The sequence below is a fragment of the Pseudoliparis swirei genome, chromosome 20 (genome assembly GCF_029220125.1).
Source record: "Pseudoliparis swirei isolate HS2019 ecotype Mariana Trench chromosome 20, NWPU_hadal_v1, whole genome shotgun sequence".
Lineage (NCBI taxonomy): Eukaryota > Metazoa > Chordata > Actinopteri > Perciformes > Liparidae > Pseudoliparis > Pseudoliparis swirei.
This window is the reverse complement of record NC_079407.1, coordinates 20607720-20679553: the sequence shown is the minus strand read 5'-3', so window position 1 is coordinate 20679553 and position 71834 is coordinate 20607720. Positions and strand designations below refer to the sequence as shown.

The window sequence follows — 71834 nt, the reverse complement described above, 5'->3', positions numbered from 1 at the left end:
AAACACATCAGTTTCCCTGACTGACGCTGCAAAGCTCCTCAGGCTGCAATGTGAGTTCCCAAGAGCTGGACCCAAAATATAGTATTTAGTGTCAAACACATTCTTGGATCGACCGAGGGGTTCAGCTTGTGTTAGCCTGTCAACCATATTTCTTCCTGTCTCCTCTTTCTGCCTCTCTCTGGTTGCTCTGCCTTGTTAAACCTGAGGTAAGACATGACGTGCTGCCAAGAGCATCTGCTTAAAATAAAGTGAGGTGAAATAGCATCTGGAGAGCACACATCTGGAAAGCAAAAGGAGGAGATGCTGAAGCAGTCGGTTTTTGGCCCTGAAGCGGCAAACCCTGCTCGGCTCCAGTGCACCTTCGCGCACCCGGCTGAGGGAGCACTAAACTGGATTACATTGACTTCTTTATAAACTGCCTCTGAGATTTGTCTCCAAGCTGATATGATTATTGTACAATACGTTACTGAGAGACCGAGCCTGTTGGTCTCTGAACAAAGCTCGGACCTCCCCGGGTTCACGCGTTGTTATTTCCATTACAAGGCTCATGTCAAGAGGGAATAGTTTTGGGACATCAAAATACACTACATTTTCTTGCAGAAAGTTGGATGAGATGAGACTGATACCACTCTAATGTTTGTATGCCATGTGAAACGGGAGCCAGTTAGCAGGTTAGCACAAAGACTGGGAAATGGCGGAAACAGCCATCTCTGACAATAGGTAAGAAAATCTCCAATAAAGATCTGATACATCTTTTGTTCCATCGGTATGGCAACGGAAGCTTCTGAAGCTTATTTTGTTTGTTGTGTGCTGGACTCTTTTTTGGCTCTGAGCAGTTGCCAGGCAACCCGGAGGTGAAACTCAACAATCTAGATGAAATCCACCAACTTTACAGTGACGTCCCTGGTCAAGTGTTCAACACCCTTGAAGCGGACATTATTGACGACACGTTACTGCCTCTCGTACCTTGTTGCTTCAATAAAATCCAACTTAAACACTCGTAAAACCAATTCAGCTCATTTCAAAGGAATTATAAACTGTTAGTGAGTAACTGGTTTCCCCTGTTTATAAACCGCCACAAATATGTAACACAGGATAAAAAGCCGTTTAAGGACAGTTATCTGGTGGGACTAGTTGGTGGTGGGAACCCTTTTGGAAATGTGCGTCACTCCCAAGTCAGAACAGCAGAAAGTGTTATTGTAACTTCAGAAAGAGTCCGGCTATAGAAACTGTAATGCAATCACCAGAGAAAAATAGAGGAATAGTTGTCCTGTTTTTTTTAATTAACAAGATCAATGTCTCAGAATAATGGAATTCGGTTTCACGGAAAAACAAATCTGGTCTGTTTTTGTGAATTAAAGAGAGACTTTGAAATCCCAAGAGAAGCTCATTTATTTGAGAGCTTGATTTCATGCAAGCAAACATATCCCATCTGTTTAGTTTAATCCAGTTTTATCTTGGTTTGGATTTGAGATATTAATATGGAGATACTCATGTCTTTCAGAAATAGAGATGGTATTTTTATTAGTTTGTTGCACCTCAGGACTTTATAGTTGTTCAGACATAAACCCCAGCCCGATCTGCCGGACATTATGGCGTTTTTTCTGTTTTCAAGGATCACTTGAACCAATATGCTGATATGAGATGATGCATCTGAAATGCATTCCGGCCGGCTCAAGAGACGATCAGGCAACGGTGCCTCACATGCAATCATGTTTAAACTAAACATACAGGACATGTTTGCTTCCATTAAATCGAACTCTCGACTAAATAAGAGCTTCTCCTGGGATTTTGAGGTATCAAAATTCAGAGCAGATTTTTTAACTCTAAGGATACAACTTTTTTTTCTAAATTCTAAGATAATACTCCTGTTAATTTAGAAAAAAGCGAGCAATTTTCTTTATTGTTCCTGTTTGCCCGTTTCCAGTCTGTGTGCTAAATTAAGCTAACCCGCTGCTACTTTTACCAAACAGTCGTGAGAGTGGTATTGATTCTCAATTCAAGCCTATTACCAGAAAAGAGATAGAACTGTCTGTATCTGTTGATTCTCCACCAATTATCACCTGTTATAGAGTCTAACTTTTAAACACTGTTTTGTTGTTCTTGTTCTTGTGATTGTTCTATTATCTTTTATACAATGTTCGGGTGTGCTTTGTTGTTTAATTTGCGAGTCCTCGTGCTCAGCAGATCTGTGATCGTTGTTGAAGTAAGATTAAAGTCACAACACAGGGATATTCATTTTGCAGTCACCCCGTTGCACATCATGACTTTACCCACCACATCTCTCAGTGCGGGGAGACGATTTACAGGCATGCTTCGGTGCTGCTGCTCCTCCTCTTTCTCTTCTTTTCATCCATCCATCTGGCTCTTCTCCACCTTTCGCTCCTGCTCTTTGTCCTCTCTCCGTGGTTTGTAACACGACTCAAGTTCTCATCGCCACGGTTACCACAGTAACATCCGATTGACCTGCAAGCAAACAGGTAAAGGTATTTTGCACTGTTCTTCTCTTTTTCTTTCTATCTTGTGATGATGATGATGATGATGATGATGATGATGATGATGATGATGATGATGATAATGATGATGAGAGCTGTCTGGTGTGCAGAGAGAGGGATCACACACGCTATCACATATAACAGACAAAAACAGAGCTGGCTTTTGGCATTTCAATTAGCTCATCAGACCCGTGAGATAAGTACAGTTATGTATTCCTGTCATATATTCCACTCTGGCCTCTTTACGCCCCCTTTCATCTGTGCTTTGCCTGCCTGTTTCTGTCTTACTCCTGATGTACCCCCACCATCCTCCTGCTCCTGCTCCTCCTCCTCCTCCTCCTCCTCTTCCTCCTCCACCTCCTCTGTCTCTCCCTTCTTGTTTTTCCTGTCTACTGAACAGAGACACGTTGATATGAGGGCCCGCCTGCACGGCCACAGGGGAACAAGTCTCTGGTGCTTTTGATCAGCAGCAAGATCAGACACGTCCACGGCTCCCCCGTGAACACTCCGGTGACTGATCATGCAGTATAATGGGCAGGCACAAACAAACCAAAGATGCACACCCACACATGTTCTCTCTGCAGATCATGTAAGCGTGAGCACGCACACACACACACACACACACACACACACACACACACACACAGGCATACATGCATACATACAAAGACACGCACGGCACATGTGTTGGCTCTGCTCACAGTGGGGTGGCTTGTTTGCTGGACACAAGGGAGGGGGAGAGAGAGAGAGAGAGAGAGAGAGAGATGGTGTGTGTGATTCCCCCTTTCTTGCCCTTTTTTTGCCTTTGACAGTAAGATGGATGATTGCAATCACAGGAGCCATCAGTGAGACAGAGTGGAGGTCTATGGGGCAGTGAGACACAGCCATGGGAAACCAGCCGTCAGATTACTGCACGGCGCTGCCATGGGAACACAGCGCTGTTTATTTGTCTGGGGGTTTTGTTGTTTCATATGCATTTTCCTCCCTCTCCTCCCCCTCTGTGCGGGCCTTTTGATGTACAGAGCATGGAAGTTTCATTATGAAGTATACGTGCAGGCTGTGTGAGAGGCACTGGGTGGGAGAGCGTTTACGTTTCACAACATCGTAAGCCGACTGTAAGTCAATATGTCTCTTCAGACCAGTATAGATGTGACAGATTTCATAGTGATTAGACTGGTTTCTTTGATCCCTTGACAGCATGAGAGGCAGACTATTCTTTCCCCAGTCAACGGATGTTTTTAAGAGAAACATCTGTTGCTGTATAAATGAGATTACTGTGCCTCTCGCCAGGGGCCACGTAGGTTATGAATGGCACTGTTACTGCAGAGGGGGTCTGGGGGAGAGCTGAGAAGGATCTTTGTAATAAGCTGGAGCTGGTAGTTAAGGGGTTTAAATCAAATGAAATTGCCTCAGATTCTGGGTATTCATCAGCGCTCACCTTCAACGTGTTCAACGGTGTCGCGCTGCCCACACCTTTGAATCACTATCTTATGTTGATACATCTAATATTTCACCTTGTTGCCAAGCAACAACTCACCTCATCCCCTGTAAACTTGTCAGCCTGTGACATGAGGTGATATTTCATCCTGAATGAGAGCAACAGAAAAAAAAGAAATACTCGTTCCATCTCTTTGACTTTGAATTAACTGTGATCTTTATTTTACTGACCAAGGTATCGTTCTCTGCATCCTGGAACTTTGGTAGTGATTTAGGTTTTTTTTAGGTCGACTGTGCAAAGTAGTTCTAGTTATCTGATTGATTCAGACTATGTTGCACACACCAAGATTATAGTGTACTGTTTTTTTGTGAAATGTCTTGTTTCATGCAATAACTTCTTCAATCCAAGACAAAAGCTTTAAATTTCACTGAACCCAATGAATTTCACTTTAATACTGTTTTTTTAAAAAGATTTCAATAATAATCAGGTTCCCTGTAAAAAAAAAGTGTAGTATAGTAAACCATTTACTAACAATTAATCTATGTTATTAACCGTTATGTGCTTTCAGCAATGTGCATGAAAAATCTAAACACACAACTGATAATAGAAAACGATTAGATAAAATTGCCAATATATAAATCTAATGAACATTGTAGTGGCCATTTGTCCAAAAAAAATCAAAAACAAACATGAATCAATTCGCCACTGACACACCATGAGTGTGTGGCTTACGCAGCCAAAATACATTTGTGTCTATTCAGGAATCCGTTTTTCTGATCATTTATTTAACTAAACTAACTAAAAAACAAGCAAACAAACAAAAGAACAAAGGAACTGCTAACGCTGCCTCTCCTGCGCTTGTAAAAACCATAGGCCTACCCAGGTGCATGCTGGTCCTGTTCCTGCCTCCTACATATAACCACAGGTGCCCACAGTGTTACCCAATTAACGAACAAATGAACAATCAAAAGACTAAATATATATAGACAACAACAACAACAACAACAACAAATTAAACCAAAAACCAACACAAGAAAAAGCTATTATAATATATCAAAACATCTAACCTAAATAAACAAACAATCTGAATGAATCAACAATACTACTTGTCAATGAAATAACTAAATACTAATATAAAATAAAAAGCTCCAACAAACATAAAAAAATACTAAAATCAAATAAAAGTGAAGTATTTATGACACACTGAGACGACATAAGAATAAAGACGAAAACGTGTATTTTTAACTCGATTTCCAAGAAACAATTCCTGATTAAACACTGCATGATATGTGACTGGTCTGTATAACTAACCAGACCTGGAATTAAAATGGCTAACAATAGATAGAAATAGCACATCAATAAGTACAATAAACATGCGTGATACCCTGTACAGCCGATCATCATCTTCCTTGTGATCAGGTGAGCTCTTAAGAAACAATAAGAGGAGTTTCCTTCCTTTATATACGAGGTCAACTTTCTAGCACCTGTTTGTTCCAGACAATAGCGGCTATGCTGTGTGTATGCTTCGCACAGCAGAAAGGTATAATTTACTTTGAATGAGGACATGTCAAACAAGCTTCAGGACATTAAAGAGTGATTTTACTCACAGTAACTCGATATGCTTATAACTCCCTGGTGCACATGAATGGGATTATGACAGGAATGAGGGGTCTGGCTGTTGTGGCCGTCTGAAAGCATTACTGCTGATGGACGTCAGAGGTTTCAACAGCTGCGAAGGCATCAGCTCTTTATGGGGAACAACAGTATTCACTGCCCTTGTGTCTGCAGGAAATGTCTCATTCTTATCAAGTGACTCCTGAAGCTCACATGTGCACCTCCTCTTTCACTCTCAAGGGTGTTCTGCCCTATATTGCGGCGCTATAACAATATATAAGGGAGAACAAAAGCATCAGCAAAATGAGCACGGCAGTGTAAATAGCAACGTCGACGTTTAATGAAACAGTAGAGGACGTGTGTGTTAGTACAGCTGTCTTGCGCTCTAACAAGTTGTGCAAGAGGTATATAAACAACACTGAAAAGACAAGTTTATGGTCTAACAACCCGTAAAATGTCCTTCAGGTACAGTAAGTGTTGCAATGAAACGTTCAGCGGTGTGCAGACACACAGCTGTGCTCGGATACTATATGTTGGTGTTGTGTGGCTCCAATACAAACATCATTATCCATACACTCTGTCAGACTCATTGAATGTGTTATAGCTCTGTAATGATTCCTTATGGTCACATGACATCTATTGCTTCTGTCCCTCCTGGAGAGGGATCCTCCTCTGTTGCTCTCCTGAAGGTTTCTTCCCTTCTTTTTTTTCCCGTGAAAGTTTTTTTTCTATTTCTTGGGAGTTTTTCCTGATCCGATGTGAGGTCCTGGGACAGGGATGTCGTATGTGTACAGATTATAAAGCCCTTTGAGGCAAATTTGTAATTTGTGATGTTGGGCGATATAAATATGAAATAAAAAGGGAATCATCCATGTTAACAGCAGAAAGCAGATCTTATCCAGGGTGATTGATGTGATTTAGTGCTAACCCCTCAGAACGATCAAAAGTAGGGTATTCATACACACACACACACACACACACACACACACACACACACACACACACACACACACACACACACACACACCAGGACACCAGAACAGGTTACATGTTCACATTTTAATCATCTATCCAAGGCATAATTTATTGATCTCCCTGATGTCCTCTTTTAAAACAATGTGTTTCATTCTACCTTTCAAGACCTGGTTTCTATTTAACTTTCTTACAAAAATGTAAAGTAACTTGCACGAGATGGATAATGAATCACAGTGTATCAACTATTCGTCAGCATGATACTAAAGTTGAAAGTGAGGATGTTGACGTATGGGCTAATTGACAAACAGGAAGAGTGTTGACTGTGACAAATCATCCAAAGAAAGTGTTGTCTTTGCAAGCTCATTTTATGCAGTACACCATGTCATCAATGTAAACCAGTTGCCATGGAAATACATGACACAATGTACAAGTTAACTGAAGTGAACAATAGGTCCACAAGCAGCTGAAGATGAGATAAAAGTCTACATGAAAATAACTTTACTCTGATAGGAAGTAAGACAAAGCACAAATCAAATCCAAAGTATGTAACTCTCAATGACCTCAGAGCTATTGAATTAAATCATATAAATGAAATGAAAGCAACAACCAAGGTTGCAGATCAATGAATGTATGTTGTCCACGTTGGCAGCTGGTGGTCAGGTGAGCCGTTCTCTCGGTTCAGTTCATGCCTGAGATGATTCTGCTGGTTTCACGAGTGAAACCATCGTGTCAAGTCTTGGACCACATCGGTCGTGCCTCTGGTCCTCCTCACCGCCCTGCAGGCCGCACAGTAGTGGTCAGCCCAGAAGCGGGGCTGGTATAATCTGTAACTGCCCCTCCAGTCCAGGTGGCGCCTCATCCGCGCCGGGTTGCGCCTCAGCATCAGCAGGTACCGGGCCAGCCCGCGCACTGTGGAGAAGTCGTCCACGTGGATGAAGGCCTCGGGGGGCAGGAAGCGCTCATAGTTCTGCCTGGATGGACCCAGGACCACCGGGACAGCACCGGCCTGCACCGCGTTCCACAGCTTCTCCGTGATGTAGTCGGTGTGCTGTGAGTTCTCCAGCGCCAGGTAGAACTGGTACCGTCTAACCAGCCGCACCACGCTGCTGCTGTCGCTGTCTTCCGGTAACGGCCGGCCCGAGCGCCCGAACACATCCACCTGGACGTACCGGCGGAGCTGATTGTAGAGGGACACGCGCGCATGGGACTCCGACCAGTTGCTGATGACCCAGGCCAGGAGGCGGGGCCGGAGGAGGTGTGACCGCGAGGATGCGCGGAGCGGTTGCGCAAAGCGGTTCTGGACACCTTTGATTCCGCGTTCACGAGGGACTAGATATCCATAAGGGAGGAAAATATCTGAGTCTGTCCGGTAGGTCATTGTGAGGTTGAAAACGCCCTCAAAGCTCCACAGTCTCGGTGTGTGCGTGGGGGACTCGTAGTTCATCCATATCCACTTTTGTGCGCGTGGCCGCGGTTCCGGTGGAAGGTCTGCGGCGCCCGTGGCAACGTCCCGGTGGTGAATAATTACAGCGTCAGCCTGCGGGTACGCGCTCCCTTCGTCAGTGAGCGTGCACCCGCCAATCTGATAGAGCTCAAAGCAGTCCGGAAGTTTGCGGTATCGACCGAACGGATGCGTCCATATCAGCAGCGTCACCTCGCTGCTGTCCTCCGTGAAAGACGGTTCTAGTGTGAGCGGGTCCGGTAAGTAGAGCAGGCAGACTCCCAGGAGGAACAGGAACCCGACGGTGGCCAAGCACACATAGGAGCAAGTCCGTTTCAGTAGGCCGACACAAGCTTTCTCCTGCGGGGACGAGCGCCTCTCCGCCCGGTGAGCAGTGGTCGTGGAGAGGCCCGCTGCTCCCATCGACGCCCCCACCGCCCCAAGTCCAAAACCCCCTGCAGAGTCAGCTCTGTGTCCAGTAGACTCGCCCTATAGTTGTCCTTCAAACTTTCTCAAGAAATGTCGAAGACATAAACACCCATTGCCGCCTGCGGACACACCTTAATTTCCTGCAGTCGGACAGTCCTGCTGCACACGTCATGATGGTGCCTGGTGAGATGCGGAGTGCAGATAACGTTATCAATAAGATTGTTTGACAATCGCATTATTGTCGGAGTAGCCTGTTCTCGTGCCTGCTCTCCGCGGTCTCAGAACACGAGCACGACATGAGCTCAAACGTTTGGACGTGGCGGCGTCGGTCCTGGTTCTTGTTACCCGGTGAATGGGGCTTTTGTGCGGCTTGATGACGGTCGGTCTGCCGCCTCCCAGGCTCTTTCAGGCTGGGTAAACAGCAGGGGGGGGGGGGGGGGCTGTTTATGAAGTAAGCTCAGGTCATTTTGTGAAGCACAAGGCACATTTTTTATTTCGTATTTAAACCCCACAGTTTGTATAAAAGCGACTGTTGATCTCGAGCTGGAGGATTTACAACCCTGGAGACTAATTTAAAAGATATAGAGATATTAAATGTGTTGGTGAATAATCCCCTTATATCGCATGGGTGGACTAATGACTAAATATGTTGTAGGGCCTACTTGTCAAGATAATAAACCTTGTAAAAGTCCCCCCCCCCCATATAAAAGATACACGTGTCTTCCACCACTAGGTGTCTCCCTACACAAGCACAAGGCCACCCTGTGCTGCATTTATTACGTATACTAACTTTCTCAAAACATGCATGGTTAATTTGGTAAATGAATAAACATTTCAGCTGGAAATTAGGCAGGCAGCAGCGAAGCTTTGAAAAGTTTTGTCTTGATATGACCCAGCATTGCAACACCCGCTAACCTGAACACGTAACAATTGACTCACAGTTTAAATGTGTTGATCTAACCTAAACAAATACAGGAATACAAAAATAAAATAAACACTAGTCCTGAGATAATGACAAGTTACTCTCTGTGAAAAGGGATCAACTGTCCAGGTTGCCATGTGAACGCATTCTGATCAAAACTCATGAAAGAATGATGAGGCGGCGGGGTTGGAAATCCTGCACTGTGTGTTGTGTCTGATCTCTGGTGGGCAGGAAAAACATGGCGTGACTGGGACAACATTATTCCTCCCCATAGACACAGACTATGTCATGAAATCGGAGTGTGAGCAGGGGAAAAAATGGCAGACAAGGAGGAGTGGGAGGAGATGAAGCAAGAAGCATGTGTCTCCACTGGGGCCTCCTCCTTCCTGTTACATCCATTCACTTTTCTTCACCGTGGAGCAAAAAAAAGAAGATCTCTTTGTGTGTTTGTGTGCGTGCATAGTGTGTGACTAGTTATCCCCGTAAGAGGTTTTGTATTATTTCTGCATTATTTATCCTCCCTTTCATCTGAACAGTTCTCTTTTCAGCCAATCATTTAATGTCCTGCCTGGGGTTATCTTGTGTTGGGAAGAAATGCAGCAGTCTCATAAGTTATGGAGACATGGCGAGGCTCGAGCATTATACACACACATGTATGTCTTTGCACAGAAATAGCCGAGGTGGCTGAGGTCAGGAAATGACACACAGGAATGAGTTGTGTTTGTCTTCTTTCAGTTTTGTTTATTCTAATCCGTTTTTTAGTCCGCACGAAACCAGGCAAACGCTGCTGCAAATGTGCTGATTAAAGTTGCACTGATTGGTGATATGGCGACATTTTGTTCAGCTCAAATTCCAGCCAGCGTCATGCACAACGCTTGGCATTCATGTGCTCTATTTTCCCGCACCTCTTTTCCTAGGAAATAACTTTTGTCATCAAGCTCTTTCATTTGCTGTTGCATACCTTGAGTCTCCACGGAGGAATTAATATCTCATATTTCTGGGTTCGAACGTCACCGCAAAAACAGGACACGTGTTGGACATCTCGGGTAATTTTATATGAACAATCTCCGCCATCTTAAAAGGTAATAGGTGATGAAAATTCCACATTTAGTGGTATTACAAGTACAGAATAAACACATATTTTGGAGTCTTTACACTTTTGTTTCCTGCTACGTAACTGTTCGTCAGAAGGACCAGCGCTGTGTATTGGTATGTGCTTGTGTGAATCATACCAGCTCAGAGTGAAGCATTCAGTTTTTTGATGGGACCCCCAGGTCTTCACTCCCCTATTGATTTTCTCTTGCTTTCCTTTCTGCACACCCAGGGGATGGGATGTCTCAATTGGTCCCGGCCAGTGAAAGAGAGTGTGAGCGATAGACAAACAGATAGAAGTAGAGCGAAAGAGCAACGGGAAAGAACGGAGGACGTTGAGAGGAAGAAGCGGCAGGAGGGGCCTGCGAGCTCCATGATCACAGAGGCCCTTGCTGACCCATGACCTTGATCATGACCTCAAAGGTTACCCCAGAGGTCAGAGGTTGTGTGAAAGTGCCACTGCGGCGATTCACTCCACTGCTGGGTGATGATGATCTTATGCAGCCTCCCCAGCCTGTCTGACATGATCAGTGTTGCTCCCTGCCTGCAGCTCCCAAGGGCCACGCATCCATCTCTAGCCCGGCCATACAAGGCCTGCTAAAAGCACCTTGCAGGCAAAGTCAATGAGCAGGGGGAGAAGAAGGGACACAGACAGAGAAAAGTGGGAAAGCTAAAGGACAGAATGGCTGTTTTATTTTCTACCCTGTAGCACTGTCGACAGTATAAGATCAAGTTGTGTAATGGCACCGACACAAATAATGTGTGTTTACTTCTCTATGTTTAAACTTTAACCAAACGTTCATGAACTGATGAGGCTTTTCAGAGGGTAAATCTGTGGGCATCAACATGTTCCTCCTGCTGTCCTTGTCAAGAACAATTTACTCGGTTTCTTTTCCCTCCTCTCTAATTTGAACATAAAATGTAATAAAAACACAAGTGAGGGGAATAAAACCCCTCTCAAGTCATTCATGCCAGACATGCATGAGCCTCTTTAGCAGGGACATGATAATTTGTAGGTGGATTGATAACTCAAACTTTTACTTGTTCCGTGTACCCCCTACTGCTTCAAAGTAATCCAAAGCCTAGTGAAGCTTCAGTCAAATCCTCATAGAGATACTGTGTGCTGAAAGCGGAGCGTTTGAGAAGAGCGCCTGGCAGTGCAAAATCAACTGATATAAAATAATCATGATAAAGTCTCTATTTACATAATAAAAATAAAAACTTTCACTGGTTATCAATTGTAAAGCAGAATTGAACTAAAAGCCACAGAGCTCAGGTTACATTAGCTAAACTGACATTTAATGGTGTCCCTGAGGAAAAAATGCTGTGTTATTGTTGATTTAATGAATAATTTTACAATGTACAATGTGCAATGTCTTTCATTTCTGATGATTTCTTTTGGAGGGACGATGTATAAAAACAATGTGAACAGTTTTTAACAGTTTTAAGTGATTCTTTTTGTCTTTGTTTGCAGTGTAATATTAATGGAAGAAGTTATATTATTGTTTCACCACTGCAATAGTGTTTTGGTGTCTTGTGAGCTGGGCATTTCTACCTGCACAATAATTAACATAAATGGAGTAACTATCACCGTTCAGTATTTTAAACATTTTATCAGTATGATATCCAACGAATAACGTTGTACGTCAACATAATTAAATAGACAAAAAAGTCCCAACATAAATACAATACATTTTAGAGTCAACTTTACATTGTATTATTTAATAATACAATCATGTGAAATATTTTTTTTAAAAACAAATATATTCAGTTCCTTTTAGTCGTGTGTTCTTTGTGTGATAGTCAGGGAAATCTATACAAACAATGATCACAGTGCAATGCTACTAAGCCTGCAGGGATTATTTCAGACCTGTATTTCTGGTTTGGCTTAATGATACAGTCGCTGGCATCACAAGTCATGTTGGCCAGGCCAAGGAAACCGTGATTAACATGGCGGAAAGGGAAGAAATGAGGCGATTTATGCACTATTTTGTCTATACAGGATTCATTATGTATCTCATAGTTTCTCATATTTAAAACTATATATATATTTTTCATGATAAAGAAACTAATTGACACTGACACAAATCATGCCGCTATTATGTATTTATTTCCATGGTGACTCTTTTAAAGCAGCTCTCGCTATGTGATTAAGTGCAATTCAGTACATTTTATTCAAGGCATGAGGCTGGATGTCATGGCCAGTCTTTTATTCACTGTATCATGTCTATAAATGAAGTATAAAATAAGGCAAATCTATTGAGGCGACACATCAGTTGAGCACTGAGCACCATTCATACTGCTCAAGGAGGGAGACACATACAGCTTCAAATCAAATCAAGTAATGACCTGAAAGTCGAGCTCATTCAAAATGACCACCTTTGTATTCACACAAGTGCAGTGAAAGAGACGTCATTATCTATGGCAAATGCTTATCTTATTTATAGGGAATGCAATTAAAGTGCAATGACTGTGAAGAGATGAAAAGGATTGTTGAGAAAAAATAACGCTATATCTGTAGGCTGTATTTTGAGCATTAAAGAAAGAAAAATAACTCCAAAGTGTGAATACAGGCGTTGATTTTTCCACACAGCCAAGGCCTCACGACACACTCGAAAAGTCACATTTGGAAACCCACAAAATGCAAAAAATTAAAACAACGTGCACAGCAGATGTTTTGCCCTGATAAACTTGAGCAGCTCAGCTCTGGTTTGCAGAGCAACTGCAGGCTGCAGCTGAGGTGTGGTGTGCTTGAAGGTGCACAAACGGCACAGTTTGATGCAGGAATTTAGAGCACTCCATACAGACATCCAGTGTAATTAGAAATTATTTGCATATCCACAAGCTGAGTGGGGTCAGAGGACATGGTCAGCAGTGGTGACGCCTCGGGAGCAGCTAGGGATCAGTGTGTTGCTCAAGGTCACTTCAACAACAGAGATGTATGCATACTGACACTAACCACTGGGCTGCCCTGCTGGGGCAATGAGTTTACTGGATTAACAACACAACAATCTTATTTGATTAACTCATCTGATTAATATATGTGCAGCAAAATAATGCCTTGAAGGAGTATAACAGGCTTACTTTGTTATTCATAGAATAGTGAACTATGAACTTGGATATAAATCCACTCCAATGGCCAAGTTCAGCTGGTTCTCAGCAGCCCTGCTTTGCCGTATATGCTGAGTGTGTGCCATGTTAATAACATAATTAAATGTATCATGAAACTGGATTATTGATTAGAGTTGAATGTTTTGTTTGAACAATTTAGACAAACATTGAGCCCAGATTATATTCCCGGCAGTCCTAGTTAATGATTTACATTTATATTATATGTTTAAAAAAACTTTTTATTGTAATTGCCCTTTACAAACATCCCTGACGGAACAAAATAAAATACAAAACACAAAGGATCTAGTGTTCATTTATTTGTATGTGTATGATTAATACAGTTTTGACTGCATTCATATGAGCCTATGATAAAAATCCAAATGTATAATTCCTAACTTTCGACTTTCTATTTCTTAATCTGACAGCCATGCTGATTTAGAGGAGACATATTGGTCTAAATGAACTCCACACAGCTCAGAGGACACATTGCTCCTGAATGCGTCTTTTCTTTTATAGATATGGCTTCCAAGTAGCCTCCTGGCATACTTTCTTTTATGATATTTGCTCTCCATAAAGCATAAAGATCACACAACGTGGACTCTTCTGGCGCTCACAATGTCGTGTGTTTCAAGGTAGTAAAATGAAGAGTGATTTAATTATAATTCTGTTATTTACCTGTAATATCTGGATGTTGATAAAAAGCTATTTAAGCAATTATAATGGCGTTATTAAGGCAACACTCCCGTGACCTGACTCCGTTCCGTACAACAGCTGTCACCCGGTCGAGTCGTGGGAGCGATCCGGTCCGGGTGTTCCGGCCGCCCGGTCCTCTCCACTGAACTCCAACCCCCGCGCTCTCTATCAGCATCTCATTCCTGTCTCAATATGTCTCAAGATGGCGGCCAATGCAGGATCGATGTTTCAATATTGGAAGCGCTTTGACTTACAACAACTACAGGTCAGTTCACCCCCCGATTACCCCCCTATCCTCGTATTCGCTTCGGCTGCCTCGTCTCTTCCGGCCGCTGTGTTTTGTGTGTTTTCGGCGGTCGTCTCGTAGGTGTTTCGGAAGAGAATTCAAGACCTCTTCCTCGCATTGATGAAAGTGGCTCTCGCGCTGATCAGAAATTGATCCTCTTTGTTCAATTCAACATCGATCGGACATTGCAACTGGGCAAGCCGGGGCGACGCCGCGGGGATGCGCTGAAATAACAACACAACGGCGGGGCTTCGGCGCAAAGCTTTCGGTCGGCTGTCTTTATTGCGTGTTCTTCAACTTTTACCGGAGCGAGTAGCCGTAGTTAGCCCGACGCTTAGCCGCTGGAAGGTTGGATAATTTGGGGGAAAAATAAGTGCGACTCATTATACGGTGGCGCTGTGGTGACAACCAGCCGCGGGAGACGGGCAGCTCGGCCACACGGCTCCGCTTTGCTTGTGTTTTTATGCCCTTTTTTAATCCTGAAAATTAGGAAGTTTAGTTACAGGCGAATGAAAACATTGGCGACCTTATCGGCTAACGGTTTTGGAGCAGTTTATATTGAAGTCGTCTCCGTGATTCTGGTTGATCAACTCGGCCGTTTTTTCTTCTTCTTCTCGCTTTCCCCCGACTGCAATTATACACTGTGAGGTTTCACATTTTTTTTTTTTTTTTTTTTTTTTGTACACTGGCATTGCCACGTCTGTGGAAGTGGACGGGACGGGACCGTTTGTTGACGCGATGCAATTAAGTAGAAATGATAGTAGAAATATGAAAGCTCGTGACCTTGTTGATTATGATGAACTCCAGAAATGCCCCGGCCTCACGCACGCCACTAATCCCGGCGTGCACGGAGGAGATCCGCGGCAGTGTGGAGGATATGAGGGACATATTGGGCCTATTCAGTGTGTGAATATCGCCAGTGTATATTAGAGCGTGTTTGACCTATCACAAGACATGCGGACAATGGCACTGTTGTGTTTGCCCCGTGGCATTTAACGTGCATTGCTGAATTTCAAATCACAAATTATGAATATTAGTAGCCCAGTCGACGTCGTCATTTACATAAGATTTCATTATGTCGGCTAGCCCAATTGTTCATGCATAATTTTTTACATCGCACAGGCTTGCGATTTAAACTTTTATTTAGGTCATGATGCTCCTATGACTGGGGAGACAAAAGGACAGTGAACAAGTCTTCCCAGCGGGCTTTGTGTTGCACTTATGCCACATCATCAAGGCTTCACTTCTCCTATTTATTTGATCCTGTTTAGTCCTACTCGTGCCCCCTTGTTCATGCATTATGTAAAAGAAAAGAATTGAGACTGCTTTCTCTTTTCTTTCCTCACAATCTATCTCACACCCCCTTCCTGCCACGCCAGCCCCCAATCGTCCTCTCCCTCACCCCCTCCCCTATAATTTTTTTCTCTCTCTCTTCTTTGGCCCTTCACCCTGCTTTCACCCATTTCGCCCCGTCTGAACTGTTGTGTGTGTGTGTGAGAATTTGTCTGAGATCGGTCTTTTTCTTAGATTGACTGCCAGCACGGACAGTGAAGGCACTGCCAGCAGCCAGGACATGAAAAATGCATCGCATAAGTTTGTGATAAGGCCCTGGGTAATTATGGCAAAGGCCCCTATCACAAGCGATTAGTCAGGACAGTGAATCTGAGCGTGTGCAAAAACCCTGGCGGTTGGCAGGCCTGTCTGCAGGATAGGAATCAGTCGGAGAGTGTGTGTTTGCCTGTGTGTGTGTGTGTGTGTGTGTGTGCGCAGAACTGCTCAGAACATTCACTGTCTATTATTGATGACATCTTATTTACTTTCCCTCTCACTGAGAGGCTCCAAGAGGAAAGCCTTCAGAGAAGAACCGGTTTTTCTTATCTATTTTCTGAGGATAATGCAGGGTTAGTATGATATGATCATGGCCTTGTCAGCCAATTGCTTTCTCATTTGGTTCCTCCTTGTGATCGACTGGACGGTGTAGAATTCGGTCTTTTTGTTTGGCGAGGCACCAGCAAAGTAATGTTTTCTTTTTGTTTGTTTCCGTTTGATGATGAAAATCCAACCCAACCTCGATGTCGGTAGCTTTGAGCCGACATAGCATCAACTCCTCGGGCTCCGACAGCTGATGTTCATTAAAATCCTATTTGATCAGCGAATCCCAATCCCTGCGTGAGAGACTTGCTCGGTGGTTGTTACAGGACCGAGAATGCTTTGAAACGACACAGCGAGCTCCACACTGCCACCACTACAAACACACATGGGTGAAACGGTGCTGCTTTTAGCAAGGTCTCGCACACTTGCAAAATGGATCAGTGATTCAGAGCTGATGGCAGGGTGACAGTGAATTACAGATGGAGGAGGTTTTAACGTCTGTAATCCCTATCCGTCCATTACAGAGTTGAGTTTCTTTAGAGGGGATCATCACTCTTCTCTCCCATCGGTTTTTTTCTCTCCTTTTTTTTGACCCAGTCAAGCAGTTTGCTGGAACATTGTGTTTCTACTTGAGAGATTACGCTTCATTACAGGCAAGCCTTTAAAAGATATGAGCAAATAGCTGAGCCTAAATCTAGCCTATATGTCTTCTATGTAAACTCTGGAAATTAAGAACAGACCTTTCTTCTACACACATTTCCCCCAATTTAGGCCTAATAGCCGACATCTCACCTCATAACATTTCCTGGAACAAAACACCCAGAGCCATTTTGAAAAATAGTTCGCTCTGTTGGTATCGAGCTAACTTGACTTTGGTGATAACGGATCAAGACCTCGTCCGTATTCACCACCTCCTAATGGGCACATTTAGAAGAAGGTTTTTTTGTAAGCTGATCCCAGAGCTGTGGTCAGTGGCAACCTGAGTGGTTTAAATCTCTCAGCAACTGGCCCGCTGCTGTCTGGAGGAGTTTTCGTGTTAATTTATGAGCTGGTTGTCTGAACTCACCGGTGGGATATTTTTACCCCTCTGTTGCTGCACAGGCTGGGGGAGCAGAGCGGAAGGGGCATCACGTCATGCTTTTACTGTAGCCAACCGCTTCTCTGCCCGGTGACAAAACCTGGCGTTGGGACTGAGGGTTCACTGTGTGTTGGTGGGTGGTGAAGTAAGCATGAGTCAGAGTACGGGACGAGTGCATGTCAGGTCTTTGGTCTGCCCTCGGTCTACTTTGGTCAGGGCTCTGTCATCCCACTTTCTAAGACGTCCTAGTGTCTCCTCATGGACGATACACTCCATGCAGCGGAGAGGAATGTGCAGCTCTGAAAAAGAAAGAAAACAACTTTTCTTCATCTTCCTTATCGGTGGCTAATTCTCACTGGAGGCCCCGACTCCCCCGCTCCTCTGCGATTTATTGTACGTCAGAGTTCAATTTCTCAGTTTCCTCGCCCTCGCGCTGCTTTTAGGAGTTCCTAAACTACACGCAGTTCATCAGATTGACGACAAAAAAGTTCATATACTTTACTCTCTTGAGTCAATACTAGAATATTTAATTAAACATGTTCCCCTGCTTTGTGAACTACATTTTGACCAATGGCATCTGATGTTTGAACAAAAGATAAAAAGCACTTAACAGAAGTCTAAAAATAGGGCTATCCAAACAGTTGGAGTCAGCATCTCTTAATGCAGGCTTTAAAAAAAAAGTGTGTGTGTGTGTGAAAAAGGACATGTTTCCTGAAAAACACCTTAAAGTGCTCAGGATAAAAATATCACATCAATGTGTTTTTGTTTCCACAATTTGTAACTTAAGATTCATCAACACGTATTTCACGTCATTTGAACCGCCTGTAGTTACGACGTTACGACTGTCGATATGAAATGCAAATAACTAATCATTTAGTCCCTTGTACAGAGTGGACTTTTCTAATTCAGGTCATAATACTTTGAAGTATTATTGTTTCACGACTGTGCAGGCCTTTTAAAATCTTCCCAGAGAAAACAGTTTTTTGTTTTTATTCCATTCATAAATTGAACATGCTTTATTACACACAGATATTATGAACGGAGATATGCCTGGGAAAAAAATGGGCCAACTGACACTGTAAAGATGTTGGAGCTGCTGTTTGTTGCAGGGACTTCTAGTGTGTTCTTACACTATGAAACAAATCCTCACAACAGCTTTCACCACAGACTTTGAGGCTAACTTAATTTGCAGTATTCCTTCACAGGCTGATTGTGGACATCACTCTATATAAGATACGCTTACAGGGACTGTGAAATAACTCTCTGCCTTTTGCTGCGCTGCTTTCAACTCGCTCTTCTAACACTTTAATTTGTCTGTTAAGATTCTCCCTGATAAATTAAGGGCTGATAATACAATAAGCCAAATTGCTTTTAATGAATCGAGTGCAGCACCTGCACACTCGGATACAGGCGGTAGTGGGATGCCGATAAAAACAAAGAGGAACAAACGCGGCACGGCGGCTAGAGAGCCGAACATGTCGTTGCCGGTGTGGATCAGACAGCATGATTGCGATTGGCAATACAAAGAAATAAAATGGCAATAGAAATAGTGATGTCGGTGTGATTTGGTTAGGTCAGAGCTATGGAATATTGAATCCTCTTTCTTTGCTCCCTACATCTTTTTTTTGTACCCTAAGGTGTGTATAAACTACAGGTTATTAACTTATTTTCATCAGCTTTCTTATGGCTATACACCATGAAAAGCAGGGGATCATTGGTTGATATACCCCCTGCTCCCCCTCCCCCCGAACATCCAGTAACAAGAGCACAAGGGACAGTTTCCAGGGACTATTTTCAAGTGGCAGGCATTATTTACAGACCCACTTGGAGTCTCTCTCACCTACGGCATCATAGAGTTTCAACGTATCTCGTGACAGAAGCATCCATTATTCTGCTGATCTGTATTCCAGTTGCGAGAGCTTGGGCTTCAGTGACTGGACACTTCTCTTTAGGCTCACTTTGGAGTATACCGGCTGTTTCCACTTGTGCGTTTGAGCAGAATGCCCACTTTATTTAAAAAATCAAGCGTACCTTTGAAACGGTGTCCCCAAGGCCAATGTGATCTTGTATCGTCTATTGTTCATCTTGTGATATTAAGCCCACGACTTCCAGGAGACAAAGATCTTGCATTCCTAAGGGGGAAAATAGTCTGTTGTTGTCTATCGTTGATCGGTAGAGGAAGAAGGTGCAGACCAGCACTGGGCTTAGATTCCATCTCATACGTACAACACACACTATCACTCTTTTCTTGTTGCTGTTGTCCTTATCTTTCTGCCGGTCCGCCACATGTTTCCAGCTATCTCACCTTCATCAAGGTGCTCTAGTTTAAATTGCCAATTTTTTATTGAATAGTTAATAACTGATGGTTTTCATCGGTTCATCTACAAATAATTACACTTTAATGGTCACACAGTGTTATAAAGTAAGACGGCAGCTGAAGATTGTTTTATTATTGATTAATCTGTAGATTATTGCAAGAATGGTTTGGTCTAGAACATTTAAATCTGAAAGCCCGACCAACAGTCAAAAACCAAAAGATATTCAGTTTACAAAGATATACCGAAGAGCTGAAACCCAATGACTTGTTTTGACTAGAAAAACAGCTGAATCAATTGTAATCATAGTTGCTGATTAATCTTCTGTCATTTGAGTAATGTATTACATTTTGTAGTAATGCATCATTTTTTCCTGTATTTTCCATACTCGTCATTTTGCACACACACTACATGAGGATTAGAGTTAAGAAAAGGAAACCTAAGAAATGTGTGGTGAGAATAACTTTGAATAATGACAACTCCGGTGAAAAATTGACTTAAAGCAGCCGAGGTAATCTGAGCTTTTAAAAAACGGTTTGATTGGTTATTAAGGTGCCGATTTCTGATGACTCAGCAAGTCGAGCCTGGAGGTGATTTGCAGTGTTTTTGTGGAGCTAAACAAGATGTTAACATGGAAATATAAACAGAGGCAATGGACCAGAAAACGAAATGGAGTCCCATTTCCACAAGGTGCCACGATGTGATAATTTAGACCAACTGCAGACGGTCACACACTGGGAACCAGTGTTCGAAACGTTTTTGACGAGTTTGGCTGAGCGCTCTGCTGAGTTTGAAGCTAATGCAGAGCTTCAGTTTGTTCAACAAATATGTCCCTCTGCATACGCCTGCTGAATTGTGTTTCTGTAGCGAGCACACCGTGGCCTTCAGCGCCTGGAGCCAAGCTATTGGTGAACCAGTCGCCCTCCCTAATTTTAGTGTTTATCTCATGGTTAACAAGGTCTGGGCTAAATAAGGCCCGAGATGCAGACCTCATCCCATGTCAATTTATGATTCCAGTATCGGTGTCCTGTTAGATCATTGACCATAGGTATTGAATTCTAATAGGCCTATTTGTGTGTCCTAATGGCCTGAGTATTGAATTATGATATTGGTGTGCTGGAGGCTAATGGTTCTTGGCATTGAATTATGATATTGGTGCACTTTGATGGCGTAGGGATTGAATTATGATATGGCCTGCTATCTGCTAATAGCTCACTCTGTGTAATTTTCAATGTCAATCATGGCTTCACTCGCTGGATCCATCGCCGGCCTTCAGGCTCCACCCATCAGTCCCGTCAGATGGTCACGGCCTTCAACCTTTAGCCTCAGTTCTCACTCCCATTTCTGTTCCTCTCCTTCTTTCTCAAGGAGTTTGCGATGAGCTCCTGCAGGAATTTTGTGGATTTGTTTGAATAATCAAATAAGAGTAGTTTATTGTCTCATTTAGCTTTGAATTAAGGGGATAGAACTAACTGACACGCCATCCTTTTATTTCTCGGTAGGCGTTGCGAATACATTTGTCCTATTGCCTCATTGTGTTAAGATAGGCCTAGAAGTTGTTATCACGACAAGATGATGAGATGTTTGATGGTTTAATGTGTGTGGATTTGGCATTTTCATACACCATTTTGTCTTGCACGGCGCCTAATGTCAGAGTAATGGAATTGTAATGGCTCTGAATCGGAGCTAACTCCATTTCTGTAAGTGTCCACACCTTTGCAGTGTTTATGTTGAGCTCGTTCCCATTTTGGTAGTTTAAAGCAACCGGAGCGGTGGTGGTTCTGCTGCCAGCTCGCAGAGTAAATGGACGGCTTGCTTCTGTGTCAGCCTTCTAAAAATAACACAGACTGCTGGCTGGGCTCAGCAGAAAAACTACCACCGATTATGATGATTCAACTACCCTGTATTCACAGGTGCGTGCAGTTGGATGAAGTTAGTTCATGCTTCACAAATCGTTCTCTGCATTCAGGAAGACATCCACTGTTTTAATGTTACGTCGTAGATCAGCTCCCTTTTGCCAGGCGGAGGATCTCAGAGGAGGAAGTGTACATACTGCCTGCTTCTGTGTGTTTTTGATGCGTAATAATTCAAGGAAAGACAATCTGTGTTATTTAGATGTATTGAACACAAATGATTGTATTGTTTGATATACTCTGTTAAATAGTAGGGATTTTGCCATTCTCTGCCTAATACAAGATTGATTAACATAGGACTGGTCTGTTTCTATCCAAACATGGCGATTCTATTTTAAAATGTGCCGTGTATCTGTTAAATTCATTGGATGTCGTTAGACGACAGCGTGACCTTTTCCTGACATTTGACCACAGCAGCTGTCTGACTAGGGTCAGGGTTCAGAGGTGGATTGACCCCACAAACCTCAGTATGACCTGGGCTGTCTGACTGGTCTAACCTTTCAGAGCTAACGAAGGATGACGTTACCATCTGTCGTGCCTTTAACAGGTCTAGGCTCCTTGAACTTGAACTTGTTTGGACGTGGAAAGAAGGAAAACAAACAACTCAAGAAGGGAGAAAATGGCCTCACAATTAGCCCAAGCTGTTTTCATATGCCTATGTATTTGTTTTATTTTTAGAGGATGACCAGATGCGAGGTCAGAAGTTTCAAACTTAAGACTTTACATTTTGTTTAATTTCTGAATAACTTGTACCCTCCTGCGTGACTTGGTGGAGTCTCTGAAAAGCGTTAAAGTGGATGTGTGTTGTTAGACTCTGTAGCCTGCCATTTCATTTTAAAAGTGAGAGTTGTCTTGTTGAGGAAGGGGGGGGGGGGAAGGGAATATGTGTTTAGTAGACACAGGCTCATCCGCTGACTGCTGTCTGACCCTGAGTTCAGCGGTATGGTTATTAATAGGCCCAGAGGCCTCAACTTCCAGGAGGCCCTCTGATCAGCTCCAGATGTGGAGTGAGAGAGGCCAATTGTACGTTAGCCTATCCATGTTTCACATGAAGCAGAAAGTAGGGAGTTAGGCATTTGGTGAAACTGATAAAGAGTGAGGGAGGAAGGGAGGGACATGAGACCTTTCCACAGCAGGAGTGTGTTCTGTGAGTCTTTTGTTTTTATGTGTGTCTGTGTGTGTGTGTTTTTTCCCGTTTATTACACTCTCTGCCCTCAGACCAAAAGACCATAAAAACGTATGGCATCGCCATGGTGACCATAATAACTAGCTATAAAACAGCGTGTAAACTGTGAAATAAGACAAACAGACCAGAACAGCCCCGACTGGCTGGCTGGCGAACTGAATGGCTGCCTTCCGCCATAAAACTATTTGAGAGCCAGACTGAAGGAATGCCTTGGAGGCTGCTGTGTCTGTCACGACACATGAAAGGATTAGGCTCTGTGTTTTATCTCCTCTTTATCTGATGGTAATGGATAAGCTGAGTGTAGCCTATCATCTGACGCTTGGGCCGGGGGTTTGATGTTTTAGTAGGATGACGGTTTGTTGAGTTGACCGCTCTCTGGTCTATTGATTGCTGTTTGATGGTTTTGATATGTAGGCTGTGTGGAACAGGTCAAGTCTTTTATGCAGCGGAGGCTCCAAATAGCTTTTAGCTGTCCTTCACTCCTCCTATTACTCCAGTGGTTCGTTTGATGTTTGGATCGATCAATAGAAAGAGCCCGAGCCCTCACACATGCTCCATCCTACTTCCCACTTAGCTCAATTCCTCTTCCCTCATTGTGCAGACTTTATATCACATTCTCTCAACGCAGAATAAATGATATAATTACAACCCATTACATAGCCTAATGCAGGCTAATTATTCTGTCATTACTGTAAGGATTAGCGATGCTCACTCTGTTTCTCACTGTTTCGCTGCCTTTTCCACTCAACAGACGTGCAAGCGGAGCAGAACAACTCGTACTCATAAAGGCTGAGTAAGACCTAGCCCCAGGACATGCTCTGTTGACGTTGATCGTATAGACCATGGGTGTCGAGCTCAATCAGAAGGCTAGGCCATGCTAGACAATAGTGACAGCATGTGTTGGACACAGCAAAAGAGTCTAGATATATCCAACCTAATGGGGCATTTTCATACATGCTTTGGATTAATGCGTAGACGTCAACATGCTGCTTTTATAGGCTGTGGCACAACGCCCGCTGATGTGTCATCATCAGGCGTCTAGAAAATTACTGGATGCAACAGATAGATGAGGCCAAATTAAAATGTGGAAAAGGGCATCATGCAGAGCGGGGATTTAATGTACCAGAGGCACATGAGAGTGATGCAGACCTTTTTCACTGTCCTGTCACTGTGCCAATACCAGGAAGCTGCTTGTCGTCCTGAAATGGAAATCTAAGTGAATTACGACAAATCAGATAGGCTAACGAATTGAGAGCAGATAAAATCTAACCTAAATTGGAGCAACTTTGAACACGGCTCCATTATCGAGAGTCATAGACTTTCAAGGCCAAAAGAGACGATAGCTGGCATACGAGTGTCGGATGAGGTGTGGCTGTCTACGACGTTGCTCGGCTGCACCTGTGACCCTATCATTATCCCCCCATGGTTACTTGCATTTGATGTCGTATAAACCAATAAAAACGATGTCAATTGCTTGCAAGAGTCCTTCGGACCCAGCAGTGTTTATGTGCTCCAGGGCCTGGAGAGCCCCACTCTTCTTCCAGACTTGATTAATCCCTATCGCCCCTCTCCATGATCACAGTCTCCCTTTTTTAGTCCGTATCTGTGCACTCATCCCCTCCCCAATCTCCTCTCACTGGCACGGAATGGCTTCCTGGCAGAATGGAGGCATTAATTCAGGTATGAGAGGTGTGATACTCTCCTTCTTTCTCTGGTACTCTCTCTCTCTCTCTCTCTCTTTCTCTCTCTATCTGTGCTCTGTTTGTAATGCGTGGCCTTTATCGGAGCTGAAACAGCTCACTACCCTCTGATCCTATCTCAGATCTCAATATCCTAGCCGTTCCACCCTGTAAACGCAGGGATGAAAAATCTTGCCCTTTCACCAATGCATTACACCAGCATATCGCCATTCCCCTCTCCTCCCATTGCACCCTCTAAACCACTCACCCTTTGTGACACAGGCCTCCAGCTAAATTCAAACTCTGCAAAATGAGACCAAGTGAGCTGCACTTCCTCCATGCCAGAAACCATCGTAGTCTCATTATATTTGTATTTAGGCTTAGGCCTGGCCTCTGAAACCCCTTGTCAGACGATGGGGTTGGAGAAGAAGAAAAAAAGCTCTGGGTAGGCTTCAGGAGAGTTGAGGCTTGGATGATGGGGAGATAAAACAACAAGCACTCTCTCAGCAGAGAAACACAGATCAATACAAACGAGGCTGTGGTGTAAAAAGCCTGTTTTTGATCCAGGCTTGCGTCAGCGTCAGCGAGGTGAGTCTTGACAGCGCCTGTGCTGTTGGTAGATATGGATCTGTGTTTAAAAAAAGGAACAAAATGCTCAGGGACCACAAGCGTCTTGTTGGACTGTGGAAAGTGGTAGGCTGACCCCGCCCCCCCCCCCCCCCCCCCAAACCGCTCGGCACACAAATATAGATTCACACACAGCTGCACACACGCACACACACAAGTGTTGAGACCTCAGTTGTCACCAGTAAAACTATTGTGTTCGCTTGCGGTTAACAAAACTTTGCGACTTTGAGAGTGAGAGGAAAAGCAAAAACGGAGATTCAGGAGGCTGTGACTCGCGTCCCCAAACCAGTGTGGTTTGAGAAAAGAGCATCTGCGGGCACATTTAAAGTTCTGTACCCTGCAATCGCTATGTCAAAGGTAGGAAGGCAGCCAGGCAGCCAGGATTGTCGTCTCTTATCTGCGCCGCTACTGTGCTGTGTTTTGAGGGGGCGTGCCTTTGATCTGTGATCATGTACCGTGTCGCTGTAGCAAGCGTGGCTGTCGCTCCTGACTGAGCCGCCACCCCACGACTCCACCCCCACACAGTGGCTTCAGCATACAGAACAGCCAGCCACAGAGGAGGTGGCACGATGTGAGAGGAGGAGGAGGGGGAGGGAGGCCACGTAGATTTCAGATAAGACATTTCTCCAGACGCCTTTTTTACTGTTTACTATCATAACCACATAACAGCCTCAGACATGTCGGAGATAAAAGGAAAGATTAGCGACTGCGCTGGCGGGACAGACGACTTCATCTCTTAAACATCTGTGTCATGTTGTCATTAAAAAAGGCTTTTCACTTTGTAATGCAAGCAGAACAGCTTTTTGTTTTTGTTTGAAGCATTGTCCTCTTCTGTTCTGTGAGAAATACGATGTTAGTGTTACCGAGAAGAAGTGAATGTATGTGTCCGTCTCGCTCCGCGCCTGGCACGAATTCAAGAATGGCACTCCATTAGATTAATGTGTAAAACATGAGCCGAACGTGGAGCAGTTAACCTACATTGTGTTTGGACTAACGGAGTCGTGGCAGACTCCCTGGCATGTGTGACTGCCGACTAGGTGTAAACAAAGTGTTTCTCGCCGTTACAGTCCCAATTACTCCACGGAGAACGAGATCTGAAGCAAATCCATGTTCGGTGTTCTCTCCGCCGTCTGCTCTCCCGGTCACCGGCACAGACGGCAGCTGCAGATTGACTTCATACTGTGCATAACAATAACTTTGTTGTCATTCCAACAGCCTATCTGTCTCGACATCGGTGAAGCGCGGGGACGTGAGGAATTCCATGAAGTTTTGATACCTCAATTAAAGTGCGTCTGTCTCCTGTTATTTCATTTAGTCGGTCGTCGATGTGATTGGCATAATCAGACGTGCCTGATTGGTGCCTCCCATTTAATTAATCAGTCTCACTGTATCATCACCTGTGGCTCATTAGAGTAATTAGAGTGAATTAGTGAGATAGAAGGCCTCTCTCCGCCTGCAGACGAGTTGAAGGAATTTCATTAGGAGAGATGAACACGCATAGTACACCTTGGGTCTGATGGCCAGTGGTAGTAGGATTTGTTTACCGGCGACGGCTATCAGCGATTAGTATTATTTCCCCAATTGTAGGACGGAGAGATAGTTATTTCCATTTGGCCCAACCTCCCCTCCTCGCTGCGAACGCAGCTCGCCATGCCAAATTTCACTGGGCGAACATGTTAGCAGACTTCCTCTTTTTGAAAGGGAGTTCAAAAGAATGTGCAAAGACTGGGCTCCCCAAGTTACTGCAGCGGCCTGTCTGTGCATTCATGTGAGAGCACACGCGTGTGGGGCAGCGTGCGGGAGGCTTCTTGGCCAAGTCGGTGTTGAAGTCTCTCTAGGGAGTGCTGGCAATCTGTTCCAATCGTCTTTACAGCTGACCAGACGACCAAATGAACCAGGACAGGGACTGCTGCTATGGGCTAGTCCAGCCAAGCCAAGCAGGGCTGTTACAGCAATCACACAGACATTACAGCCCACTTGATGCTCCCCTGCACACACCATATTCCATCCTCTGCTAAACTAGACAGTGCCGTCCTCGGCAGCCATGGCCAGATTTAAAAAATAGTGCTTGAGTTGATGTGAAATGGTTACATTTATGAATTCACTCGTAAATTAAACGGTTTTCATATCTGAAAAGTAAGACGATTTTAAAGTCCGGCCAAGAGAACGTTGACTTTAGAGACCGAGCCTGAAGGCACAGAGTACAGTTTTTCATGCATGTTTGGTGCTGTGTTGTGAACTGCAGGCATTAGATTGAAGCATCAACAAGTGCTGGGATTTGCACTTTGCCTTTGCAAATAATTATGTCCTCATTACACTAGTCATGCATTGGGGAAATATCGACTCCCATAACTCCCTTTCTTCATTTCAGGGCTTCCTGTCAAACATGTTAATTTGTAAGGGTTATCAAACAAGCATGATGTCAATCATTGATGTGAAACATGATATAAAGAATATCCCAGTGGTATGCCAGATGGCAGAGCCCCTGTAGAGCAGGCTTGCTTAAAGTTAACAGTATTCCACTCAAAAATGTCGGTGCATGATGAAGCTAAAAGATTAGCTGACATTTGATGTTAATGCTGCTTTTTAAATTCAAAATAAACCCTCTAATGCATGACACTTTGTTGGACTTACATCCCATGCAAATGATATGTAACTCGTGGAACATGTCTATCTACCTAAATAGGGATGTCTGCATCTGCCTTTTATGAACTGAAACATGCAATGGCTCCAGCCAATCCTTTGAGTTACTTAGTCTGCACATACGCACCATGTTGCAGTTTATTTTCACTGTCATGGCTTTAGATGGATAGTGACAGATGTTACCTTTCCCGTCATCTTTCTCGAGCTATTAATCGAGCTACCTGCTATCTTTAGTCATGACAGTAATACAAACTGCGATGATGGTTCTACTAAGCAAGGATCGGGTATCTGGACCCACTGAGTGTCGTCACTGAAAAGAATTCAAACCGGTTCTCCAATCTCATACTGGAGTAAATATCAACCGGCTTCAAGCGTTTAACTGAATTCCCATACATTGTTATAAGCTTGAGATTGAGAATATCACCTTCTGTTGTCCTATGTACATTTTCTAAAACCAGGTTCGGAGAAAACTGAGTCAGTATTAGGCTTAAACACATATTGTATATGAAAACCCTTGTGTCAACACTTTAAGTTCAAGCCTGTTTTTATAAAAAAACCACTGAAATGTTTCATTTTATAAACAAAGAACAGCGGTATAAGGAGCTAAAGGACATCTGCTGTGTGTTTCTCCCTCGAGTCAGCATCTTTGTAACGTGTAAACTGACCACAGGTCAATCCAGTTTTATTTTGCTTGGAATCAACGTTCTGCAAAAACAGCATTCAGCAAACTATGAACCTAAACTTATTTGTTCAGTGTTTCATTTACGGTACTTAAATATGACCTTAAAATGGGAATAGAATCGTCCCCCTAGTGGTCAGTAGGATGTGATGCGTGTGAGCAAGGGGCAGGCAGCATTGAGCGCTTTTGAATATTACGCTCCATCAGCAAGGTGAGTGTAAAGTCTGCCCCTGTCTGCTGATGTGGGCAGAGTCAACACCTGACTGGGTCTGAGGGGTCTTTTTATTATTATTATTATTTTTTTAACTGAGACCATGCCCATAATTACTTGCCCACTTGGCATTGAATCAATCCTCTTTCCTGTGCGATGTGTTTTATTTAGCTTAGTAGTGAGGATTTTTTTTGGGTATGGGGATTTGGTAACACATTGGGATATGTGCAGGGTTTTGGAAAGGGATTAGACACGATCAAGGGCGTCAAGGATTGGCACATGCCCTCCTAAAGAGTAACCCTCGTGGAGGACTGTGGATATTTCAGCTTTACTCTGAAACCGAGCACACTAATCAATGAGTACAAGGAGTTGTACATTTCCTTCCCTCATTAAAACAACCCGAATGTGAACAGTGGTGTAGAATGCAATAGTGTTGTCATGTAGTGCGGAGGTTTGCAACTTATTTCAAATTTTCAACCCATGTTTAGAGGCAGTGATAATTTTAGACGGTACAGACAATGTAATGCAAAAAAACTTCATTTTGATAAATTTGGTTTTAATTAACGTTCTCACGCTTTATTCCTTAAATTGATGCACTTAATTGTGTCCTGAGTTGACACACTCTCCCCCTCCTCCTACCCCTCCCCCTCCATCTCATATATTGATGACCTGTAATAATCGGTCACTCGTGGTATTTTACTTTTTAAATATTTAAATGTATGTACAAATGATTCCGAGTGTTTAATGGCACATTTAGACTAATGTACAAATTATCTCTTTGCTTTTGAGATATACCTAAAATTATCCCGGTGGCTGCTTATGCCTCCTGAAACCTGATCAGGCAGTGTTCCACTGTGTTATTAAATCATTTAAGATGATTAGCCTTAAGGCCTGAGACATCAAATTGTGATTAATGTTTGCACAGTTTAATGTTAGTATCTTGAACCAACTGGGCCTCATATTCTTGTTCCTGTAGCTAATCTTTACCAATATAATAATTACACCTCTATTCATGAACTAGAGCATTCATTTTTTGACAATTAATTTAACATGATTAAAATTCATAAGGTTCCACCTCTCATCAAGCGTTGCACAAGCTTCTGCGCACGCTCAAATTCACTAACAGATAGTGCAGCTGCTCCATGGCCACGGGCAGACAGGCTGCTGCATCAACTGCTCCATGGGCAGCGAGAGCAAGAGGGCATGGAAGCAAGTGAGCCTTTCTTCCCTCTTTTTTTTTTTTTAAACGTCCTGTGCTTCTGTGTAAAATCCATTGCAAATTTTGCAATCGTTTGTGGATAAAATGAAGCTTGTCAGGGAATTCATCTTAATGCTGATGGAGGGGAAATCTCTTAATTAGTACTTGATCACACTATTTCTTCAGAGGGTTGTATTTTCTTGTGTGTTTTGGGGGCGTGGGTGATGAGGGGAGGTGGGCATGTGCACATGAGTGTGTTTTGGGACCTTGTCAGCACACTGAGCCACAAGGGCCCCTGTGGTAATGTGTGTATTAAATGATTAGTGTGTTAGTTAGCATAACGGCCCTTCAGCAGCGTTTAATCACTCTCAGGGGTGGGCGGCCTCACAGGAGGTAGGATGGGAGGGGGCAGAAGAAAAGGGGGAGGCGGAGCAAAGGGAGACGAGAGATTTAAACAGGGAAGGTACTGCTGGTTGAATGAGTGAGTGGATGATCTGTAGAGAACAGGAAAATAAGGGCGGAGAGGGAGGAGTGAGCGCGACAGGAGGCAAGAATCCAACAGAAACATAATCCAGCAACTCTCACACACTCAGCAGAGAGATACAATCTTTACAAGGCCTGCACGTCTTGTTAATGTCAGCACTTGGCCCATCATCTGGAACAAGTCCCATAAATGGCTATTAATAACAATGCAAAATGGGAATGGCGGACCCGGCCTCCGTCTTGACAACACTGCTGTTGCTGATAATTGTGCTGTTGTTATCGGGGGGTTCTGGTCTGGTCTGGTGCAGACAGCCAATAATGGTTTTGAATTGTGTAGAGAGAGTAGTAGTGGTCTATCGCGACAGTAGCTGTCATACCCGACACAGTCGGAACTGACTGACTGACGGACTGAATGAAAGAAAAAATACTGCCTGCGCTGTTGGAAGATCAACAATCGACGTCGATGGGTTTTCTTTGGCGGGACATTGTCGTTGTGGTTCTGCTCTGTGCCTCTGCAACGTACTGGCCGAGTTCAGCTGAGGCAGGACAGTCCACAGCACGCCGGATGAGTCGAGGACTCGGCTCTGTAGTCAGAAAACGGCTCCCGTCTCTATATTCTGAATTATAACAATGATGCTGATTATGATGACAGACGGCGACGATAATAAGTACGACAAAAACTGTGCTGCTTTCTTCTTGGGGGACTCAAAGAAATGATGTGTTTGTGTTTCAGAAAGAACTAGACGCCACCGCCACTCAGCTTGCCAACCGACAGGATGAGAGCGAACAGTCCAGGAAGAAGCTCATCGACCTGAGCCGCGAGTTCAAGAAGAGCACACCAGAGGTGAGGACATCAGATATTCACAGACACGCTTACATCCCGCTTTGACAATCATGGTTCGCCTCGGCGTTTCTCTGTGTCTCTTCGCCCTCTTCATAAATTTTGCCGTGATTATTTACTCAGAGAGCAGGGGAGGAGTAGACGGCGCAGAGATGCGGGACTTGGCTCCCAAAAATAGTCTCGCCATTAGTTTCCCTGAAATCCTAAAGAGACAAAACAGAAAACCCCTCAGGAGTTTGTATTATCTGACCTAGTTGTGTGTGTGTGTGTGTGTGTGTGTGTGTGTGTGTGTGTGTGTGTGTGTGTGTGTGTGTGTGTGTGTGTGTGTGTGTGTGTGTGTGTGTGTGTGTGTGTGTGTGTGTGTGTGTGTGTGTGTGTGTGTGTGTGTGTGTGTAAAAGAAAGAGTGTGACAACACTACTAAGTGGGATCAGGAGGGAATTCTGTCCTGTTCCTGTGTTCCCATCACTACTCCTGGGAATATTTGTTTCATCTCTGTTACCAAGGCAACGCATTTGAAGCCACACAGCGAAAACAAAGTATTGTTGTGTTATTATTGGTAATGTCACCATGGTGAATTATTGATGGTGGCATGAATTATGTATGAATGGAGTAGACTGTGGATAGAAAATTGTTAACTCTCGGTGGAGTTGAGTCGGTCTATTATAGTTACCACAGGATGTGGATTGTGACTGTTGACTTCAGCTTGTAGCCCACCCAGTGTAGAGGAACACACACCAGGGGCACTGCTACCTGCATATAGAAGATGCTAATGTCTCTTTACCCGACACGTTCACCGCTGATCTCGTCTTCAAGTGTAACCACCTCACTAGCCACGACAGACAGACACGCACACAAAGAAAACATCCAGAGAAGCAGAGACACACACACACACACACACACCGAGCAGATAGCCTAGATCACAGAACAGGACCCACACATTCATCAGTGTAACAAGGCTGTGATTTAGGAAGGCTCCTCTGGCGTCTGTGTGGCCCCTGGCATCTCCCTGGTATGTGGAGGAGGAATCCGAGCCAGGCCAGGCGAGCGACGGGATTCATTACAGGGCTGTAACGGCTCAATAGGAATCAACACTGAAACTCCCGACGTCGGGAGGTGTGCGAGCATCCAGGCCGCCGACCAAACGGGCTCGTTCATAACATGCGATGGCTTGCGCTTGATTAAAAGTGCTCCGATCTTCACGTGGGCATTCGCGGAGCAGCGTTTCCTGTCTCTTGGGTTGCTGTGTGGTTGACCGGCCTATGGAGCGGGCTGTCAGCGCTCTGTGGTCTGCAGCAGTCGGCGGAGATCAGTCACATCAGATCAGACTGCATTAGGCTGAGCGGGAGTCCGTCTCTGATCCATTATTCAACAACCAGGAGACCGGCCCACGTCGACTGCCTCTAGTCTGCTGAGCTGTACTTGGTGTGAACTGCACTCATGGTATGCATAATAACACTCACACACACATAGACTTGCACGCACACACTCACGCGTGTGCAGGCTTTTGTAGCGTTTTCAATGTAGTGCAAAGACATGCAGCGTGAAAACAAAGTTTCCATAATTCATTAGCACCGACACACTGTTGAATTTTTCTTTATTTTTTAGACTACATCTCACTGTGCTTCCTAAATTGCCTGAATTATTCATCAAGTTCTTAATTTCCTTTTAGTTAGTCAAGTCTCCTCTACCACTCTGTTATAAAGGAAAAGATGGGAATGGTTGTAAAATGTCCCAAAGATTGGGTGCCAGAGGCAGTGGTAGAAAAATGTGTGTGTGTGTGTGTGCGTGTGTGTGTGCACACACATATACTCACGTTTGTGTTTAGCTGCAGGGCAGACAGACAGCGAATGGGAGTTCCATACTCCCTGGAGGATTCCTCGGGCTGGCCTGTCTGCTGTCTGCCGGCAGCTCACACACCAGCCATCCATCTCCTGCTGCCTGGCCCCCTCCACTCCCCTCACTACACACACACACACACACACACACACAGATTGACTATGGTGTCTGTGTGCATTGTTATGTTATATGGTCATAAATCTTGAGAAGTGGAGAGGGCAGGGGGGCGGAGCACAGGAGAGTGGACCAAAGGGGTTCAGAGCTCGGGTGTGCAGCAAAAGGTGTGTGTGTGTGTGTGTTACAAGATGAGAGGATATTCACCTAAAATAACATTAGGAGTTTAACTTGGCAAACAATTCAATAAGATTAATACCGCAATGTCAAACTATTATGGTCGTGTCGAGGCACCTCGTCATGCAGATAGTCATGATTTGTATGAAGGTAGTAATTATGGCAGGACTGCTAGACTAGACTGCATTACATTATACAGAGGTTTCTCTTTTTGGTCATAAATATTAACATTAGTTTGACGCCACCGTGAGAATAGCACACTGAATGTAAAATGGTGAAATGACAAAGGTTTTCTATGCTTATTCACACCAATAAAGATGAATATCTAAGCACATTTAGCTTTGATATACAGTGGAACCAGATGAAGGTAAAAGCTACAATTATTTATTCACCCAAACAGGAATTAGGATATTATCAAACTAATGCAAATGACAAAAATGGCACTCTCGTTTTTGTGTAGGTGTTTTGTTGTTGTCTTTTTGTGTGTGTGTGTGTGTGTGTGTGTGTTAGAGGGGGAGAGTCAGAAAAGGGAGGGGGTGGAGCTGGGGTGGGGTGGAGGTCATTATCCCCAGCAGGGGAATATTGAATTGGCCCAGACAAACAGCCGCAACGACCCCTGATGGGGTAACAATAGGGCAGGGTCACCGAGGTCATGACCTGTCCTCAGCCCCAGACAAGCGGCCTGTCTGGACCAACCTGGGATTAGGCCAGCCCCAGACACTGGTCCCAGGTCAGTTTGGGATGCATGCTCCCTGCAGCATGGGTTAGGCTTTTAGACAAGAGTTTTCTAAAAGGCAGCGGGTCTCCTGAGCACACATCTGTCGGTGCCCTACTTCACATCTTCATTAGGCAGTTTTTGGGTGGATGTGTGTGTGTGTCCACAAACTGTGCAAATCAAATGTTCCTGTACATAATGTCCTATTCAGCCGTGCTTTTACCGTACGCTCCAGTTCATTTTGTCAGGATGGAGGCTCGGCTAACAGCATGGTGATTTGCATGTTCCCCTGAGACATACTCGACTGGCTTTCTAATCTGAAACCGCCGACTCGTGCCGTAAAGTCATGCAATGGGGCTTGTGGGATGAAAAACATTTCCTTTACAGTAAAAACTTGGTTAACGTTAGTCCTACTCATTCTCTGTCTGACGCGCACTAGTGGTGCCTCTGGGTGGCCCAGGTGGCGCCGCACCTGTTCCTATAAGAACGGCAAAGCACTTCGGGGTACAAACCGGGCCTGCTCCCCTCCCTCGTGTTCATCACTCGCTCACGCATCACTCAGTATTCATCATCAATGGAAGAATGGCAGCTACTTGATTTCAATGAGTGACTTCTGAGGTCTGCGAGTGTAGAACTCTGCTCGTGGTCTCGCATCACTGCAGCCGGAGAGCTGTTTGTTAACTCTTGTTTTAGGATTAAAATGGACTGCTTGATCATTGATTATCTCTTTTTGAGACTCGCTAACCTCCTCTTCTCTTTATCTTTCAGGATTTCAGGAAACAGGTTGCCCCCTTGCTCAAGAGCTTCCAAGGAGAGGTGAGTAATTGGGGCTTTAAATTGACGTTGTGATGCACATGCTCGAGCACAGCGTGCATTTCATGAAGCCCGTTTGCTCCCTCTCTCAGTGACCTTCTCTCTGTTTCCACTTTCGTCTTTCCTCTTAAATTGTCATCTCTCCCCTCTCCTGTTCTTTCTCTTGCCACTATCTCATTTCCCCTCTTTCCTCTCCCTCTTTTCCTCGCTCTGCGCTGCTCTTGATTTTCTCTCCTATTCATGAAGTCCTGTAGCCCCAGGGTGTGTTTAAATTGCATCCTGCAAAAAAAAAAAAAGAATAGCACCACAAAACCCCGGCTCCAGCCAGTCACAACTCACCGAATGCTATTTCCTCAGACTATGTTTGTCTGCATGATTCCGTGGGGTTGTTTGTTGATCTGGTGAATCATGAGGCCTATTTTTGCTCGTTGTAGCTCATTTATTTATTTTCAATTGAATGTTGCGCCCTAGGTTTCTTTGTACCTTGACCTATAAGAGGTGACTTGTGCGTATGTGTGTGTGTGTGTGTGCAATATCATACTCCCACCGTTCCCCTCTATCTCCTCCTCCATCATTTTGGCCTATTTCCCTCATGACTCCTCCTTTCTGGCATCCATGCATTTCCAGTTCACTCCCATATGTGAAAGTCAGAGGGTAGGAGTGGAAGCGGCTGGTTTAGACTGGGCGTTCTTTGGGGTTAGAGTGGGTGGACATTTAGCCCAACGGTATCTCTTTATAAATGCACACACATGGACACCCCCTCCCCCCCCACACACACACACACACACACACACACACACGCAGGCAAACCAAATCATCTCCATAGACGGTGACAGTTTTGCTTTGCTCCTGGCCATAGCGTATTACAGTTTAACACCGGGTTAGTTTCCATATTCTTGTGTTAGAGCGGCAGCCACAGCCAGTGGTTATGTAAAAATGCTGTAATTTATAGTGGTCCCACCATGTTCTGCTGATGATCCACAGTCTATTTAGAGAATAGAAACGGCAGCAATATAATTGTGGCTTTGTCAGCTGTTTCCACCATCCTCATGTTGACACACCTCGACGGCGTGCACACCAGGACACGCTGAAGCGCATGGTGGGTGGTCGCGGAACTGAGAGACATTATCTTATGATTATTGAGATAATTCTGTACACCCGCGCCAGTCTTGGAGCAGCCCATCAATCAGTCAACTATTTTGCGCGCTTGCATGCCACAACATGAGTAGCTCTGAGAATGTGTAATTTTAGCCTGGCTTTGTTTGCTTACCCCTAAGTGCTTTGATCAAGGACAAGACGGTACCAAAAACCAGAGGGTCTTCCCGACAAAGTCCCACAGTAACTCATCCTTAAGCATTTTACCCTCGCAGCTTGAATCTTTACTAAGTGAATGTGGAACCCAGACGGAACAATAAAAAGTTTTATCCCAGCAACTTGGAGGTCTTGATCCTCTGTTTAATCTTTGTCATTGAAAGGTGGATGCCCTCAGGTCATAATTATTACCAATAACAGAACTGTTTCCACAAAGCCTCGGTTTGCTAAACGGGTTACGTGTGTGTGTGTGTTTGTGTGTGTGTGTATACGTGTGTTTGTGTGTGTATGTTGCATGCTCAGTGTTCCTTGTTGGTCCATCGATCAGATAAGCTTTTCCATTATCCAAGGCTTCAGTCCCTGCTTCCCATAGCCTCCCCTTATCAGACTCCACTGGGGCCCACGCACGCACACACACGCAGACATGCACGCACACAAGCAGGTCAGCCTGATGCCCTTCACACACTCTGGGTTAGATAGGGGAGCGCGGCGGTGCTGAGTGATGGTGGTGGCACAAGCTGCTGACGTATGTACGTATGTGTTTGTGTGTGTGGATGTGTCGGGGATACCTTTTGCAATTGCAAGCACTTCCCATTGGTAACCTACTGATACTGGTGAGGTATCATTTGTGTCACTTCATTTGTTTTGTTTGGTGTGTGTGTGTGTGTGTGTGTGTGTGTGTGGGTGGGATGGGGGCAGGGAAGCATGTACTAGCAGATGTCATTGGGATTGGTTGAAAGATCTGCAGTTTGGTGCAGCGGGGTTGAATTTGCAAATCCTGGGTGGTCTTCTAATGGCTCTGGTTCTGCAGTTAACCTGCCTCTAACTGTAGGGTGTGTCCTACATTAAATGTCTATTTCCTGCCTCCCATGTTGGGCTATATAAAGCTGCTGTACCACTGACCTTGGCCCAGTCATTGTACAGTCACGCAGCCGGCTTCCTTCATTGCCATTGGCAGATCGTTTTTTGCGTTTGTTTTTGAGCGTTTTTCTGGTGATATCGTTGTGCTGATCACAAACTCTTCTATACGTGCACGCGCATTTCGACATTGATGAAAGGTTCGCTGTTGGTGTGTGAGAGGTATTAGTACTCTGCATCAGTAATCTCCCATTAGCGGCCTTGCAACTGAGGATCCTGATCGCTCAATGTCACACAGCACATGAAGAGGGACATGATGTGAGAATGAGATATAGTAGTGGTGGGTTAGTGTGTGTGTGTGTATCGGTGTGTGGGAGTGTGACATGGGGAGAGACCGGAGCCCGATACATGCCAGGTAGACATTAGAGTGTGACAGAGAAGCGTGTGCGAAAGACTGACACTGAAAAAGATTGAGGGAGAGAAAGAAATGAGTCAGAACATGGAAGCGACAAGAGGGAGAATTCAAGAGAGCGACTGAGAGAAAGACATGGAGAAATATCGGGGGGGGGGGGGGGGGGGGGGAGAGAGAGAGGGAGGGGTGCTGGCACCAGCCTACTCGGGGCCAGATGTTTTGCGGCTAAAAAACTAGAGATGAATCAAAGCCATGTGAAGAGATTTATTAGGTTCCCAGAGGAGCCCAGGCAGTATTACATGTAGGCCGCTCTGTTTACAGTGGCAAGAACCCCTAAACCACCCATCAACTCCACTACTGGCTTGGCTGGGAATGTGAAGACTTTATATTTGGACTTATACAGGCTTTTGTCTTTATTCCCTTTCTCTCGGTGAATGTGCTGGAGGAGTTGGAAGAGAAACACGAGGCTGTTTAGTCTGAGTGCGTGAGCCAGAGTCGTCAGCTGTAGCGGTGCCCAGTACAGTAGCACCCTCCGAATGTCTTTATTCGCCGTCTGTTTCCCTCGATTTAGACTTGATGTGAGATGCAGTTTTCCTGCTCTGTCTGCTTCTCATATTGAAGTGTGACACACGGATCAAAACGGAGCTCGCAGCCTCACATTCCAGCGTTGACGACAGTGTAAAAGTTCCCCCCCGATTTTTTTTTTTTTTTAATGGATCCAATCTAATGCTGTCCATTTCAATAATATCGGTGATGGAATGCATGCCGTGCCCTCTTGTGTTAATGGCTGCTGCAGTAATGGATCCACGCTGTATTGCTGCTAAGAGCTGACTGAATAATCTGCCCCTGCTGTGGCTGGAAAGACTGAGCCAGCTGTTTAATGATGTCAGCGTGCTGGAGGGGAAACAAACACACACATTTGCACACACCCACATTGACGGACAGACAAACTCAGCCACACACACACACACACACACACACACACACTCTTGGACAGACGGACTTGGCCGCGTACGCGGCAAAAGAAAGGCATCCGTCATCAGCTGAACAGCTGAACTGACTTTCACGGGAAGGAAACGCCAACGCCGCCACTGTCAAGACAACCGCCATTGCAAGCGGCATACCGATGCATAGTGAGGAAATCCAGCTATGTGGATGACGCTGGCTGTGAGATTAATGGGGCTGCCTTTGGACTGTACGGCTGTGACTCAGTTGTGACTGTGAGGCGGTGTGACTGACGATGAACCGTTCTTTTTCTCCTCTCTTGCAGATCGATGCCTTGAGTAAGAGAAGTAAAGAAGCAGAGGCCGCCTTCTTGAACGTGTACAAGAAAATAATCGATGTCCCAGGTAAGACTACGACTCAAATATGTGCGTCCTCGTGTACGCCTGTGTTTGAGTGTTTGAGCGTTTGTCCAAACACCGTTCCAAAAAACGTGACCAGGAGACCCCCTTATCCATACAGACGGCACCAACGGGGGAGGAGAAAAAGCCCAACACCCTCCGGTGCTCCTTCACTGTGCATCCAGGCGTGTGCGACACCTTAATATGTCCCCCGCAAGCTCTCATCCCCACTGGCGAAGCCTTTAGAGGGTCTGAACAGAAGGTGCGTCCTGATACGGATGACAAGTGCGCCCGCGATTGGCTGCGCACATGAGCAGTCACGCTCGGCACACCGAGGCCAAGGAGGGACACGCAGCACAGTGTTACAGAACACACACACACACACACACACACACACAGCCACCGAGCTACTGGTTGGGGATTTTCAGCTGTACGGGAGCCCTGGAGGGGCCGTGTATGTAGGAATGAGAGGAGTTGAGTTCATCTATAGTGTAAGGAGGTCATCATATTCCCACATGGATGGACCTACAGTAATATCTTTGGATTGTACTGCTCCCAATAAGTCAGCCCCAGCTCTGACGGGGCTATTCTTAACTTGCAGCGAGACAATGATGTAATGCCTGATGCACACGCACACAGACACAGACCAGCCTGACTAATGCTGCAGTCTTGAAAGAGGAAACGGTGTGTTTTGTTCTGTCTTCTATCAGCTGAAGGCCTGGTTAGTCAGCCCAGTGTGCTCTGCTTCAGATTAAAGGTGTCTGGCAAGAGCGCTCAGCGCCAGTGGCCCACAAGTCAAACTGCTTTTGACAGGCTGTACAGTTGATTTGGAGGAGGGGGGGGGGGGGGGGGGGCGACGACGACGTGAAGGACGAAGGTTTGATAAGAGAAAGTTGATTTTCAAGGACACCGCGGCAGATAGGAGTCGAAATTCAGGGCAAACAGTTGAGTTCCTTCGTGTTTGTTTGTACTTGTGTTTGTATGAGACTATGCAATAGTGCAGATGTGTGTTTGTGACAAGATGTCTGTGTGTGTGTGTGTGTGTGTGTGTTTGTGCCAGTGTGCCAGAGCTTAGCCCTGCATGGTGTTTCACCTTGACAGCACAAAATCAGCATGAAATTCCCCAATCGTTCTCTGCTGATCTCTCATTAGCATAGTTAAGATATCTAACTGCGTCAGACACACACACACACACACACACACACACACACACACGGCCCTTACCCCCAGCTGTAAGCTGTCAGTTCCTTTTATCTGTACAACACACACACAAACATGCAAACTGCTCTTTTAGCTGGCATGCTGATGAGCGTCGCCTGCGTCTCTTGGCTGCCTGTCACCAGTCTGCCACCCATGAGCACCAATCAGATGTGATTGGCCTGACTGACAGGGCCCTCTTCATCACACTGACAGTTAACCCTGCTGTGTGTTCAGAGATGTCGGTGAAATGCCTCCAGAAAGTTGTCTTTCTTTCTTCTGTCTCTTGTTTCTTTAATCTCTTATTTACCTCGCTACTTTGTCCATCTGTCTGCTCCCCTGTTTCTCTCTTTTTCTTGGTGTCAAGCTGCATCATAGTGAGCACTTTAACTGATCACAGCCCAGTAATCATTGTTGTTAATGTGTGTCGTCTTTGTCTATTGACCAGTTATCCAGTTCTGTTACTGGGTCAGCAGTTGACTGGTTCTTCCCCCTCCACACAAAACCAAAGTGTATCTCGTACAACGACAATAGTCTCCGTTGTTACAATGGCTGATAGTGTATCATTCAATAACCTTTTATGGATAACACAATGTGCGCAACTAACTATGACCTTTCGGTGTTCTGTGTTGCAGCGAGCCAACTCTCTGTTCTTTCCTCTTTCTAATCAGTTGTGAGTTGGAATGTGTTTGCACTGGACCTACACTGAATTATAAATATCAATATTTGAGATTAATTTAATTCCAATAACAATATATTGGTCAATTTTGAAATTTGGAAGTTATGGTTTCAGGATAAACGCATATAGGATATTTACAAAAGAAAAATTAAATGGGAAGATACTAAAAGGTTCACCTTATGAAATGTATTGCTGAATTTACTACTTTTTGCACATATGTTAAAATGTACACATATCTCTTTGATAATGTATTAAGTGATATTAGTTCCCAAATGGCTTGACTCGCTGTGTCCTAATATTGCGAGTAATTGTAATATATTGTGATCCTTGCTGGAACCAGTACTCTTCCACAGAGGGATCAAAGGTCAGGGTCAGCTCCAGAACATTTCTCCTGGAGCTGCACAAGATTCATTGCCTTGCTCAAGGACACTTCACTAGGGCAAATGCCTGCTCTCGCAGGGCCTTGAATGTAGTTATTCCTAGCTCACTGGTCCAGCTTGGCGCCCTTGTTTGTGTAATCTGCTTTCCAGTGTGTTAATGTGGTGTGTTTTGTCTCTGCCAGATCCTGTACCTGTGTTGGAGCTGGCTCAGCAGCTGCAGCTGAAGCTCCAGAGGATGCACGACATTGAGACAGAGAACACCAAACTTCGTGAGACACTGGAGGAGTACAACAAAGAGTTTGCAGAGGTCAAAAACCAAGGTCAGAGACGGGATAACGTGCAGAGCCACACGATTTGGGAGTTTCCTGACTTTGTAGGACGAGCAATTAATCATAGATGAGCACATGACAAACTTTCATATCCCTATGATTTAGTATTTTTTGTAAATTGGCTGTGTTTTCTCGTTTTATTCCCCATTGTATCTCCCTTACTGCTATGACCAATTGCAACTGTTGACGGTGCAGAATGAACCCAAAACAAAACCCAAGGTGATGAAGTATGCTGCCCCAGTGAGAATGAACAGCATATTACTATTAGAATGGCTACTTTAACATCTGGTCAAGGGACAGCAGACATTTGCTGACACTGGCCCATTGACAGTGATGTTGATCAATATGCATTATCTTTAAAAAAAAATACATTTAAAACAATGAAAAGTATACCGACCTGGACTGAAAGAGGAAAGACTGTATATGACTTGAACATTTACTTTGAGGGTGATCTGAAATACAAGGCAAGATAGTTCATTTTATATTTTATGCTTTTCTGTTTGGCTTTAACGAAAAAAGTAAACACATTTTTTAATGTACGGCATTCTTACTGCTGCTAGTCTGAGAAATTCCACCCTTTAAAAAGTGAAGGTAAAAAAATGCAGAATTGCAGTAAAATCATTTTTGTCTCAACATTATGTCTTTATGTGGATGAAGTGCAAATATAAGGTCAAAGAAACATGCCGGTATTTAGAGGCCCTTTACAAAGAAGGCAGCCACATTTGGACATATTTAATGCTTTATAAATGTTTCAGAAACACCCAAAAAATGTACAAGGTTTTACATTCTGAAATAGGTTTTCAGGGGGGGAAAAACACGAGGCACAGTTTCATGAATAAAAAACGACAGGCTCCCTCAGGGTAAAGAAAGATGGAAAAACTGACTGAGGCAGAGAGATGAGTGAGAAGCGGGAATAAAAGTGGTGTAATTTCAGTCGAAAGGGAGGAGTGAGCGATGTTGTGGAATCCCCCTTTCCTCAGCGAGAGTTAATTGGAACAGCTCGATAGCGGCAGGGTTCCATTCTGCCATTGATTTTCCTGTTCCCTCATCCTTTATCCCTCCTTCCCGCCTCAATAGATGGGGGATATTTAAACCCCAAAACACACTGTGGAACTCCCACTCCTGTTAAATGCACACGCGGGCTTGCCTGCACCCACACACACACACACACACATACAAAAGAGTGCAGGGACCATTGATCCCCGCAACCTAAATGTTTAAAGTTCAGTTAAGCAGTTAAGGGGTAAGAGGGCTCTGAGGGGACTCTCCTCTATTGATTATGTGTCAGAGCAGTGAGACTGGAGTTTAAATCACACACACAAGCACACAAAGTGCTAAGAGCCCTCAGTCAAAGGCGGCAAGCAGCAATGCTCTTTATCATTGTCTCACTCACTTATATCTTTCTCAGAGAAACACGCTCTCACACAGGCATGGAGGCCTATTTATTACCCCAGTTATGTGTTGGATTTATTTCCGGCTGCCCCATACCGAGCTCAGCCGTCAACAGGTTATGGGGTTTCAGCACTAATGCAGTCCTAATGAATACGGCATATCTACTGTTGGCGAACGGTAAATATTCAATACCAGCCATGGATGTAAAGATTAGGCAGGAGCCAAAGGGGCCACGACCCTCGTCTATGCCGACAGTGGAAGAATGTGGGGGATGAAATGTGGCTCCTTAAGCAAAGGCCGAAAGGATTATTGTCATCAGCGCCATTTATCACGCAAAGGAAACCACTAATAGTCTGTTGTCTATAAAGTTAGCAAATTGCCTATTTGAACTGTTCCTTCCTCTTCTCTCAACGCCTGACTTTCTGCCTTTACCTCCTCCAGAGGTGACCATTAAGGCCTTGAAGGAAAAGATCCGAGAGTACGAGCAGTCTCTGAAGAACCAAGCTGAGAACCTGGCCCAAGAGAAGCAGCTCCAGCTACACAACGACTATGCAGAGAAGGAGAGGTAAAGCCGCGCACCCGTGTCTGTGTGTCTGTGTGTGTGTGTGTGTGTCTCTTCGTCTCTTCGAGTGGGTGTGAGTGTGTGTGTGTGTGTGTCTCCGCGTGTCTGTGTGAGTGGGTGTCTGTGAGTGGGTGTCTGTGTGTGTCTGTGTGTGTTTCTGTGCTACAGCAGAGGTGTTTCAAGTCATAACAATATTTTGCCATTGCAAACCTTTGGGTCATCGTGGCCTCAGACTGAACTGCTGCTGCTATGATCCTAATCTTTGAGTAATAGATTGAACATTTCTGCCTCTATTCAGCAAAGCTACTCACATCTTAATTATTTCTTCTAAACCAATATTCCTCGTTTTTCTCTCTCATATAGTCATCAACGAATTTCTGTCTCTTGCTTCCCTGGCATTGCCATCTATTAAGGACAATTCAGGAATGGAAAATATATAAAAGACATAGCATTTTCATGGGAATCAACACCCCAGACTATTTTCTATCCGTTACCACAATATCTTTCAATATCTTGAATAATTGCTACCACAGACATCTGTGTCTGAAAATATCCAACAACTAAATGGAACCCAGAAAATGACTATGTAATGTCAAAAATGATGATTCAGTGAAAAAGTCATTTATTTTAATGGGTTACTTTCTTTCCAAAACCCTTTTTCCAAATCATTTTGAAGTGTGTGGCTTTCAGATACACAGGACGCCTGCGGCAGTAATACATAAGCTAAAAATTGTTGCCAGATATTTAAGGAACCGGAAAAAACAATGCTGAATATTGAATTCATGTATAAATAAGTTACCCTGATACTGTTCTTTCCCAGGATCGATCCCATTCGACATAAAGACGTGGGCAGCTCTAATATTGTTTAATTTAAAAACAGTCCTGGTCACCTTTCCTCTAATAGGACACGGGCCCGTTTAAATGTGAATCCATTTGGTGTTCAGTTTAAAAAAAATACATTTGGAGAATTGATTTCTACCTTAAAATGTAGTTATCTTGGATAACTATGTGTTCCTATTTTTAATTAAAGGGATAAATAAACTTGTGCAAGGTGAAGAGAAACAATGAGCATTCAAAGAATAGTGCGAGTGCACATGTTCACTGAGTCCGTTTAATCCATTTCATCAACTTTACCTGCATATTATCAAATGGTCTTTATTATTATTATGTCACAATAAAAAAAATATATAAATGTAAATAAAACATTCTCAGCAGTTTCGATTACTTACTTTGAGTTGCGTGAATGTATTCTCCGTTTTAAAAGTACAAAGCACTGCCAACAAATGCGACTCAATTTTTTTTCTTTCAAACTCTTTTACATTCATTAAAACACTTTGGAAGAAATCTTCATCAAAGTCTCCGGCCCACTTTAAGCTGATTTATATGACTTGTGTTTATTTAATGTTCATATTTCCCTTCGTGTCAATCATCTTGTTTGCGGTGACGCCGCGTTGAAGCTCACTGCCTCTCCGACGCACAAGCAGAAGATCAATTGTCCAACTGTATTTCCTTTACGTCAGTGTTTTATAAGCCCCTTCCTGTCTGCAGAGAGCTGACTTCCTGTGTCTGAGAGCGGCAGTAAATGGATGGCACCTCTGATGCATTTGATCCCGCAAGGAGTGAGGGAAGGAGGGAGAGAGAAAGATGAAAGGATGAAGTAGAGGGCAGAAAAATAGAGATGACAGGAGAGACAGATTGGCGGCGAAGGGGGGCATCAAAGAGTGCCATAAAGACCGTCTTTGTGCTAGATTATTGATGTTTTTACACGCAGTGGCAATTTCTCAGCAGGGCCCAACTTTTTAAATGCTAAGAATGAATCTATTTTATCCTTGTGGTTTCTGACACCACCTCTCTCTCTCTCTCTCTCTCTCTCTCGCACACTACCCCCCCCCCCCCCTCTTCCTCGGGTGCAGCGTGCCCCAGTGGCCAGACATTCCTGCCTAATAGGGCTGCTTAATGAGGAGTGGGTTGTGTTGGGAGGATTTTAGTGGGGAAAACACTTCAGAAATGGTGGGAAAATAGAGAATAGTTGTAGTGTGAAAAAACAAAGTGTGAGTCCAAGATGGACTGACTCTCTATCTGTGCCTTTCTGCTCCTTCTGTCCGCCTCCTTAGGAAACTCCAGGAGCGCCAGGACTCCATGTCCTCAAGGTTGGAGGAGGCGGAACACCAGGCCCAGTCCCTACAGACAGGTACTAGTTGCCTTAGTGTGTGCAGCCCTGTGTGTGTACAGTTTTAACCAGCCCAGACAAAATGGCGACCACACCACTGACTTTGAGGTTGTGCTAGCTTTAAATCCTCTGAACACTTGGTTTCAAATCTGACGTATTTCTCATTGAATGTTCATCCGTTGCTGGTGCTGGGAAGTTACATCCCCAGAAGTTTAACATGTAATCTGCTTCATCTGCAATAGCTGGGTGTGGTTTTATCAGATTGACGGAGGCCTATGAAAACAACTCCACCACTGCAGCACAGGCAACGTCGTAAATACTGAAATCCCTCACGTGAAATAATCAAAACACTTTTCTTTGTAAGAAGATTGTGCGTAAAAAAAAAATGCCGTCTGAAGCTGTTGAAGAAATGTTTTCAGTGCCTTTTTTTCCCAAAAAGTATTGTTCATACTTGGATGTAAGCTCTTCGTCTGAAAGCTGACTTGTAAGAAGGGAATTCACAATCGACTTGACTTCTTTTCTTGTGTTTTTACAGCACTTGAAGCAACTCAGGCCGAACTCTTCGATTTGAAGACCAAGTATGACGAGGAATCCACAGCAAAGTATGTGTCCTGGTGATCTATGTGTTTGTGGGTGACTTCTCCCCTCCGGCTCCTCCATCGTCTGTTCCTGGCATAATCATCCTGTTTCGTGAATCTCCTTGCCTGGAAACTCCCCCCGTCTCTCAAACAGCTGGTTTGTCTCCCGCAATGCTCAGTGGCCTCCAAATCCCAGCATTACCCACGCACTTTAAATACTGCCGGGGATTGTAACGCATTGTGCAGCCACGGCGAGCACCAAGTAGAGACTTTTTCTGTGTGCTGTAGGCTAAAGCGCTCTCTGATTGGTCAAGGGTAGTGGCGGCGCAGAGAGGCTGATGAGGGTCACTTTGAGATGTCTGACTAAAAGCCACACAGGCTTCTAAAAGGACCTGTAAGATAAGGTGGCTTCAATTACTTGAGCTGTGGGAATCTATCGGTATCGATCTTCTAGCGAGGAAGAGAACAGAAGCTTTTCCATGTCAGCGTTCCTCACTGTAAAGTGGCACTTTATGACATTCACACTCTGTGCTCCCTCTGGGTTAGTACCAGACCCCGAACCAGCATTCAGAAAGTGTTAACGTTTTGGAAGACACACAAAGCCTTTCCCTGGTGTTTTATTGGTAATTTATTGGGAATTGGCATTCTGCAAACAGCTGATTGCAGTTTCCTGGAAACATTCATTATATCTATAAATCCAGAACTGGTTAGAAAATGGTCACTGCGTTGTGCGCCCCCCCGCACAGTATTAACTTTGCTTTTACGGTGTGTCGGTTCCCCCCCCCCCCCCCCCCCACACACACACGCACACAACACACACACCCCATTTGCAATGCCCAGAACTCCCAGTGTCTCTCCATTAACAGAGTTGTTAAATTGATTGGCTGTTAAAAACAGATCGATCCCGCTCCTCTTCCTCACAATACCCCCCCCCCCCTCACTCCCACACTCCTGTAGCTCTAGCATTGTGTGTCAATGAGTGTAAGAGGAAAGACGACAGGAAGATATTGCATGCAGTATTATGACACTAATCAATAGGTTATCTCTCCTCCCCCCCCCATGCCCATACTGCATCGCTCCTTTGAATTCTCTCATTTCTTTTCAGTTCCTTTTTCTGTCCGCATCTGTTCCTTTTATGCCTGAAGAAAACACATTTTGAAAAGACGCGTCTAGTCGGCCCCATTTGCTTACAGGAGCTAATAAACACACACACACACACACACACACACACACACACGCATACAAACACACACATTCACTCACTCACTCGTGAGCCTGAGGCAGTCAGGGTCCTTGACTATGTGGCGTGCTGTGATCTGAAATTTTAATGCAACGCTTTAAAGCACACACAAACCCTCTCTAACCCTGCACCCTCCCAGTCCTTGGAGTCCTTCCCCCGTTTACTGCTTGGCTGAGCAAATCGCCCGAACACAACTTTTAACCCTTTGACTGCAGATATTTTGGCCCTGCAAAACACAAACGCCATACATATGATATACTTTATACACACACACACACACACACATATACATACTCTCTAAACTTTTCACTAAGGAGGACATTGCGTGACGAATCCCCCCATCCTCTGGGTAATCTGCCTTTTTTTTAATACACAACACACGCACACACACACTCCCTGAGAATTTGGTCGATGTTGCGGTGCCCGGAGTGTGTGACCTGCAGATGTAGCGGAGCCCCCCCGTCTGTGTTGCCGCTGTGAGGGTCTGGCTGGCTGTGTTTGACCCGTTTAGTCCCTGTTAAAGATTAATGATATATTGATCTGTGTGTGTGTGTGTGTGTGTGTGTGTGTGTGTGTGTGGTCTTGATACCATTTTGGGAAAACCATTTAATTGCTGATAATTAGGAAAGAAAAGCCTCTTGACTGTTGCCTGTGTCCATCTCAAGCACAAACAAACACAAAATGGCACACAATATACACACGTACACACACACACTCGCAGCTAGCTTCTTTTTAAGCCGCCTTGAAATCCCCACGGTAACGTGCTGTGAAAACGCAATGTGGAGAAAGCCAAGGAAAGAAAAGGAATGGAGTGATGAAAGCTAGAGGGCAAAAAGCAAGTCGGGGGCTGGAGGCTACAGCGAGGAAGAGGGGATAAGAGTGTGATAGAGGAGGGAAATGAAAATCTAAATCAGGAGAATATCCTGCTGGCACCCGAGGACAGAGGCCAAGGAAGAGAGGGTGAAAGATGAGAGAGGGGGGTGGGGGAAAAGATGAAAGAAAAAGTGGAGGGCAATGGGAAGGGTTGAGGGGATAGAGAGCGGCAGAGAAAAGGAGCGGTTGAGTCAGGAGCAAGAGAGAAGATGATAAGAGATGAAAAGGCCTGAGATGGAGGAAGTACAGTCGGGGCTTAGAGGCTCGTTTCAGAAGTCCTACAGTCCTCACTGATGTCACTTGTGTGTGTGTGTGTGTGTGTGTGTGTTGTTCTAGTGCATGTACTCTAGAGCTCCTCCCTGTGGCTGCTGTATGGAGCTTTGTCCGTATGATTCGGTGGCCTAAAATTAGGATTTGCCATAACGAAGGACCCTCCCGTTACTGTTCAGTGTCTGATGATTTAATTCCGCGGGTTCTGCCCAGCGACTGACTGACTGCATCAGGATAGGCAGGAAATCCCTTCCCTGTGATCTGCTTTGGCCCTCAGCCTCTAGCTTTGCCTTTTTATAATTCCCAAATACAGCCAAATCCAAAGGTTATTTAAGAAGACTTTGTGCATCTGTACTTTTGATTAAATGATCACATTTGGAGCAGCAGTGTATTTGGGTTGCATTACGGCCCATAAATGCTCTCCATTACAAGCTGTTCTGGCTTGGTGGCTCCCTGACCTTACATGTGTGTGTGTGCCGGAGTGCGTGTGAGTGCGCGCGTGGGTCCTGCACACTATATAGCTTAAGACAGGATAAAAGCTATTGAGGTGGTGTACTATTATGTTGCTTAAATGCATACTAGATCCTTTTAACAGTCGGGGAAAGAATAAAAGCGGAGAGTGAAAAGCTCTCCCGCCCACATCTGATTCTTTTTTTGCTGCATCGCCTGTAGCACAATGTTGACCTAATATCAACTGTGTCTGTTTTGTTAAACACATTCAAATCAGGAGTCCTCCAGCCTATGGGACACAACAGTGTTTCTCATGCTGTGACACACATACAAAAGCTGTGTGGGTTATTGGGTTTACTATCAAAAGATCACAGTGAAATCAAAAGGTCTTAATGGACTCGGCAGAGCACATACGTGCTCACGTCTTTGCACTCGATGCCGGCCATGTGCGCTTAACGGCAAGTAATGTCTTAAATAAACATGCACTGTGTCTTTGAACTGCTTTGAAAACCGATCAACAAGTTTATCAAAAACGAGGGTATTCAGGGTTGTCATATTTAAACAGTTACATAGGTTACCTGGTTTACAACCGATCATTTCCCACAAAGTCTTCCCGTAATGATCACATTGTTTTTCAGCGTTTTGTCCTCAAAGTTTCCTCCGCATCTCGGACAGTGACGAGTATTCACATCGCTCACGAAAGGGTGTTATACCGATATTGCCTCCGAATTTGAAAAGATGTGGTATTATGGGGATGTATTCCTGCTGCCTGACCTCGAGCTATGGAGAGGTGAACCGTGGCCTCCATCCAGACCATTAGTCACAATCACAGAGCTTCATAGCAGATTAGTCTGCTGTATTAGGACTTAGAGCTCTATTAATGTAATCCCTCTGTTTTAGTGTGGCCTGAGTTTAGGGGCTTACATGTGCACACACGGACACGCACACATACGCACACGCTGAAATGCATGTATGCATGCACACATACAAGCTGTTTGGGTTCTGGAGTTCACAATCAATGGATTAAGGTGAAATTTAGCTGGTAGCTTAATGGACACAGAAGCGACATTTTCTAAATGTGTTTTCTCTGAACAATGGCACACACACACACAGGATGTGTGCAGAGTGCACTTTTTTTCTCCCTGGGATTCGTCTTTCCCTTTATCCATCCCTTTTCTAAATTGTTTTTATCCCTGTGCTGTATTTCTGTGAGTCTCTTCTAAGCGCCGTCACATCCTCTAGTAACGCTAACTCTCTTTCTCAGGGCCGACGAGATTGAGATGGTGATGACCGACCTGGAAAGAGCCAATCAGGTAACCCACTCACCATTACAACTGAACTTATCGAACACGCCGTTGTCCAAATGATCCATCACACCAGAGTCTTATGATTAAAATGCAGAGAAAGCAACAGTTCTTAAACTAAAATTGTTAAAAAAAAGGCCTCTAGTAGAAGGACAAATGTGCAATTCTTAAGCAAGTCCATTTTATTTAAAGGCTCCAGTCTATATGCTGTACTTTTCTTCGTGGCAACAAATATCATGAAAAAAGAGAGAAACCAACAATTAATGTATTTATAAGTGTAGTCTGAGTCGACAACGCCTGATTGCTCCATTGTCAGCCGAAATTAGTTCAAAAGAAATGACTGGGTCACAAAGTTGCTCTGGGTCACATGTTGCATCATTATGTTGAATATGGGCTCTGTTGTACATTTGTGTTGCTTCCATGTCCACCAGCCTGCTGCCGTAGATATTCACCAGAGCACCGATTGTGTAATCGTCCGCGTCTGGAAAGTGCTTAATAAAATCATTATTTTCTCCTGTTCAAGTAACATTTGTTCAAAACTGCAGTGTTTTAGGAGATCTTTATCCTTTTTTTTCTAAGGGTGAAACTATATATCCATGACCCATGAACAATCGGGCCTGTTGCTTGAGGCGGGGAAAGTTAGAAAGTATTGAGGGAAAACCGAAACCAGCATTGTGTAACAGTTAGCTTTGTTTTTGGGGGGGGATTTGTTAAGAATTCCAAAAACATAGAACATCACTGGCCTTATCCTGTAAAATGTGTAACCCTGAAATGTGGCTTTCATTAACACTTAAAGACTTTGTTATCACTGTGAGGGCAGCTGTGTGTTCTACATGTTTATTACACACCTACTAAAGCCATCCAGCTGAAATAAGCCCCCGAGCGCATCCTCTGCCTTGTGTTGTAAATATTCTTTGATATCTGTTAATGTCATTGTTGTTAACTTTCATTATTAGCCCAACAGTATGATTTGTGGCTGAAGGGGTAGCATAGGCATGTAATGTTAATATTGGCCTAAAGGTTAGCGCTCCCACTATAATGCCACACACACACACACACACACACACACACACTATTCACACTTCTGATTTGAGGTTTACAGAGGATGACAGCATGGCCTCCAGCTCAGTCACAGGCTTTTTATATGCTTTTATATGGAGAAAATGGAAAACAGGATTTTTCTCTTGCAATTAGAAACACTGTGGAGTCGGCTCCCTGTAACTCCCTAATGATGGCAAGTTGGCCGGCGTTGCAGATGATTCCCAACAGGAGAGTGGCAGTTTGGCCATAAATACGTGGCAGCCGGTATCATCTCAATTCTCAGGACTTTTTATTTTCAATTTAGGAAGAATCCACCCTCTGCTATCATCCCACACTCACTTTGCATTCTCTCTGCCGTCCTCAACTCGAGTGTGTGTATATATATATATATATATATAGATGCAAATGCATTTAGAAATAATTATTGGTGCTGTCCAACAACAACAACAACATCCTCCAAAGACCACTTACAGGTTTCGTATGGTCATGGAAAAACCTGGAAAAGTCATGGAATTTTAAAATGGTTATTTCCAGGTTCTCTCGCCATCTCAAATGTTTCGCGCTGCAAGTGAACGCACCGAAACTGAAAAGACTTAAATGTTTATTCTTTTAATCAAACTATTGTCTCTCGTTCATTTGTGTCATTTAAGGTTGCTTTTAAATCCTCATTGTTAGTTTAAATACTACATTTTCTCACTTTTTCATGTATGCACTGAGATTTCACAACATGTCGGGTCATGGAAATGTGGTTAAAAGTCCTGGAAAAGTCCATTAGTCAAAATGTGTATGAACCCTGATCTTAGTTGCTGCCACATGACAAACTGTACGCTGAGTGAGGGGCATGACGGCACAACAGGAAGAACTCTCCTGGCCTTACTATTCTCTTGTCGGCCTGCTCTCTCCATCCATATGTCATATGTTTCATCTGTTCTGTGAGGCTAACGCTACGTTGACACCGATTCAGGGAACATGTGCGCCAAGTAAACTCGTAGATTAATCCGAAAAAGAATAATGAATCTCCACTTGATTTTTTTTTTCAACCTTTCCTCTTCTCCTTCCAGCGGGCAGAAACCGCTCAGAGGGAGACGGAGTCGCTCAGGGAGCAGCAGTCCTCGAGTAACCAGCCCCAGCAGCACGGCGGCGACACGGTAACACAACTCGCTGACGCAGCGGTATTGATAGGCTAAAGATCAGCTCTGCCTATTTATGGATGTTGGCATTGATCTTAAAGGTCAGCTATTGCAGTCACTAACGGTGCTTCGATTGGTCCGAAGGAAAAGTTGCCCAGGTGGCAATAAATGATTGATGTATTGATTCATTGATTTATTTGACCCCTTCAACAGCCCGCAGAGGTGAGGCTTAGTGAGAGACTGACTGCCACACCAAAGTATCCGCTACCTTCATCCCTGAGTGTTAGGTCGTTGTGATTGGTTGATTGTTTACCTCTGTTTATTGATCTAAAGGAGGAGGCCTTTCACAACGATAATCAGTACATTGATCAGCTTTGTCTGATTTCTTTAGCGATTAATCGAAAGTATTTGAAAGCAGTACTTTGTATGGGTGGTTATATGAGTACTTGTACAGGACCCATTTTGCTCATTCGATTAAACTGCCGTCTTATTCGGCCTCAGGAGCAGCAGACGGAGGTGGCATTGCACTCCAGTCTGGAGGCGGAGCTCAGGGCCAAGGAGAGGGAGACCGCCCAGCTGGTGGAGGACGTCCAGAGACTGCAGGCCAGCCTGACCAAACTCAGAGAGACTACCAGCTCCCAGATCACACAGCTGGAGCAGCAGCTCAGCAGCAAGACTGCCATCCTCAAGGTACCAACAGAACTCCGTCTGCAGATTTCTGTTTTGAATTAGATAAAGATATTTTAAACAATTGTCGTATTCTAATTGAATATGAAAAAAAAATTCCCCTTGGGGATTAATAAAGTATATATCTATCTATCTAATCCCACCTTTAACTTCATTCACACATTTACTCTCTCTGTTCCATTATCTAGAGTTAAGTCACTGAAATAAGTACACACCATGTAAAGATTCAAGGATTGTTTTTGTTATTTAATTTAATTGTATCTCATTTCATATATCTATCTCCAGGAACTGGAGGAGAAAATGCAGAAACAAGCTGACTATGAGGAGGTGAAGAAGGAGTTGAGGTGAGGAGCGTGTGTGTGTGTGTGTGTGTGCAGCACAGATCTATTTATTGCATGCGTTTGATGTCCTTAACAATGTTAAACAAGATGCCCCATGTCATTTAAGATGTGTAACTCAATTGAACGCCCTTATGAAGATGAGGCTTGTAGGTCTGTAGCTTTAGATATTGTGTTTCTTGCTCTCTGCCCCTCTATATTTTCTTGATCTTTTAAAGATACAGAAATAGAAAAATTAGCATTCTACATAGCAGATGTGTGTGTGTGTTTGTCAGGGTTTCATATATATTTCTCTCTCTCCCCTCAGCATCCTCAAGTCTATGGAGTTTGGAACATCGGACTCTGTGCAGGTAAAAGTGGTTACAATTAGTCTTAGCATTATGTTGCAGTAAAGTTTTTGATAAAACCATATGGTACATTTGAAGGGAGTGGCTGGAGTTATATTTTTTAAAGTCTCATTTGAATGTGTTCCACCTGTCCCCTCCATCAGGACTCATCCAAACCTCTGGAGGTGCTGTTGCTGGAGAGGAACCGCAGTCTTCAATCGGAGACTGCCGCTTTGCGCATCGCCAACACGGAGCTGAGCGGTAAGTCTGCCCAGATGTCGGGTTGTAAGGGCTCGGTTCATCAACACTGGCCAGCTGCTGACCGGTGAAAGAATCCCAACACAGGTGGAGTCCAGCGGAGCTTAGATGAGGGTTCAGCTCCAGGTAAGGCTATGAAGAGTTAGACATAGCTTACATCAGGTTAGCACATACGTATGTATGCCTCCAGATATTTTTTCTCTGAGAATACGCAACCATTTATTTATGTTTTTATTGGGTTCGCACAATATGCAAAAGAAATGCAAAACGCTATCATGGTACATGCACGGTGTTTCTTTAGTCCCACACATGAGGGAGAAGAATAAAATGCATATCTTTGAATACAGCAGGAGGTCAACCTGAATAGTATCAAAGATGCAGCGCACGCAAAAACGAGGGCATCATACACTCTCCTCTACATCGAGACTCTTGCCCTCTGCAACAGTGTTTATGGGTTTGAAATGTCATGGCTTTGGGCTTGAATAGTTGAATAGCTTTGAATTGATTAACATTCACAGTAAGGGGAGCTTCCTGTCTTACTCAATCATGTTACGGTCTCGATGGTTTTGCATTAGAATAATATTTCTCCTCGCGCTTCCATCATGATGAATTCTAGTAGTTGCAAGACTGAGAAAATATAGTTCATATCTGTTTGTTTTGGTGAATGTATGAATGTAATCAGTCTATCTATTTAGGAAATTAGAGTCAGAGATGGGACAGAGCTGCACCGTCTCTGTTCTTTGGTGACATGCATCTGTTTTATGTTTAAAAACTGTTCTTCAAATTCAGTGTTATTGCTCCGATTTTTTTTTTGTGGATGTATTTTTTATGAACTAAAGACTGTTACTGCATCTGCGATGGAATAATTCCGTGTTTAGGAACACGCTGCAGTAGCATGGAAGAGGACTCGCATGGTGTATTGGCTATCTAAGGATCATTTGACCCTGTCCAGTTACTTCCACTGTGCCTGGGAGACGGCGCCCTGGGCCCAGATAACCTGCCCGAGTGGCACAGTGTCCATTGGTTTTTTTGTCCTTTTTTCCTTCCAGGCTGTGGCTTACAAGAAAGGTTGACATCACAAATGCATGGGCACTTTGTCTGGAGGGGGGTTGGCAAAAAAGGAAACAGAGTTCACTAATTTGGAAAATAATTGCTAAAGATAACTTTCAACTTTTGTTATTTTTTTCTCTTTTTGGAACCCCTTTTTTGTTGACTCCCCCATAATGCATGGTGTGTTTGACCTTTCTTGTAGGGTCAGCCAGGCGGAAACGGACAGAACTGTCCACACCGAAGGAGGAGACCATGCCCAGCGACTCCTCTTCCTCGCCCCCTCCTCCCCCTCCCTCTCTTCCTTCCTCCTCCCAGCTCCCCATGTCTCGCACTCATACGAACCCCCTCGTCATTGCCACCACCACCACCAGCACCAGCACCAGCACCAGCGGCGAAACGCACCCTTTCAGTCCTACGGGCATTGGACAGGACTTCTACTCGCCTGTGTTCCCTCTGGTGGGTGGTAAGATGGCTTTGAACTCCCTGATCCAGCGGCAGCTGCTTCAAACCTTCTACTCCAAAGCCTTGCAGGAGTCATCTGGAATCCCCAGTGGGGCTCTGCTGTTCACCCCCTTCACTCCAACCCTCAGCTCCATCCCTACCTCCACTCCTGGCTCTGGGTCAGCTGCCATCCCTCTGGCAGCCAGCAGCCCCCAGCCTCCTCAAGCCAGCCCAGACATGGCTCCTTATAATGGGAGCAGCACCGCTGGCAGTGCCCCAACCCCATCGCCCATCCACTCCGACGCGACCACGGGAAGTATTTTGGACGGGGAAGACATGGACACGGCAGAGATTGCGCGGCAGGTGAAAGAGCAGCTGATAAAGCACAACATTGGCCAGCGTGTGTTTGGCCACTACGTGCTGGGACTGTCCCAGGGTTCGGTCAGTGAGATCCTGGCCAGACCAAAGCCGTGGAGCAAGCTAACGATTCGGGGGAAGGAGCCTTTCCACAAGATGAGGCAGTTCCTCGCCGATGAGCAGAACATCCTCGCACTGCGCAGCATCCAGGGACGGCAAAGAGGCGAGTGACGCTGTGTATCTGTAATGTGTGTGTGTGTGTGTGTGTGTGCGTGAGTGTGTGTGTCTTGCATGTGTACAGCCCTGCACAGAGCCATTGATTATCTTGTCAATATGGACAAGGTTTCTATTTTTCTTTCTCTTTCTTAACTCCCATCCCTGTGGGTTTTGAGCGACTTCCTAGTCACACACGGATCCCAAGAGCCTCTCCTCGCTATTGTGATCAATACAGAAACCTTTCACACATCAATAGTATTGAGCGTTGGGGACTAGAAAGACGGTAGGGGTACTGTTAACTACGGGTAGATTCGATTTGCCTGGGCCTGCTTTTGTTAACGCATCAGGACATTTTTGATTGAAGGTGGTCACAGTGGTACACCTAAATATAACCCCTCTAGTCCCAGGCAAAGTCTGTGTTTAAAAACAAGAAGAAGGCTCCGGTTAGTATCCCCCCCATTAAATACTTCCTGTTAAATCATTTATCCTAGCCTACTAGTAGTGGTTTAATTTTCCTGTTGGAGGTTTAATTTCTATTGGGGCCACAGATGGCGAAGATCACTGCATTTATGGTTCTATAATGTGCACCGGATGGAAGTATCCACACATTTCATGTATTTGCAGAGCATGATAGGGCCCCACATAGTCTAGCTGTAAAAGACAGAAACACACAAGTGCTGTAACATAGTGTGTGGTATATTGTATTTTTAACAGAGGGCTCAGGCCAGCCCCAGCTTAGCCGAGTGTTTCGGGATGTTCCGAAGCGAAGAGCCCGCTCCAATACAGCGTCACACACAGGTCTGTCCCCTTCACACAGAGATGTCAGCACGTTCTGTCTGTGTGGCATGTTTGTGTGTTGGGATGATCTGGTGTGTGTGTGTGTGTGTGTGAGTTACTGTTTATTAACTTGCGGGCAGAGAGATATACATGTGCCTTTCAAGGTAACCGCACAATTCCAGTGACTTGCGTCAAAGGAGAAGCCAGCATGGGTATTTAGGGATTTTATTGGTCGTGTTATTCTGTGGGGAGCATTTCCTGTACGAACCCTGTCGCACGTGTGAGCTCCAAAGAAACCGGAGAAAAGACGACAATCCCTCCAGTGTCGTTTTTCTTGTAGCTCAGTGGTGGGAGTGTTGTTCTTTGTGCCGTGCCAAGGGTTTAATAATGTTGTGTCCTTTCATACGCATCTTTTTTTTTTTTTATCTTCCCTTGCTCTGTAGTTGGTTATCTCTGCCTCTTAATCTGACGAGAATCTTCCTCTCCTCCCATTCCCTCTTCCTCTCCTTCCAGGTAGCATTACTGCCCGCGTCCGCACCCCAGAGGCTGGTTCAGATGAGGCTATCAAATCCATTCTGGAGCAGGCCAAAAGAGAGCTGCAGGTGCAGAAAGCTGGTGAGTCGTGGTGTTCTTCTCGTCTCCAGAGGACTCTGAGGATTTGAGATGATACATTGTGGCTGTGAGTGTTTGTCGGTGTGTCTCATGGCGACCATTTTTTTCCCCCCCTCCGTCAACAGACTTGTCCCACGCTCAACCCTTATATGCAGGACTGAAAGGAGGGGGCGGAGGCGGAGGGGGATCAGATGAGGCGATCCGCTCCATTTTAGAGCAAGCGCGCAGAGAGATGGAGGCCCAACAGACTGCACTGGAGCCCATCCTCAAGGCCTCATCTTCGTCTTCCTCCTTTGCAGCACTATCTCATAGGGACTTCCTGAACTCCTCGCTCACTGCTCCCCTTCCCCTTTACAACCCTCTGGCACTCTCCCTCAAGAAGCCTCCCAGCTCCCTCTTGTCCTCCCCCTCATCCCCGTCTCCGATCCTGGACTTCAGCTCCAGTGTGAAGAGAGAGGGCAGGGCTTCTTTGGGGATTGACATGTCCGTTGACGGAGTCCACAGGCTGGGTCGGAGCTCTGAGGGGTCAGCCCGCTGTGGAAGCTCTGGAGGAGTGGGTTATTGGAGGGAGCAGTGGTGGAGCAACATGCATACAGACCCTCGCAGGGCCATATCCAGCCAGACTGGAGAGGACAACTACAACCAGGAGGACTCCAAAGAGGTGAGGCGCGGCCGAAAGAAAGAACTTGCGTCCAACCGTTTTTTATCCCTCTGCTTTTACTCTGTGATGGTTGCACGTCTGAGCCGCTCTCCGTCTTTCTATTCCAGGGAATATTGAGTGACAGTCTGTCTCGACACAAACCGTGGAGCAAGTTGAACCAGAGGAACAGAGAGCCATACCTCCGCATGCAGCCGTGGCTCAATGGAGACCAGGGGCAAAACGCACACATCCAGCAAGCTCATAACCAAGGTAAACACATCACACACACACACACACACACACACTAGAACATATAGTATATGGATTCACACAACCGGGCTCATTGGGCTAGAGCATTACTCTGAAAGCCTGATTAGAGCTAGTGGCTAGTTGTTGCTGTCAGTCTGTCACTCACACAATCCGCCCCTCCCCCTCCCTCCCGTCTCTTCCCACCATCCCCCCATCCTCAGTGCTGTGGCAGTGTCAGCCAGCAAGCTGCTGGTTTGTCATGTCATAGACAAGTTAGTGTTGCAACGCCAGATGGCAGCTCTGTGTGTGTGTGTGTGTGTGTGCGGCATGTGCGTGTCTCTCTTTCTCTCTGGGGGTGTAAACAGCAGCTAATGTACACTGACAGCTCCTCATGACTGCTCTCTTCCAGCCTGCTGAGCTGCACAGCAGTACGACACAGACAGAGACAGGGAGATGAAGGAATAGGATGAGGAAGCCAAAAAAGCTTCAGACTGAAAACTTAAGCACCGTTGCTGTTTGTTTAACAGGAATTACATGAGTTGATGTGGCATGACTGGAGTCCCTCCCAAACGCAGCAGGGAGAGAGGATGGAGCTGTGTTTTCTTCCATGGTAACATGGCTAACCTGTGTGAAATGTCTCACCCTGTCTGTGCTCCTCAAGCAGAGGGTACTCCCAAGACGTCAGCGAGCTGCAGCCCCGCTCCAGAGTCACCCCTCAGTTCAGCCGAGGAGTCCGTCAATGGCCTCGCAGGGGATCCACTGGCTCCACAGTCCTCCAGTCTCAAACTGGCGTCTGAGGATCCGTCAGGTGGGGAGTCTCAGCCCGGCACCCCGCTGCCTGTTCCTGGTCATTCGGGTCTCAGCATCCAGGAAATGGTCTCAATGTCTTCTGAGCTTGACACTTATGCCATCACCAAGAAGGTTAAGGAGGTGCTCACTGATAATAACCTTGGTAAGAAACAAAGGAGGGTGCTGCCTGTGAGGTTTAGTGGGTCTTTCCCCTCCCCCTTGCCTCCTCAATGATGGCTGACTCAGCCCTTGAATCGGCTCTCTGGAATGATCATTTTGTTTCCCCTCTCTTTCGCCTATCCAGGCCAGCGTCTGTTTGGGGAGACGATCCTGGGTCTGACTCAGGGTTCCGTCTCAGACCTGCTGGCCAGGCCCAAACCCTGGCACAAGCTCAGTCTGAAGGGCAGAGAGCCCTTCGTCCGCATGCAGCTCTGGCTCCAGGACCCACACAGCGTGGAGAAGCTCATGGACATGAAACGTCTGGAGAAGAAAGGTGTGTAGTGAAAAGCCCGATGGCGAGAAATAAATGCACTCTTCATATAGAGCAGGATGCCTTCCCAAAAAACAGACAAAAGACCCCGACGTCCAGAAATACATCCACAAAAAAGACACACGCAGCAGCCTTTTACATTACGCATGCACATCTGCACACACAAAATCCTTTGTGCAGGACAGCAGAGCATGTTGTGCAGATCACAGTCATATTGGTGTGATGTCGGTACCAATCAGGACTGCAGACATCACATGCTGTATTAGATGTGACAGCTAGGGGACTGCCGGGGGGCCTGCTTACTCACAGTCATCAGCACTCCTCTTCATCATCGTCGTCATCATAATAATTACCAGTGTCTATAAGTTCGTATTTTTATCATTGGTTGGCCCATAGTTCACTTTATCTGTCGTTCGTTTTTCTCGGCCTTCTGTTTGCATAATGCGTATAAGAGCAAAGCCAAGAGGCCCCGCCCCCCTCGCTGCCTCACTGTGACCCCCGACTGCCCACTTGAAGATCTCTCTGTCGAGATGGGATTGGCATTTTCGAACCGTTCGGTTGCCCCGAGAATGCAGGAGGAGTTTACCCTCATGACATCGCAGACCTCGCACAAGGGCAAAGAACAAAAGCGACCGCACACCACTGTGTTTGGGGCTTGAACGCATTGGGGTTACTCTCATTTCAACTCTGTTTGATTATTGACCCCAAAGTAATGCATCGAAATAGCAACGGTGAAAAAGTCCTGGCCGACGGCAGAGCCCAGAGGAAAGACACGGGCCGAGTCTAGAGTAGACATATTTGACCTCGCACACAACTTTCAGAGTGGTCTAACCTTGCTCTAAGGGTTTTTTGCCTGCACCACTAATATATCTGGCAGTGTGTATTGGGGTTGAGGAAAATGTCAACCTCATGCAAAGCTGCCATGAGCTGTTCATTTTCAGCTGCTGGTGCCCAGTGAATGGGGCTCATTTGCTTTAAAATGGAAGAGATGTTTTCATTCTTTGTCTTTTGGAAAGACAATAGCACCACCTAGTGGCTGTTGACAAGGAGTGTTTTTTAGAACAGTATCTGAGTCACAAAGACACAACACATTTCCTGGTGACGTGCACGAGATAGAATATCCACGGCTGTGACCGACTCAAATTGGCACTTATATATTTATATTGACTAATAGAGTAGTAGGATAATTAACTAATAACTTACTGATTTAATTTCCAGTTCAATCAGCTGATTTATAATAAATGTACTTCACATGAAAATGAGTTGTCAGATGTCATGCTCATTTACAAAGATACCAGCCTCTGGTAACTACAGCACAATAACAAAAAATATACTTAAGTTAGTGATTCTAAATGAGATGTATGTTAATATTCTCCATATTTATTCATCACTTGTGTATTTTCAATGTATTTTCTGAGGTAGAAATTTCTTTTTTTTTCCCATTTGTGTGTCTCTGTTCAGCTTACATGAAGAGGCGGCTGAGCTCCTTGAGTGACCACCATTCTGTGGACGTGGGTTTAGTGGGGACCGATTACATCCAGGGCTCCCAGAGCCCGGGACAGCAGCACCTGAAGAAGGCCAGAGTGGTGCTGGGCCCAGAGGAGAAGGAGGCCCTGAAAAGGGCTTACCAGGAGAAACCCTACCCCTCCCCCAAAACCATTGAGGAGCTGGCCTCCCAGCTCAACCTGAAGACCAGTACTGTCATTAACTGGTTCCATAATTACAGGTCAGCATTTGGATACTGACCCATTGCTTTGAAGTGTTTGTATCACGAGCTGTTCTACAAAGGGCATTTTACATAATTTAAGAAAATATAATTCCAATTCCATATAAAACTATTTCTTTTACTTAATCTATAGGTTTGTGCTTCGTATTTCTCTCTGTGTAGAAGTGAAAGATAATTTCATGGAAAATAGTCATAAAAGTTTTGGAAAAGTCATGGAAATTTGTTAAAATCACATCTCATTTAAGCCGAGTTTGAAATAATTAATATATTTTTTAAAGAAAGACGCTCAAAACATAAGCCAGCGATAGCTCTCAATACGCACACTTTTCTACAGTGTTCATGTTTATACCGAGATTTCAGTTTGGTCATGGTAATTTGGTTTAAAGTCATGGAAATCCATTGGTCAAAATGTGTAAGAACCCTGTGTTAAATACATATGCATTGTTTTTAGTTCCCTGTTCTCATAAGTCAGTGCACTCATTCAATGTTTTGAAATCAGTCAAATGTAAGATGTGTTGCATCTGACACATTTTGTAATTTCAGGATTTCACTGAACCCATGTTTCTCCACTAGGTCACGTATCCGGCGAGAGCTCTTCATCGAGGAGATCCAGGCAGCTGCAGGGTTACGGCCTGGCAGCGAGGGGGGCTCCCCTTCCCTCCGCGGGTCCAAATCAGGAGAGGGGGACAGCTGTGACGGGACAGAATCTGAGGGCACGGTGGAGACACGCCAGGGACTGGGCATCGGCCTGGAGGATCACAGAGGAGCATGCAAAGACGACATGGAGGTCGAGTCTGAGGCAGGGGGCTCTAATAACTCCCCTGACCAGTTTGACTGCACCACCTCAGGCTTTGTCGGGCCAGGCTCCAGCTGTGGACAAGGTGGACTGGGGCTCTTCAGCCTCACAGAGGCATCCTCCAGTGGCTCTGCCTCGAGTACGAACGTCACAGCCTCTGGCGCCGCCAGAAACCCCAGGGACAACAATCTGCGCAAGAAGAAAGCAGCCAATCTCAATAACATCATCCACAGGCTGGAGAAGGCTGCCAGCAAAGAGGACCCCTCAGAGTGGGAGTTCTAGTTCCCCCTGACCACCCTTCATCCCTCTTGTCTCATAACCTCACGACCTCTAACCTTGGACCGCTCCTGCTCTGTTCCAGTTGGAGAGTGGACACAGCCAAAGTCAAGCTCAGCAGCCATTTTTATTACATAGAAGCTTTCCGAAAAGAGGAAAGAAACAAAGAGTGGTTGGCAAAACCCCTAAAAAGAAGATTTACTGAAATCCTAGAAGAACAAAATAAGAGAACTTGCGTCTCTCTGTTTTTTTAAAACCGAGTTTTGTTTTTGTACTGAGAAAAGCACTTAGCCGTCCTGCTGGCCTCCGGCCCTGCTGTACCTCCCCCGATCACCAGCCACTGGTGCACCAGACTGGTTAGTCCTGAGCTGGGGTCTGACCCACAGCTGGGGCTGAAACCTGGACTCAGTGACACAGGCAAGGCCTGACACAGCAGCTGTCACAGTGAAAGACACTGATAGGTTATAGATAGAGACAGGAACTCTTACAAGAACTCTCACTTTCTTAAAGGAGATTTTTTCCGCTCTTCTTCTCACCTCCCAAGTGTCCACAAACCTCCCCTCACTCAGTGAGACGCCTCATTTTTCACACTGTAGAGTGACTGTTACAAACCCTTTGCCTTTTTCACTCACTGCGTGTGTGTGTGTGTGTTAGTGGTTGTGTCAGTGTGCACCTGTTTGTGTGTGTATACAAACCTAAAAATGATGCGTATATGTGTGTGTGTGTTCTCTTCTCCATGGCAGCATGTTTCTTTTAATCTCACTCCTACACTCTTCAGAGGGTAGTGGAAGGCCTGCCGGCTGAGCTGCCATGGTTACTGATGTAAGAGAGATGAACTTTGACCTGTTGTGTCCCATATCCTATCCTGCTGACAGCCATGTGATGGCCAGAAGGATTTCTAATTCCTCACAAACACACGCACTCATCTGAAGAGGAAGGATGGAAGGAACCCCTTTTGCCTCCTTAAAACTCGTCTTTTAAGGATGAAGGATGATCTCTTCGTTTTGATATTGCAATTTGGTTGCCAATAAGAGATTGCACAGTCTATTGACTCTAAAGAGTACAAAATAGGGAATTTTAGGATGCATTTTTGATTAGTACAAAATAACAACAGAAAAAAAGAGAATTACAATGTAACTGTTTTTAAAAAAAAGAAGAAGAATCGAAATGGAATAATGTTGCGTTGTTGAAATACGATACAGTGAATTCATGTAGTCCTGTAGCTGTCTGACATGAGGATGCGATGCGTGTCTCTTGTTGTTTTAGTTTGTGCACGTCACAGCTTTTACCCAGCACTGGACCTGCTGGGGGGGTTGTCTGCACCACTGACACATGTTCTCTATTCACAAACTCACATTTTTAAAGGCCAAATCAGGAAGAGTGTGTGTCTTTTGTGTGTGTGTGTGTGTGTGTGTGTGTCTTGTGTGCGTTTGTATTTGCCTGCATGAAAGTCAGGGTCGAGGTCAATTCACTCAGAATAAAATGTACAAAGTAGATTATCAATAATGAAATTCTTGACTGAAAAGAAAGAAGGGTTTCAGCAAATGAATTAGCAATTTAAGAGTACGAGATTATATCTGTACTTCCTGTTGCTTGCTGTCGAAGTGAATCCTCCCCAACCCTCGTATGAGTCGTCACCGCTCACCTCCAGTCTATCCTGCATCCAGGGATATTTTGCATTGAATTCTACTGTATACACTACAAATTATAAGGCATATCAACTCCTCCCTGTCCCACACAAGCCCTCAGTGCCTGTCAGCCTACTGCCTCCCCTTTGTGTGTGTGTGTGTGTGTTTGTGTTTGCATGGGTGCATGTACACACATGCCTGTCAATACATGCGTGTGCACTAGTGCGTGCGATTGAGGAGTGTCCAGTGTTTCCAATGAGTGGGGTCATATTTCGTATCTACTTGCACACACTACTAGTGCACAACTGACACCCTTCTTTTAAGCTGTTTGATGCGTTACCATTACATTAATCTTCTCACAAAGTAGTGTAATACTATGATTTACTGTAGCTTGGTTTTATTGCTATTTTGCATTTATAGTTTTGTTTTTATTCTTCTTATTTATAGGTGCTGTATTTTTCATTTAATGTCTTATCATTTGAGTTGTCTATTTTTTAAGGGATTATACTGTTCCTGAGGGCAAGTAACATTTTTATTAGACGTATAGACTGCCGGCAGTATTGGTTAATATTTACAAAGATGTACTAGTTCTCATTTGTTTGTATATTCATGAATCCTAAAGTTTAGTGTCATTTCAATAGCTTTGAGAAAAAAAATCTGTGTTTGCTGCAGTTCATGCTCCCGTAAGCGTTCCACTTTTACCACGACAGTTACGCTCTTAAATCGCTAGCTAGAGAATCAAAAAACTTATCAAGATCAGCAAACGTACGATAGCATATCACTTTTCCTGTTTTCTGTCCTCCAATGTTTTTTCGGCTGTTTCTTGGGCCAGCCCAACACTACCGCCCACTCTGTCGTCACGCTAACGTCATTTACACTTCGTCAAACAGGTCAAATGAAATCACCTAAACTTGAAAACACAAGTTAAACTGGAAAGAGGTCATATCTGCCAAATTGAGATTAGAGAAGTGTACCCGCTAGCAGGAGGTGCTACGTCAGATTGAACAGATCGCCAGCCTACGATTATGCAGAATATATATTGCGGTCTGTAACAAAGCACTTATTAGGATACTTTTTGAAGACTTACGTGGGACGGAGTCTGTAAACACTACAACGGAGTACGATCCCGGGATCCGGGGAAACGTCCGCCTTTAAAAAAAAAAAAAGTGGTTGTGAAGCGAGCACGGACTCTCCTCTGCAGCCGAACACTAACGTACAAACACGAGCTCGCTGTACCCGTGTTCCTCCACACGATGAACTGTATTCTTTTACAGTCGCCCCATATTTCAAACCACAGGTACCGCGTGACTGAAAGGGGCGTCGGCCTGTGCAGTTGTAGATATTAAGAGCAACCGCTTGTTTTGGTTTCTCCTCAGTCCATCCTCAGTCTCTTCCCCTTTGTACTTCCAGATGCAGTCGCAGCCTGTCCAACAGTTACTGATAACATCGTTGCACTGCGTTTTAGGTGCGTCATTTCAAATAGTTTTTGTTCCGGTGTATCTGATAATCGTAAAAGAAAATCCTGAAGCATCGGGGTTCCCTTTCGACGACTGATGTGAAACATCCGTCTTCTGCAGATGACCGATGGCGTCCGGCTTTCTGTCGGACTGCTCGGAGCGGACCGCCACAGTGTGTTCACCGGTGGTGAATAGCGACTGTAAAGAATAGAAGCACTTCACCCATTTAATAGCCAGACGCATCAACTCGCCATAACCACGTGAGGTCATCAGATTTATGCCTTTAACTGCCAAGCAGGGCATCAAACTAGCGATGTCATTCGACGTAGACTATTCCACCAGATTTGTTCATGACGTGTCCCACATGGGCCCCAAATTGACCTCTCGTACACTTCACATTGGTACTTTTTAAAGTCAAGGTTTCTCAGCTCTGTGGCGAGGGTTGTATATAATTCCTGGAGTGCAGTGAAAGAGTAGAAGGAGAACATGAGCGTGTGTATTCTAACGACCTGCAGACAGCTTTCGGTCCGGGTCCGATTTCACACCGTTGTTTTTCCCACAATGCATTTCTTACGTTGTACATAACCTCGACGAGCAGCGAAAAGGCCAGCGCATTGAATGAAGGAGGAAGCGTGCAGAAACAGCGTACACTGTAATAACACTGAATTTATTCATAGGGCATTTTGTATTTTTCTGTTTGTGTCAGGTTCGCTGCGACATTAATAATGGCACTGCAGGTATTGATAATGACGTGTGCCAATTCTGATGGTTATTTGGAAAAAACGAGACGTGTAAATACAGTCGATCAAGTAGCTATGGAGTCACTATTGTCACGGTATGCTTTTGTTTTGAAGGCAGGAGGAGAGAAGGGACGATTCAGGACTTTTCCATGATCCACAGATATTTTTCTACAAATTTAAATCAGATGATTCTATACACTGTTGAATGACATTGTAAAGGTGTAACAGATGCTGTATATCATATCATGTTTTCTGAAGTCGTAAAGCTTTACTGTATGATCTGTTGAAGTAGTGGTTATTCATTTGACATGTTAGTTGTAATGGAAGCCTGAACAGCAGCACTGGTCACCATATTCAGGAGAAAAAGAAAGAAAGAAAAACCTCAGATGTTTTTTGTAATACTTTTAGAATATATCTTATGAAGTGGGTTTTGTAAGGAATCACTTTCCGAATCAGTGGTGCTGTATGAGCAGCGCACACACACACACACCATGCAGAACACAACACACTCATCCTTTAAACCCCGCCCACTGTACTCGCCGAGTGCTTTGAGTTTGTTTGTCTTCACGCTCCCCTCTCACATTGGCTCCAGCGAATCTTTAAGTCTTAAACCATTTCCTCTCTTTATTTCTTCAGTATTTAATGCGTAAACGCGACACTTTTTAACACTCCGAGATCAACTCTGGAGCGATTTTTAAAAAAACATTTCAGCGAATGCTCGCGCAAGATTTTAGAAGAGGAAGCAAAAAGCCAAATAGTGAAGTAGTTCTCCACCTCTGTTGGAAGGTTGCTGACAGTTTTTCTGAATGTCGCCGCTTCAGTTCTCCCACAGCGTAAACCTCCGTTTAGTCTGACAACCAAATGACCCGGGGAGACCGTCACGCCGCTCCCCACGGGAAGCTTTAAGATGCTTGTTGAGGCTTTAGCCAGTTCCGAGTTGTTTTTAGAGGATATTTTTTCCAACCTTGTCATCAACAATGTGGAAGTAATCATTTTCATAACTTCTCCCACTGCCTATTTTGTGTGTGTGTGTGAGTGTGTGTGCGCGCGTACATGTGTGTTGTAGTACAAAAGGCTGCATGACTGTAAAGGGATGGTTAAAATGTTTTTTTGAGAGTCGTTTCCCGAGCACTTCTGTCACTCCTGAAATGCTTTATTCTCCTTTTTGGGGTCTCCCTCCCTTTTGTTTTTCCTCATGTATCATTGTTTCTTTATCTTTCTATTTACTAAACGTATCATGTTGTTTGTTCTCAGCACTGTAAAACAGTCCCTTCTACAACATTGAAAAGCAATATCACTGTATGAAACGTTCACAATGTATTTGTTATGATTGACATTTGATTCATCATCATTATTATTCACATGCACCCTAGGTGTGATAATTGAAGTAAATCTCTTTTATACAAATACTAAGAGTGTGCTGTGGTAGTTTTTTGTTTTGCTATTCTTTCGTATGCCCGAAAAAACCGTGATACAAATGTTCCTTGTTTGAACACATGGATGGTGAAATAAGTATTCTCAGAGAAAGAGATCTGTTAGCGAGCGAGGGAAGGTGTGTAGCGTGAGCCGTAAAGGGTTTCAGTCATGTGTGGGATGTTGGACTGCTTCTGACATTTACGGCCTCCACAGGTGAGTTATAACGGGAACTATAAATACAACCTCAAAACGAATGAGAAGCCCGAATACTAACTAATATACCAATGATCTGCCCTCTCTGCCCTCGACAGGCCGCTATGCCGAGCTGCAGGTGGAGTTTTCGGCCGCGGTGCGGACCGGCGCGGAGCAGAAGGAGCTCATCCTGAAGCTGGAGCACGACCTGAGCACCGTCCACGACATGGCGTGTCTGCCGCGCCCCGACGCTGACGGGTCGGAGGTCGGCAACATGGAGAACATCCCGGGGCCGATCAAAGAGGCCTCTGCCATGTTTACTGGTATGTCTTCTTTAAAAGTTCATTTAAAGGACTGAATGCACATTGTGTTTTCTTTGGATCCTCCCTTTGACCTAAGAAAAAGTGCAACATTACCCCACCCCCCAAAAAATATCTTGATGTGACATTGCACGTTTTAAGTGGTGCAATTAAGAGCACACTGAATCCCCGGTGATGTTCTCAGGAGGCGACGGTACTTCCCCCAAACAGCCGTTGGACTGCATTTCCTAGGAAGTTTATTCAAGCCCTCGGGATGAGCAGCTTTCTTTCTCTCGCTTGAACATTTTCAGTGACATCTAGTGATGAATTGTGTGCTCAACCCCCCCCCCCCCCAACCTTGAAGCTTAAAAAGGAACCCTGAAAAGGAGGATATGAATTTGGGTGTCTTTAAAATATGAATTCCCTCCCCTCGTTGTTAACTAAGACGGACTCTTTTGAATGAAGCGAGCTTTCGAGGCTTGTGAAAGTTGCTCATTGAAAAGTCTTCGAGGCGAGAGCCTGCGATGTGTGTCCGTCGTGCCCTGAAGTCTGACTTGCAGACAGCACAACTTCTCCGACTGAAGTGAGGTGAACCTGCTGAGCTGAGGCGCTGCAGGACGCTTGTTTGAAAACTCGCCTCGAAGAACGATTTTAAGAGCTTCTTTTTTTGAGGTGTTTACTAGAATTTGACGGGCGAATAAAAGAGATATTAGCATCCAATTGAACCACAAACCATAGTTAAAATAACCCATAAAAAAAAGAAAAATCTTGGTCATAAAGCTTCATTATATATGCACGTGACAGAGGAAGTGGATTATGGTATTTCAGTGTATTCTACAAAAACATCTGTGTAACCTCCAGGTTCAGGCATGGGCCCCCATCCTGAGCTTCCTCAGGGCCAGATGGACTCTCTGCTCTCCATCATCTCCAGCCAGAGGGAGAGGTTTCGCTCCCGCAATCAGGAGCTGGAAGCTGTGAGTCAGACACACACACACACACGCACACACACACGCACACACACACACACACACAGATAACTAAGTGATCAAGTGTTTGTCCCCTGCAGGAGAATCGCTCCGTGCAGCAGACCATGCAGGCTCTGCAGAGTGAACTGGACAGCCTGCGAGCAGACAACATCAAACTCTACGAGAAAATCAAATTCCTGCAGAGCTACCCTGGCAGAGTGAGAGTAGAGTGTGTGTGTGTGGGTGTGTATGTGTGCGTGTGTGTGCGTGTTTTTTCTATCTTGTTCATTGTAAATGTGTGGCTCTGCGTGTCTTCTCCGCGCTGCAGGCCGGCGCGAGTGACGACACGGTGACGCGCTACTCCTCCCAGTACGAGGAGAGACTGGATCCGTTCGCCTCCTTCAGCAAGAAGGTACCAGACACACCTGCAGTTGAAACACGAGTGAAACTCTTTCTCTCGCCCGCTCTGAAACCACCTGCCATCTCTTGGTCCCTTATTTACTGTCAGAGTTTGTTCCTCTGATATTTGACCACTGACTAAACGTCAATAGAGCTTCTGTTGGGGGCGTTCCTCCACCATTAGTCACGGGTTACGTTCTGATTCGTAGATGTTGTGGCGACGTCGAGTACCGGGACGACCAGAAATAGGTTCTAGTCTCACTATTTCCATTTATATTGTTTTGACACAATTGGTGATTATGGGATGGAAGCAACACGCCCATCTGTCTGTGGGCTTTGTTGACGGTCATTAATCCTGGGGAATGTCGGAGCTGAATTTGAGGTTAATGAGGCAGTTTGAAACACAAATGACGTCATATTCTATGGAGGGAGATTACACCTCCTTCCTCAAAGTATCTCCCTGAAGCCAATGTCCCAAACACCACGGACTGTAAAGACATCATTTTAATATAACTTGTTTGAGACGTTTGATCTACATGGATTCACACTTCTTCATTGTTGAGGCCCGACTCTGTGTTTGCAGGAGCGTCAGCGCCGATACCTGAGCTTAAGCCCCTGGGATAAAGCAACTCTGAGCCTCGTAAGCACACACACACACACACACACACACACACATGTGATATGTCGTTGCATGTCCTATATCTCGACACTGTGTGTCTCAGGGTCGTGTGATCCTCTCCAACAAGATGGCCAGGACTGTTGCGTTCTTCTACACCTTGTTCCTGCATTGCCTGGTCTTCCTGGTGGGTCTCGGTTCAACCCCCGATGCAGTCTGGTGCTACATGAATGGCTCCTTCTCGTTGGCTTCAGGGATTTTTTTGTATCTGTCCTCTTTTTTTCAGGTGCTGTACAAGACCGCCTGGAGCGAGAGCATCGGGAGGGATTGCTCTGCTTTCTGCGCCAAAAAGTGAGTTTTGCGTGAACTTTTCTAAAGTCACCTCGCGTAAGAATGGCCATTTTGATCACATGTGCAAGTAGCCTACCTAATGACATTTTTTTTATTTTTATTATCTTTATTTCTGTCTCACCTGCAGGTACTCTGACCACATCCACCGTTTCCATGAGAACGACCAAAACCTTTAATCTGGTTGAGGCATGTCCTGCAGCGAGGCTCCCCTGATCAGCTCCTCGTGCAGGCAGCGCTTTGCCTGTTCCTGCAGTAGCGCCGTCCTCCACTAGGGGGCGACGTCGGGCTGCAAACTGTCAATCAAGACGGGGTCTTATTTTCATTCCCTGATTTCTGATCTTTAACAAGTTGCTATTCAATAATTCCAGCACAATTATAATTTTACGGTTGCTTCTTATATTTAGTAAACATAATACTGAGAGCCAGTTCTTCATCATTATATTATTAATCTATTAATCTGTGCCAGTGTTGAGCAACCATGTAAGGAAGTTAAGATGATGTTTATCTTCTTGTACCAAAGGGGCCGCGATACCCGGGGTGCGTAATGTGTTTTTTTGGGGGGTTAAATTGGAATTTTAAATAATTTGAGAATTAAATCAGTAAAGACAAAGTTGATTTATGACTAAAGGTAATATGGTTAAAGATATAAATGTTTTATTTGAGAGTACTGGGTGAGGAGGTCTATAAAGGGCGAGGTGGTCTTTGTAAGAGTGCATGGGGTGGAACAATAGATACAGGAGTTGAGTTGCAAATCTCAAAGGAATGACAATAAACTTGAGTTTGACTAATATGATTGATTAAGTATAGATTTTAATGACATTCCCTCGTTAATGTTATTTGTCTTCCAGAGATTAAGAAAGGAGGGTTTGCAGCAGTAATAAATTAATGGTTATCATCCTGATATTCTTCTCCAAGACGGAGTAGTGTGCATGTTTATCTTTATTAATTCATTCTTTTCTCACTGGCATTGCAGTTATATTCCAAATAAAGCTGACGCAGTATTTGTTCTCGCATCATTTTATTTTAAGATGTTGTCTTTACGTGTGCAATAGTGAAGATAGAACTATGTGGAACGGCTCGTGTGAGTCATCACACAGAATATATTAATGAGAATAGTTTTACATTTTGCAGCAGACTGTATTGATAACATCTCAAGAATTCCTCCTGAACCGGGGGGGGGGGGCAACGCTCTACCAGAGGGGCAGTAAGACCTTCTCACCTGATGATGAGGAGGAGGAGGAGGAGGAGAGATACTCTGTCATTCCCAACCCTTCGGCCTCGCCCTGTAGGCAGCAGGCTGGGTGATGACAGGGAAGGAGCGGACAATAAATGAACTATTTATTTATT

The 71834-nt window shown here is 44.8% G+C and overlaps 3 protein-coding genes across 5 annotated transcripts in view; 2 read left to right on the top strand and 1 right to left on the bottom strand.

Moving 5' to 3' along the window:
- LOC130210725 (collagen alpha-1(XXVI) chain) overlaps positions 1-2249 on the top strand; it is a 22873-nt gene extending 20624 nt beyond the window's left edge. The window contains exon 14 of the mRNA XM_056441208.1: positions 1-2249. This exon is cut by the window's left edge and continues 476 nt beyond it. The gene's annotated coding sequence lies outside the window, so the exon portion shown is untranslated.
- A 4619-nt stretch (positions 2250-6868) lies between these two features.
- Positions 6869-8707, bottom strand: LOC130210853 (alpha-(1,3)-fucosyltransferase 4-like). The gene has a single exon (XM_056441350.1). It carries the CDS (start codon positions 8384-8386, stop codon positions 7232-7234), a length of 1155 nt encoding a protein of 384 aa, XP_056297325.1. The 5' UTR covers positions 8387-8707; the 3' UTR covers positions 6869-7231.
- A 5616-nt stretch (positions 8708-14323) lies between these two features.
- On the top strand, positions 14324-71488 carry cux1b (cut-like homeobox 1b). Of its 3 annotated transcripts, none has more exons than XM_056440519.1 (22): positions 14324-14475; positions 31114-31224; positions 34833-34880; positions 38729-38807; positions 41240-41377; positions 43220-43343; positions 45455-45531; positions 46046-46112; positions 50186-50234; positions 52328-52414; positions 52898-53086; positions 53369-53427; positions 53729-53771; positions 53912-54008; positions 55258-56076; positions 57360-57461; positions 57584-58119; positions 58227-58368; positions 59012-59299; positions 59441-59629; positions 61088-61352; positions 61926-67662. In XM_056440519.1, the coding sequence occupies exons 1-22, from the start codon at positions 14413-14415 to the stop codon at positions 62428-62430; spliced, it is 4077 nt and encodes a 1358-aa protein (XP_056296494.1). In that variant the 5' UTR covers positions 14324-14412; the 3' UTR covers positions 62431-67662. The 3 variants fall into 3 exon arrangements, with proteins under 3 accessions (XP_056296494.1, XP_056296493.1, XP_056296495.1); XM_056440518.1 differs by having other exon boundaries at positions 59009-59299; XM_056440520.1 differs by lacking the exons at positions 55258-56076; positions 57360-57461; positions 57584-58119; ... (3 more) ...; positions 61088-61352; positions 61926-67662 and adding exons at positions 67977-68180; positions 69018-69130; positions 69223-69339; ... (3 more) ...; positions 70423-70487; positions 70615-71488 and having other exon boundaries at positions 14335-14475.
- The last annotated feature ends 346 nt before the right edge of the window (positions 71489-71834 follow it).

What these genes read in the sequence shown, in the direction of transcription:
- cux1b (XM_056440518.1), top strand. Translation starts at nt 14,413, where the DNA reads ATGGCGGCCAATGCAGGATCGATGTTTCAATATTGGAAGCGCTTTGAC. An exon ending in GCTCACTGATAATAACCTTG is followed by an intron (nt 59,300 to 59,440) that starts GTAAGAAACAAA and finishes TCGCCTATCCAG; the next exon opens with GCCAGCGTCTGTTTGGGGAG. An exon ending in GAAACGTCTGGAGAAGAAAG is followed by an intron (nt 59,630 to 61,087) that starts GTGTGTAGTGAA and finishes GTCTCTGTTCAG; the next exon opens with CTTACATGAAGAGGCGGCTG.
- LOC130210853 (XM_056441350.1), bottom strand. Translation starts at nt 8,386, where the DNA reads ATGGGAGCAGCGGGCCTCTCCACGACCACTGCTCACCGGGCGGAGAGG.